A 62,585-nucleotide genomic window follows, 5' to 3' on the forward strand; every position below is an offset into this window, starting at 1 on the left:
TGGGTTTTTCCTTTACAGAGTACATTGATTTTTTTTTTTTTTTTTTGATGTGTAAAATTCAGATGAGAGGACTAGCAGCTGGAGAAGTGAAAATTCACCTCTGGTGTGTGGCCCGCGCTCGCTGGGAGGTGGTTGAGAAGAGTCTTTCTGTTTGTTTGTGTCCCTGTATTCTGCCCAGATGGCAAAACGCGGACTCACCGGCACCAGCGATCTTGAGACAGACTCTGGCTACTGTTTGGGGCGCCTTGTGAATTGTGAAAACAGGAGTTCCTCACTTCTGGACGAACGAACGTTGCTTGGGTTCCTTTCTGACTTTCTGTTTAGGTTGTTATAAAATGGTTAGTTTGGTTAATAACACCTCTGGGGCTGTGGACATTCTCTTCACAGTTATTTTCATACTTATCTTAACAGTTCACTCTATGCCCCTGGCAAGTCTACCAAATATTGCCCTCCTCCGAAATCAGATGCCACATTCAGAATTCCTGGAGATTACTATGGTGTTTTGTTTTGTTTATTTTATTTTTAAAAGATTTTATTTATTTATTTGAGAGAGAGTGAGCACGAGCATGGGAGCAGCAGAGGGAGAGGGAGAAGCAGGCTCCCTGCTGAGCGAGGAGCCTGATGCAGGGCTCGACCCCAGGACCCCAGGATCAGGACCTGAGCCTAAGGCAGATGCTTAACTGACTGAGCCACCCAGGCGATCCTCCCTGCCCATTTCTTAAAGGAAGGCAATAAAACATTAACACAGAATTTGAAAAAAACGAGCTGGCAACGGGTTGTGCCAGTTTATTTATCCAAACTATAGAGGCCACATGTTCTGCTCATCACTTTAATGAGCATGAGTGTTAGAGCAAATAGAAGGCTCAGACTCTCTCCACACGAAATATGGATGGGTAGGCCCATGACCTGTCTGGTCTCTAATGGCCAGGCACTGTGAAACATCCAGGGGATGGATGATGGTAAATTATTATAAGCTGCTAAGGGCAATTCATTCATAGGTTCAGGAAGCCCTGAGTCAGTGTGTTCAAATCAAGTTGCATTCCCAGAAGACATTGCTTGAGCTTTGCAGGGAGGGAGGGAGTCTAATCAAGTCAAGCTTTAATACGGCCTCTGTTTTAATCCATGCATAAGGCAATATCGTCCCCACCCACCTAAGCAACTGCTTGTTACTCATTTCTGTTTTTCCCTAGATGCTGAGACTAACAACCAATCCACCTTTTCGCTGAGGTTCAGACCCATGGGGAACTTGCAGGAAGCTGGAAGGGTATCCTGAGACCCAAGGACAGCTGGGAGACCTACTCTAATCCTAGCAATAAAATCCAAACACTTTCCAGACTTGCTCCAAGTAAGTACCATCATGCAACAGCTGGTGTTAAGAAATCTCCAGCAGGACAGCTCTCACCCTGCCCATTTGTTTAAAAGAAAGTCTTGCGGGCGCCTGGGTGGCTCAGTTGGTTAAGCGACTGCCTTCGGCTCAGGTCATGATCCTGGAGTCCCGGGATCGAGTCCCGCATCGGGCTCCCTGCTCGGCGGGGAGTCTGCTTCTCCCTCTCCCACTCCCTGCTTGTGTTCCCTCTCTCGCTGTGTCTTTCTCTGTCAAATAAATAAATAAAATCTTAAAAAAAAATAAAAGAAAGTCTTGCTTCTGACTTCATTTTTGTGTCCCTGAATTGTAAGCTTGAGCTCAAGTGTCTCAGCGTCGCACTGGGAGACTGGGGCTAGGAAGAGCATGGTTTAATTCCTTGCTGAGAAACTCCAATGCTGTGTTCACGCCTGACATGTGTGAAAGGCAGTGCAGATTCTGTCCTGATTCCTGGTGGCTGCCTGGCTCCCATGTTGTCATGGTGATAGAGTGGCTTCTGTGATGAATGAGGACAGACCGATGTGGACACGGAAGAGGATAAAAACAGCCACAGGGGCTTGCTTAGAATCGTGTGCCTTTTCAGAACATACTCAAATAATTTTTCTTTTGTGCCTTTCTGAAACTGTGAAGAAATGTGAGGGAAGAGAATGAGATCAAATAATGTGACTAACATGGATCCGTTATTTACAAAGTGCCAGGCATTGTTCTAAGCTACTTATACAGTTACGACCACTTCATTTAAATTTACATATGCACTTGACAACAACTCTATAATGCACGCCCTCCTACCACGGCTGCTTTACAGATGGGAGATCACTGCGTCAATAAATTAATGAATCAGGTCGCTGAGATGCAGCTCCTAAGTGGCAAGGCTGGGGTTCAAACCCAGAGCCTGCCTGTCTTCGGGGCCCTGACACAAAACAACCGGTCTACATTGCTTCTCTATAGAAACTGGGGTAAAGAGCTCTGTGTGGTCTTAGAACACAGTTTGGAACCCGATTAGTCATCTTAGAATCTAGGTTTCCTGACTCCTATTCAATACTTCTTTCTTTCTTCTTTTCATTTTTTAAAAAGATATATTTATTTATTTTAGAGAGAGAGAGAGAATGTGTGCATGCGGGGGTGGCAGGGGCAAAGGGAGGGGGAGAGAATCTCAAGCAGACTCCCCGCTGAGCGCAGAGCCCGATATGGGGCTACATCTCATGACCCTGAGATCATGACCTGAGCCAAAATCAAGAGTTGGATGCTCAGCCAACTGAGCCACCCAGGCGCCCCCCCCTTCTTTTCATTTTTTTATTGTGCAATATATCATACACAGATCATGTTGTATAAACACACATATATTTTATATCGAACCATTTGAAATTGTCAATATTTGCTTAGATTCGACACATAAAAATGGCAATTTCATGATTTCATGTGCTATTTAATGAACTAGTACAGTTCAGGCAAACAGGAGTATAAACACCTTCCAGTTCAAAGAAGAGAGCACTGATTGCCTCCACATGCCCCTCCCCATGACACGTGCCTCCTGTCCCTCTGGGTGACACCACCCTGAGTTTTGCTGGTAAGCATTTCTTTTCCTCATGTTGGCATCCCTAAAGAATGTAGCTTATTTTTGCTTGCTATGTTTTTATGTAAATAGATCAGACCACACATGTTCTTTTGAGACTTGCTTTCCTCATTTGTTACTATGTTGGTGCAATTGAGCTAGATTGCGCATGCAATTACAGTTTTGGGGGGTTGTTGTATAATATTACATTATATGAATAAATCACTTTATTTATCCATTCGACTGTTGAAAAGCCTCTGGGCTGTTCCTGGGTTTGAGCTAATAAGCGCAGAGCTTCTGTGCACATTCTTGCATACAGCTCCTGGTGTACTTGGCAGGAATCCGTTCAAGTGTAGGATGTACACTTACGGGTGGAATTACCAAGTGCAAGAAAAAACTAAACGATTTATACCAAATTATTCTGCACTCAGCAGGTATAACTTACACTGAGTTTCCATTGCTCTGTGTTCTCTCTTCCATGTGGTATGATCAGAATTTAATTTTTGTTATCTGAGGGTGTGTAAGGGTACTTTCTTGCGGTTTTAATTTGCATTTCTCTAGTAATTAAAGAGGCTGAGCAATATCTCATGTCTTTATTGACCATTTGGATTTCCCCTTTGCCCTTTGGGAAATGCCTGTTCATGTCTTTGTCACTATTTTATTTTATTTTATTTTATTTTCTCTCTCTTTATGTGCATATGTGTTCACAGGAATTCATTAAATGTTTCTGGATGTCAGTCTTTTGTCAGTTACATATGTTACAAATATTTGCCCCCAGTTTGTGCCTTGGCTTTTCACTTTCTTTATAATGTCTTTAGGTGAACAGATTAAAAAACATTTTAACATGTGAGTACTAGTAATACTTTTTGTGTCTTGTTCAAGGAATCCTTTCCTGCACTAAGCTCATGAAGATATTCTACTCTATTGTCCTTTAAGATCTTTATATTTTTGTCGCTTATGTCCCAGTCTTTAATAATCCTGGAATTGAGTTTTGTGTTTGGTTTCAGGTAGCGGGGTGTGGTTGCTCCACTGTGATTCATTTTAAAAACCCATCCTTTTCCTACTGATACACACCACCACTTCTTTTATATACCCGTTTTTCATTGCTCTTTCTCCTATGGGTAATCAGTGCTCCCTGTGCAAATTTGAGAGCAATGGAATTAATAACTTTGTATACCTGTTCTTTGCTCTTCCCACTGACTGTTTCCACGTGGTTATTTTACAGATGTGGTATTATGAAAATACTGAAGTATCATCAGTATCGAGTATTCCTTGGGTCAGTTCTAGGCAGACTGCCACATTCATGCCTTCTAAGTTCCCTGGGACCCCGTGGCCCCAGCTGCTGCCTTGCTCAGGGCCACCGCGTGGTTGCTGCTGTTGATAGCTGACTCTCAAAGTTTTGATACTTTGGGGGGAGCAAAGGAATCATTCAAGTCACCAGGCGAAGAGTTGGGGAAGTGAACCATAAGAGACTTAATCATAGGAAACAAACTGAGGGTTGCTGGAGGGGAGGGGGGTTGCGGGGATGGGGTAACTGGGTGATGGGCATTAAGGAGGGCACGTGTTGTAATGAGCACTGGGTATTATAATAAGACTGGTGAGTCACTGACCTCTACCTCTGAAACTAATAATACATTATATGTTAATTGATTGAGTTTAAATTTTAAAAATTTAAAAAATTGAAACAAAACAATGTATTTATTTAACATTATACATTAAATGGTTCAGAGTATATGCTAAGAATCGGGATATTTTTATGAGACTTTAAGAGATTTTAGGATTCAAATAAGAAGTTAAATTAATGCCTGGAAAATTATCTAGGATATATTAAAATGATGTAAACTTCAAACACCATGAATCAACTCTGAAGCTATTAGCTTATTCTTTTAGAAACTACTTAGTTTTACATTTACATAGAGTAAAATTCATTTTGGGGTGTACCATTATATGGGTTTTCACAAATGAATACAGTCATATAAGCACCACCACAATCCAGATATGAAACAGTTTTATCACTCGCAAATTTCCCCTGTGCCACCCAATTATAGTCAACCCCTCTCCCCACCCACAAACCCTGGTGACCACTGACTTGTTCTCTGTCATGAGGACAATGTCATAGGACATTATATGATATATAAATTTTGGAAAGGTTTTCAAACCTACCATTATCCATTTTACTTTTTAAAACTGAGGTATAATTGACAGATAACATTATGTTCATTTCAGGTGTGCAACATAATGTTTTAGTATTTGTATATACCATGAAATCATCACCACAAGAAGTCTAGTTAACATCCATCACCACACACAGTTATACATTTGTTTCCTTTTTTTTTTTTTTAAGATTTTATTTATTTATTTGACAGAGAGAGACACAGTGAGAGAGGGAACACAAGCAGGGGAGTGGGAGAAGGAGAAGCAGGCTTCCTGCTGAGCAGGGAGCCCAATGTGGGGCTCGATCCCAGGACCCTGGGACCATGACCTGGAGCCGAAGGCAGATGCTTAATGACTGAGCCACCCAGGTGCCCCATACATTTTTTTCTTGTGATGAGAACTTTTAAGATCTACTCTCTTAGCAACTTTCAAATATACAATTAAATATGTTGACACAATGCTGTACATTACATCCCAATGACTTGTTTATTTTATAGCAGAGTTTGTACCTTTGGACCACCTTCACCCATTTTTCCCACCCTTGTCTCTGGCTACCACCTATCTGTTCTCTGTATCCATAAGCTTATTTATTTTGTTTTGGTTTTTTTGGAGGGGGTTGTTTAGATTTGTCTCTCTCCGACTGACTTATTTTACTTAGCATAATAAGCTCAGGTCTGTTCATGTTGTGAGAGTCAAAAAATAATGGTTATTTTGGGGCAGCAGGAATTTCCCTGCTGATAATTAGTCAGATCAAGAAGGGCGAGACAGTGACAGGATGAGACTGATCTGAATTCAGTCACACTCACAGGCGCACAGGCAGTTAGAACCAGAAGGAACTTCAGGGTCACTTAACCAAAATCTTAATTATAAATATGAAGAAACTGAGTCTCAAGCTTGTGTCCCTACTTGCACCGTGGGCCTAGTGCTCGGCGTATTGGGAGTCAGCTCAGTAGGCTTCCAGCCGCTACAGGGCCATGCTTGTGACTGTTGGCTTCCTCTGACTGTCAGGTCCAGCCCAGATTCTGCCTCTTTGCCACATCCCTGACTGCTGGCAATCCAACTAATACTGGGACGTATCACTAATAGCAGAAGAAAGGATGGTTTTGGATAACTATCTCATTAAGTTAATTCCTGACTCTTTGCGTCATGGAACTGTAACCCACTCACTAATATTTATGTGATGGTTGTTCATTCTGCTATTAGGCAAAGTGCCCAAGAGAACATATAATCCAGAATCAAGTCTTTTTTAAAAGGTGAGAACTGGAAGGGCTCCTACAAATCATTTAAGGTGGTTCTGAGGCACCCTCAGGCATCTCCACAGAGTTCCCACTGGGAGCGTCTCAGTGAAGGAGTGAGGGGAGGGGCTCAGCCCCTCCTCTGATTAAACCACTTGCAATCATTATCATTCTTTTTGAAGGGCTTTTTTTTTTTAACATTTCTTATAGTGCTGATCTGCTGGTAATGATTTCTTTCAGCTTTTGTATGTCTGAGAAAGTCTTTACTTCGGCTTTGTTTTTGAAGGCTATTTTCACTGGGTATAGAATTCTAGGTTGACAGTTTTTGTCCCTCACTCTCAAGATGTTGCTGCACTGCCTTCTGGCTGGCACTTTTTCCCCCGAGAAGCCTGCTGACATTTTATATTTATTCCTCTGTACTTAAAAAAACAAAAACAAAAACTATTTATTTATTTGACCGAGAGAGAGAGCACAAGCACGGGAGAGAGACAGAGGGAGAGGGAGAAACAGTCTCCCCACTGAGCAAGGAGCCTGATGCGGGGCTTGATCCCAGGACCCTGAGATCATGACCTGAGCTGAAGGCAGACGCTTAACGACTGAGCCACCCAGGTGCCCCTTTCCTCTGTACTTAATGTGCCTTTATCTCTGGCTGCTTTTAAGCTCTCCTCTTTATCACTTGTTTTAAGCAACTTGATTATGATGGACCTTGGCATAGTTTCCTTAAGTTTCTTGTGGCTGGCATTTATTGAGCTTCTTGGCTCTATCTTTGATAATTTCATCAAACTTGGGAAATTTGACCCCTATTTTTTCAAACTTTTTGCCTCTCCCATCCCTTTTCCTGGACTCCAGTTACATGTACATTGGTCCATGTGAAGTCACCCAAACAGTGGGTGACTATTAACAGAACAGAACTATTAACTCCATTCATATTAATTTTGTTGCAAATAACACTTCCAGGTTATTTTGTTTTCAGTTTTTCTTTATGTGTCATTTTAGATAGTTTCAATTGCTGTGTCGTCCAGTTCACGTCTTTTTTAATGCAGTGTTTAATCAGTTCTTAATTCTACCTAGTGTATTTTTTGATACCAGACATTGTATTTTTTTTTAAACTCTAGAAGTTCAGTTTGGGCTGTTTTATATCCTCCACACTTCTTAATATGCTCATGTTTTCTTCTAGCTTCTTGGACATATAGAATGTGTTTATAATCACGGTTTAAATGTCTTTTTCTACAATTTCTGCCATCTGTATCATTTTCTGCTTCTGTTTATATTTAATTTCCTTTTGTCCTCATTATGGGTCATATTTTCTTGCCTCTTTGCATTGCCTGGTAATTTTTTATGGGATTCCAGATATTGTGAATTTTAGGTTATAGGGATTCTTGGAATTCTTTTAAATAATTTTGAGTTGTCTGTGCAGTTAATTTACTTGGGAACTGCCAGATATTTTGAGGCATGCTTTCAAGTTTTGTTAAATGAGACTAGAGCCATTCCTCTTTATTCCTTTTTATGTATCCAGGTTTCCATCTGGAATCTTTGTATTTTAACCTTAAGAACTTCTTTTAATATTTAGTTCTGGTCATGAGTTCTTCTAACCTTTTGTTCTTCTTAAAAAGTCTTTATTTTGCCTTCCTTTCTGAAAGCTATTTTCTCGATAGAATTCTAGATCTAGTGTTTTTTCTTTTTTTTCTTTTAACACTTTAAAGATGTTGTTTATCTGCTGGCTCGCATTATTTATTTTTACTGGAAGACTGCCATGATTCTTACCTTTCTTTTCATGTATGTAATGTTCCTCTTCCTCTGCCTACTTTTAGTATTCTCTTTTTTTTTTGTTGTTATAGCACAACTTACATATTTCAAATGGACAAAAAATTAGTATCATTTACAGTATCTTAAGATAAATTGCCTTTGAATGGGAGCTTCCTTTCCAGTACTTTGAGGTCTACAAGACATATTTAGAAAATGTACTACTGTGGAAATGAGTGCTTAAATCGAATGGGGGGGAGGGGGGAGGGCCTGTGGTTTCTCTTTTTGATTAATTGCTGTAACACTGTCCTTCAGGCAGCTGAGGGAATTTCATGTTTTCTTTAGACATCATTAGGTGCCGGAGCTCTTGCAGGACAACTTTGATGCTGTGTGAATGCCATTTTGCTAGCACTGATATGGCTCTTGGGTCCACCACTCCATTAGAACTATTAACTCCATTCATATTAATTTTTGTTGCAAATCTTACAAAGGGGGTGCTTCTGGGTATTTAAGTCCACATTCTATTTTAAGGCTGTATATTTGGTTTTCATAAATTGTCTGAGCCCATGGTGGCTGCCATCTTGCATCACTTAGTATTTTTTTTATCACTGGTTTCCAAAAATTTGGTTATGATATTACTTTGGTAGTTTTTATGTTTATCTTGCTTGTGGTTCATTGAGCTTCCTGGGTATATAAGTTTATAGTTGTATCAAATTTGCAATATTTTTGGTCATTTTCCTTGAAATATTTCTCAGCGGCACCCTTCTCTGGGTATCTGATAACAATTGCATTATACTGCTTAATAGTGCCACACTTCACTGATGCGCTTTGTTCTCTCTCTCTCTCTCTTTTTTTAAAGAGTTTTTTCCTCCTACTTCTGTTGGGATGGTTTCTATTACTATGTCATCCAATTTGCTGATCATTTCTTTTGCATCTGTTAAGCCCAGCTAGTGAATTGTCATAGCAGGTATTGTGTTTTTCAACTCTATAGCTTCCATCTGGTTCTTTTCTTTATCTTCCATTTATTTCCACATAACACAATAAGGAGAGAAGTGGAAGATATAGAAAATAACCCAAATGCAACTTATGTTTAAATTTTTTTTTTTTTTTTGAGGTTGCATCGAAAGTACACCACTTACACCTTTGTTGCAGGAAGCCTAATTGATTGATGACTCTGGCAGCATGCTCTGAATCCACCATTGTATCTGCACAAAAACCCCCCTTTCATGGGCTGCCCCTAGTCATTGATTGGATGTGGTATGAATACTAATGTAGGTCTTTTCCTGCAAGGTACAGATTCCTCTGTTGAGTGACTTTGGCTTGAGGACTCATCAACACAGATGGAACTTTCTTAGAACTGCACAGCAGTCTGAGACCCTACTCATCCAGTCCTTCTTCCTTTCCTCTCTTTTTTCTTTCATAGGCATTTCCTCCAGTAAATCTTTGTCATCTTGTTTCTTGAAGCATCTGAATTAATATATTTATTATTATCACTATATATTTTGTTCTTATTCTCAGTCAGGATAAGATTTCATTTAAACAAAAGGTTCTGGTTTTAAAAGTGTTTGAGAACTATGGTCTGTTTTACGTCATTTATAATTGAGGGACTGAAGCTCAGAGGTTCTTCTGAACATTGAGTTTGCAATCCTAAACCAACATATATTATAGCATTAATCAATGCTTGTTCTTTTTAGCATTAATAAAGGCTTGTTCTTTTGCTCTGGACAAAGAATCAGGAGCCCCGATAATACTGCTAACTCCTTTTTGGTCTTGGACAAGCTACTTAACTCTCTAAGCTTATTAAAGGGGTTAGGATAGTTTACCTATATAACCTTGTTAACTCTAAAATCTAATTTTGTAGATGAGAAAACTGACATAATTTACCTGACCAATTATCCAAAAAGTTGTTAGGGAATATCTAGATTGGATTTTTCCCCTAATAGACAACAAATGGACCAAGACTTTGTGTGTGTGTGGGCGTGTGTGTGTGTGTGTGTGTGTATTGACCTGTATTTAGGAAAATACCTTGATAAGTCAGTTATGGTAAAGGATGTGATCTGAGGACATGGATTTCAGGACCGATATAGTGAAAAAAGTGGCTGAACTGTTTGACATACAGAAGGGAAGGAATTTCCTTTTGATTCTAGGAAGCAACAGAAAAGAGAAGGCAGAAGGGGAAGAGCAAGGAAAGAGAGTGGAGCCATCAAAAGAGTATAAAACTAGAGACAGGAATGGGTGGGTGAACATTTCTAGGGGCAGAGTAGGGAAAGGGCTTTTAAGGCCAGAGATACCCAACATTTATTTGGGAGGTTTTTGCTGTATTAATCAGGCTTCTTATGTTTGAAAGTGACACAAATTTAATTCAAAGAACCTTAAATAAAACAGGGATCTTAGTGGGTCACAAAGTTTGGAAAGATGTTAGGTGAATTTGTAACAACTAAGGAAGAATTGCAGAAACCAATGCCTCAGGGACGAAAAGTGGAAACTTGGATAATGGTGCTAGATTTCTCTCTCTCTCCTTCCCTCCTTTTCCGGCCTTGCTCATCTCTGTTTGACTCTGTTTCTCTTTGACTTCATTCTTTCCTGCAGCAGACAGGACTTGGCCATGTGGTAAGAAACATGGTTGCTATCAGACCCAGCTCAGCAACCATAAAGAGAGAGCTTGTTGGGGGATGGGGGAAAGGGGTACCAGTGTGGTGCAACAATTCCAGAGACAGGTTCTAATTAGCCTTGCTTGGATTCCATGTCCATCCCTTGCACCAATCATCAGCGTCAGTGAAATAGGGCACTACAATCAACCAACACAGGTCATGTGACTACATTTTTGCCTGGGGTAGGGGAAGGGTCTATTACCAGAAGAATGGGGATAGAAATGCTTTCTGAGAAGATAAAAATAATAGCTGACTCTGTGTTGTTCTGGTGTAAACCAGCCTTTCTTCCAAGAACCTTTCTTTTTTAAAGATTTCATTTTTTAAGTAATGTCTATACCCAATGTGGGGCTCAAACTCACAACTCCAAGATCAAGAATCACACGCTTGATGACTGAGCCAGGCAGGTGCCCCCAAAACCTTTCTTACAATTGTAATGTTGTATCCATGCAACAGCTTTGTGTAAATGGGGCTACTTAGGCAGAAATTTGGGGAATGATCTGACTCTTCTCTGGCTTTAAGGTAGTAAAGAATAGGGAAATGCACATGGGTGGTCAAATGATCCATAAATGGAACTAATTTAGCAGAAGCAGGAATTTGGAGCCAAAGGTGACTATGAGAACAATGCAGTAAAAGAGGGGATTGCATTGACAAAGGATGCAGGATGGAGGTTTGAGCTCATTTTTATCCGTGTGATCTGGATTGGGGCAGACTGACATTACTGGCTGTTTTGTAAGTTCTTCAAAGATTCCTCTACTGGGAATCTTTAACTGTAATTCCCGCGATGTAGGTGATGCTTCTTATCTGATTGGCTGGTTTTAACTTCAATTCTCAGTACTGAGCTTCCCAAAGTTGGTCATGGGGGACATCTATGGAGTGATGAGCTTTCAAACTGGCTCCAGATCAACTCCACCTCCGACAGCCTATGTTTGGTCTGGGGAAACACTCCTGCATCTGTCCCGTCATCTGCAGATGGTCACCAGTCCTCTGCTCTGTGGCCTTAGGCCCATCTATCCACAACCTCTCTTCATAGCCCTTACTCCAGAGGACACATGTCACTCTGAATGATCTGCCACTTATGATTCTATTGGAGTCCGTCCAACTGGCTTGAGGGGAGGGGACATCCCCTGCCCTGTGCTGGGTAGAACACAACATTCCCACAACTCTTTGCAGAGAAATTCTGTCCTTCCTTTCTCTTCAACCTCAACTTCTGTTAGAAGTGAAGTGTTAAGGGCCACAAAGCTTTTTCTCATCATCTTTGTAGATTCCTGAAAAAGTGGGCCAGCTCTGTAATGTGGGGAGAACTTAGCATCTATTGTTTTATTTATGGTTTTTGGAGGCTTAGCCAAAATTAAAAAAGAGAGAATCTCATTTTAAGTTCCTTTTACACATACATTATCCCACTGAAACATTTAGGTATACTGGTCCCATTTTACAGATGAGGAGACAGGTTTAGTGAGGTTATGTGACTTTTTCAAGATCATACAGATAGTAAGTGACAAGGATAGAGTCTGAACCCAGATTTTTCTGACTCCAAACTTTACGCTTTTTCCACTTTAAAACTGTTAACTGATTACCAGAGAGACCTTGAGTCTTGCCATTAGTGCTCTGAATGGGGCGTGAGGAGCCTTGATCAAGGGTTGGTGTCTCTGATCATCGTGCTCTTAACCCACTCACCTCTGTGTCTATGCTTTCTGTTACAGAAACTATGGAACATAATAGTAATATATAAATATATATATATTTTTTACTGATTCCTTATAGAACTGTGTTGGTGAAAATATTTGGGGGTAGGTGGGTAGGAAAAGAACTGACAGAACTAAAATTTATTGAACATCCACTACTATGTTCCAGTCACTCTGTGATAGGTTCTTCATGCACACTGTTCAATTAGGATTGACTAAAAACATTCAGCAAAGGGTAAGCACACTCAGCCACCAACCAGGACGCTGGTGGTTAACAGTCAGTAGGCTGTGCCCATGAGGCCGGCCCAAGTGTGGGCCTTGAGGACACGGGCTTAGCAGCCCACACAGGTCACACAGCCAGCGAGGGGGCCGGGCCTGCTCCCAGAGCAGCCCCACAACAAAGTTCATGCTCTTTCCAGCTACTGCAGTGAATACTTCACAAGAAAGTAGCTACACAGGGTAGAACTATTATTATTCTCAGATGTAAGTACTCTGATGTTATTTAGAAAAAGGTAAACAAGGCCCATAAGTTTCGTTTTTACAGTTCCTCTTTCAAACGAACACTGTTTGTCTCCTTTGCCTTATCTATCTGTCTCTTTCTCATGCCTCTTGTGGACCAAAAGTAGTTCAGTTATGAGCCTCAAAATCATATGCTCAGCCTCCTATTTCCTCTCCTCATGATAGCACCCCCCCCCCCAGTCAAGATGCATTTGAAGTACTGAGAGTAACACCCAAGAAAAAAGAAAGGAGGTGTGTGTGGGGGGGGGGGAGCGGGGATGAGGGAGGGGATAGATCAGAAAGAGAGAGGAAGACAGAGAAAAGGCAGGATGAAAGAAAGAAAGAAAAGAAAAGAAGGAAGGAAGAAAGAAAGAAAGGAAGAAAAAAAAGAAAGAAAGAAGAAAGAAAGAAAGAAAGAAAGAAAGAAAGAAAGAAAGAGAAAGAAAGAAAGAAAAAGAAAGGAAGAGGAGAGGAGACAGGGAGAGATAGACAGAAGGCAGAGGCTCCCTCAGAGCTCTTATGTACATATTCAATCAGAAAGGCTCACAGCCACCGGAAAGTTTGCAAATTTAGATGTCATTTCTGGACCCTAACAGCTTTGAACACCAAAGGGCCCCAGAATCCCCGCCATTCACCCAACACCAGGACTGCGGTAATCATGACCCCGGAAGGGTGGTGAGAGTGGAAGGTCGAGCCTTTCCACCGGTTACTTGTGGAAAAACCAAGGACAAACAGGAAAATTAAAACAGGAAATGACTCATAAACCATAGAAGGGGCGCTCCCCTCCCTTTTATTATCCCCCTCACAGAAAGACGTGTTTCCATTTGCTTTGTTTTTAGGATTTTTCTCTCAACAACAACGCAGTCTCTCCTGACTCCTTCCTGGGAGGGAGATTCAGCTTTTCCAAAGCCACTTCCCTGCTGTATTCTCTCACTAATTTCTCATAAGCCATCTTAATACTGAATACTTGTGTTCTGTACCTGCTACTGAAGAAACAGGATTAGTCAAAGATTTGTAAATGCACTGTTTAGAAAAACCCAGCAGCAGGTGCAAATTTTATGGATGGTAAAACTCATCTGAGGAAATGGAAGGCTCTCCAGCTCTCCGGCTTCAAAGAGCTCCTCAGTAGGTCTCTTTTGTTCAGCTCTTGGCCCCAGAGCATGCTCAGAAAAGGGAACTTGGGAGACACGGAGTTTAAATTGGTCCGCAGGTAGAATAACAGGTGGGTTTCAGTTTTCTCGTGGGGGGAGGGGAGGGGAGTGCCAGTAGGTTTAACAACTACCTCTCCAATAACAACAACAACAAACAAACACGCCCCCAAAACCCTGATTTGCAGCACTTGCCCGCATCTGTGGTGGCGTTTGCATAGAGATGTGCACTATTATAAAGTATTTCACCATATGAGAGCAATAGATGTAAATCATCTCAGGGGCATAGAATGTAACATGTAGTAAAATAATTAGGAAGTGATGTGTTTTGAGTACTTATTACCTTTTTAAATATTAATGTATTTAAATGTAAACTTACATAAATCAGTTTTTAATAATGGCTGTGCTTAACAACAGGTTTGCAAAATTTTTGAAATTTTAACAGTTGACTTATGTGAACCTGTATGAGCAGCTTCTGGCTTGTGGGCCCTGGGATTTTGAGAGGAGAAGAGAGAGGATGAACGAGCTCCCAGGAGAGGCACACGCTGGAACCTAAGGAGGATGTCACCAGTGAGAATGTCTCTGTACGTGGTTGGCCCAGGGACTCCGAAGACAGTGATTTGAAGGACTCCATTTTAATTTGTTTCTTATTCTGTGCCATGCACTCTGGCCCTTTCCCTCAAATCTTTTTTTTTTTTAAGGTTTTATTTATTTATTTATTTATTTATTTATTTATTTAACAGAGAGAGAGGGAGGGAGAGGGAGAGCACAAGCACACAAGCAGGGGGAGAGGCAGAGGGAGAAGCAGGCTCCCCACTGAGCAGGGATCCCCATGCTGGACTCAATCCCAGGACCCTGAGATTGTGACCTGAGCTGAAGGCAGATGCTTAACCGACTGAGCCACCGAGGTGTCCCTTAAGTGTTTTTAAAAATGATTAAAGAAGACCCTGTAGGTAATACAAACTTTATCTAACACTTCATGAAGCAGACCGTCTCCACTCGGAGCACTGCAAAATGGGGCGGGAGGTAGGACACTTTTATAGGATGAAGAATGAAGAACAAGAAAGCAGACACAGAGCCCAGGGCTGGCTTGGGTGATGGGGCTTGGCTGACTGGACATACTGTGTTTCTGGTCAAGCAGAGCATTTACGGGGATATGAGTGTTGTCTGTTTCAGCTTGCTGCAGGGGCACTGTGGGCAGGGTGGCCCATCTTGGGCCTAGAAAGTTATTTCAACAAGTGAAGGAGTGATAGACACACAGACTTGTTTGGTGGTACTTTGAGGGTCAGGGGTCACACTGGTGACAAAGTAGCCAGGAGCCTCACTTTCTTCATCTGTAAAGTGGAAATAATAATAGTGCCTAAACCATAGAGCAGTTGTGAGGATTAAATGAGATAATTTGTATACAATATGAGCCTGATGCCTGGTGCATAAGTGGCTTCCCCCTCCCCCTCTCTGACCACTCCTTGTCAGACTCCTTTATTATGACTTCCTCTTCCAGAGGCAACAGTCTGCTTTACCTTTCCTCTGTTCAATCTCTACTAACTCTCCATGGGACCACATTTGGTCTCATGCCTTTAAATATTACCCATGTGTTGGTGATCTCCAGGTATAAGTTGTCTACACCTGTTGGCATTTTTAGACTGCTGACTTCTTCAGCTCCAAGTTTGGGATATATGAAGCAAAAACAGAACCCAAAAAACTCAGCACTGAGTATTTCCTTGGGTCTTGACTTCCCTAGCCTCTCTGCCTTCTTCTGTCCACTTTCAGCATCTTCTTATGTTTGTTTTATATATAATGTCTAGGGTTTTACATTGTCCTCAGTGGGAAGAATAGAAAAATATACCAAAATTATCTTGGTGGATGTGTTTATTGAGTTTTTTTAAATTTAAAAATTTTTAATTGTGGTAAAAACACAATATAAAATGTACCCCCGTCACCATTTTTAAGTATACAGTTCAGTGGCGTTAACTGTATCCACATTGCTGTATACAGATCTCGAGAACTTTTTCATCTTGCAAAATTGGAACAACTTCCCATTTTTCCCTTGATGGGAAATTCAAAGCACACAAGGGAACAACTCGTTAGGATTTAAAAAGTCAGCATATTTATTTATTTATTTTTATTTTTTTTTGTATGGTAGTTCTATTTTTATTATTTTTTTTTATTCTTATGTTAACCCCCATGCATTACATCATTAGTTTTAGATGAAGTGTTCCATGATTCATTGTTTGTGCATAACACCCAGTGCTCCATGCAGAATGTGCCCTCCTCAATACCCACCACCAGGCTAACCCATCCTCCCACCCCCCTCCCCTCTAGAACCCTCAGTTTGTTTTTCAGAGTCCATCGTCTCTCATGGTTCGTCTACCCCTCCGATTTCCCCCGCTTCATTCTTCCCCTCCTGCTACCTTCTTCTTCTTCTTTTTTTTTCTTAACATATATTGCATTATTTGTTTCAGAGGTACAGATCTGAGATTCAACAGTCTTGCACAATTCACAGCGCTTACCAGAGCACATACCCTCCCCAGTGTCTATCACCCAGTCACCCCATCCCTCCCACCCCACCCCCCACTCCAGCAACCCTCAGTTTGTTTCCTGCGATTAAGAATTCCTCATATCAGTGAGATCATATGATACATGTCTTTCTCTGTTTGACTTATTTCACTCAACATAATACCCTCCAGTTCCATCCACGTCGTTGCAAATGGCAAGATCTCATTCCTTTTGATGGCTGCATAATATTCCATTGTATATATATACCACATCTTCTTTATCCATTCATCTGTCGATGGACATCTTGGCTCTTTCCACAGTTTGGCTATTGTGGACATTGCTGCTATAAACATCGGGGTGCACGTACCCTTTCGGATCCCTACTTTTGTATCTTTGGGGTAAATACCCAGTAGTGCAATTGCTGGATCATATGGTAGCTCTATTTTCAACTTTTTGAGGAACCTCCATACAGTTTTCCAGAGTGGCTGCACCAGCTTGCATTCCCACCAACAGTGTAGGAGGGTTCCCCTTCCTCTGCATCCCCGCCAACATCTGTCGTTTCCTGACTTGTTAATTTAAAAGTCAGCATATTTAAAAAAGGAAAATTTGAGCCCTCAAGCACTTAAAATAATAGGTTGGCATCATATTCTAGAAAGTAAAATATTTATGCTTAAAATGATTGAAAACATAAAGTAAAACAAAAAACAAGATTTTATAAAATTTAATTTCCAGAAATGAGGCATATAATTGCTGAAATTAAAAACTCAATAGATATTCAGCCTTAAAAAGGAAGGAAATTCTGTCACATGCTACAACATGGATGAGCTTTGAGGATATTTTGCTGAGTAAAGTAAGCCAGTCACAAAAGAATAAATATTGTATGATTCCACTTACAAGAAGTATCTGAAATCATTGAAATCAAGGAAAAAGAAAGTAGAATGGTGGTTTCCAGGGGTAACTTGTTACATAGCCATAAATAATTACACAGGTATCATAAATATCTTACTAGTTTAAGGCCTTTAAGATATAAATCTATCCTTGATAATCTTGATCTAGTACCTTAATCTTCTCGACTCAGATCTTTATTTTTACCATCTTCTATATGCACAAACTAGACCTCGCCAATTATCTGGAACCGTTCCACCTGTCTGAAGTATTGAACTTCTCTAACCTACTGTTTGACCACAAATTTTTATCCTTCCATATCTTGCATCATTTCTCAATACAAATCATAAGCCTCATCAATATCTCCAGTCCAATAACCCACTCATTTCCCCCCAGTTTATTTGTCTCCTTCCTAGCCTCACTTTGTTTTCCCACCATCATTGGACTATTGCTTCTCTGTATGCTGAACATCAGTTTTGTTTGGGAACTCTTCTTGCATTCCACGTGGTATTGGTGGGGCTGTTGTTCTCGTGGTCTAACCATCTCCACCATAGATGTGGGCCCCTGACCCAGGCCATCCAAGCAATCCTTGTTGGGGGTTGATATGTACACTGTAAGAGAAAGGGCCAGGGTCAGCCTATGGGGTCATGAGCTCTAAAGAATATGTAAAAACGGAGCTGCTGGATACTTGGAGAGATTTGGGAATGAATAAAGCCAAGCAAAGGCAAGCAGAGCTGAGAGATAAAGAGAGATAATTTTTCTTATGATATTATTTGAACTATGGATCCTGCTGGACCTGAAGCCAATTTTATCTCTTGGCTGTTCCAGCCATATGAGTCAATAAATCCTCTCCCACTTATTTTCCTTTAAATTACTTTATAATACCCCCCCGCCGCCCCAAGTTTGGCTTTATTTTGCAGTACAGAAATGATCTGGAGACATTCTGAGACAGATATCATTGAAGCAGAAGCTCTGTCAAATCAAAACTACAATGTAGCTGGGTCTGTTTTGTATCCCACCCCTGGGATACAAAAGAAGCTTCTACATTTACCTAATATTTTTGTTTTTTACAACCAAAAGCATCTTGACTAACATATTTACATAACCTAGACCTCTGTTTCAGATATGAACACATTTGGTTGCAAACCACCAGAAAACACAAAAACCATGTCCTGCATAAGTAAGGGTTTATTTATTCCACATAATAAGAAGCCTGAGGCAAGGCAGTCCAGAGCTGATAACAACAGCACTGAACACAGTCAGGAATGCATGAACACATTCATGACTTTCTCCCTTTCTTTCTCCCTTTCTGCTCTGATGTCCTTACTGTGCTGACTTTATCCACCTACTTGTGGCCTCAAGGTCACCAAGTGGCTGCTGCTTCGCCAGGCCTCACTCTTGTGCTGTAGACACTAGAAAGGAGAAACAGAAGGGCATCATTTGTAGACTTATGCTTATGTCTCATGGATGCGTGGCTTCCCCTAGCTACAGGGGAGCTGGGGAATTAAGTGTTTAGCTTTTACTGTCTCTCTATTAGAGGCAAGTAAAGGAAAGACAGGTTGGAAGTAGACAAACCCAAGCTAATTGTTTTCAGGATCCTACCACTACACGTGACCTCTGTCCCTGCTCTGTAAGCCACCAACCATCTGCGAGTTCTACAAACCATTCTGTACCTGAGTGTTGAAGGTTAGTGGATAAAAATCACATAATTGCAGAGAATGGAGCCTCTACAAATTAATGGCATTTAATATCCTGTAGGCATTCAGAGCTGTTTTGTTTTTTAAAGATTTTATTTATTTATTTTGAGAGAGAGAGCACAAAAGAAGGGGGAGGGGCAGAGGCAGAGGGAGAAGCAGGTTCCCCTTTGAGCAGGGAGACCAATGCGGGGCTCAATCCTGGGATCATGACCTGAGCCGAAGGCAGACGCCCAACCGACTGAGCCACCCAGGTATCCCAGAGCCATTTGATAGTTATTTTTCATTTTAGTTTTATTAGCTTTCTCTCCTATTCCCTTTAATTATTATTGCAAATCTTCAACTTGAAATACCTTCTTTATGCCCCATTCTCATATTCCCTTCACTGTCAACAAATTGCAGTCCCTGGCTTGCTGAGAAAATAGAGGCCATAAAAATATGAAGTCCCTCAATTTCCTGTAACCAATCCTTTCCTCCTTCTTTTATTCCTTTTGGCTTTAAAATCAGAATCTGTGATTGTGGTTTTAACCTTGCCCACATCCATTATGCTACAATATGTTTATTTCATTCATTGTATCTCAACACTTGGCATCATTTGGTAGTGGGTCCACCATAAATATTTGTTGGATGCTATTGAATCCTCTTTGCAGGACTTTGCTGTATCAGTGATCCTCTACTGGATCTTTCACTTCTCCCTTTTACCTCCTTTTAGTCTATAAACAAACTCAAGCTTTTTTCCCCCAAAGGAACAAAACCTTCCTTCTCATGTACCTCCATTTACCCCCTAGCTAACATCTAATTGCTTTCTCTACTGAACCAAGCTTCTCAAAATAATAATCTCTCCAATTTCAGTCTCTGAAATATTTTCCAGATATTTCTCAACCCCTTGCTCAGTAGCTTCAACCCATCATGTCAAGGAAAATGTCCTTTCTGAGGTTTCTGATGACTTCCTACTCACCACACTTACATATTACTTAAGTTTTCTGCAGAATTTTTCTATGTGCTTCTTATTTCCTGTGTCACTCCCTTTCCTTGAATTTTGTGACACTAGGATTTTCTGTTTTTTTCTAACTCTCTATTGATTTTTTTTTTGTTCTTCTGTTGGGATTCTCTTCCACCATGGTATTATTCAGGACTCTGTAGGTGACCATCTTCTCTTTTTACTATAGACACACTCCTTGGGTGTCCTTATCAATACCATGGCTTCAGCTGTCACCCAGATGCAAATGATTCCCAAATCTTTTTCTCCAGAAAATGACATCTGAGCAAAACCAGAAGGAGGTGAGAAAGTGAGCCATGTAAATATCTGGAAGAAAATAATTCCAGAGAGTGAAAATAGCCAAGTGTCAAGGCCTGGGGTAGGAATGTTTGGCATGTTTCAAGAACGGTCAGAAAGCCAATGTGGCTGGAACTGAGAGTGAGGGGAAAATTTAGTAGGAATTGAGGTCAGAGAAGTAATGGAGGAGAGGAGGATCAAGTCATGTCAGGCCTTTTGGGCCATCTTAATGACCCTAACTTGTACTGTGAGTGAACTGAAAAGCTGTTGGAGAGGTTTGAGCAGAGGAGTGATACATTCTGACTGAAGTTTTAAAAGTGTAACTCTGTGTTGAGAGTAGATTGAAAAGAGCAAGACAGGAAGCAGGCCTGTCTGGTTGGGGAGGCTGTTGCAGTAATTTAGATGATAGGTGATGGTGATCTGGATCAGGGAAGTTGCAGTGAAGTAGCTGTTATGGATCTATTTTAAAGAGAGAACCAATAACATATGATGACAGATGGGATGTGGGGTCTGAGAAATAAGGACTCAAGAGATTTTTGTCCTGAGAAACCGGAAGGATGGAGTTGCAGTTTACTGAGCTGGGGAGGACTGTGGGAAAAGCAGGCTGGGGGAAGGATTAGGAGATCGGGTTTGTACCAATTAAACATGAGATAGTGATTAAAAGACATTCAAATGTAGAAGTCTTGAAGCATCTGGATAAAAGATGGAGTTTAGTTGTCAAAGGGACTGGAGATATGCCTTTGGCAGTCATTATCCTGTGGGTAGAATTTAAACTTATGAGGATAGATGAGATCATCAACAGAATGAGAGTACACAGAAAAGAGAAGAGTTCTAAGAGCTGAGCCTTGGAGTAATCTAATGTTAATAGGCAGAGAAGATGAGCATGAACCAGTGAGGGAGACAGAGGAGTGGCCAGGAGATGGGAAGAAAATCAGGAGAGTGTGGCATCCTGGTAGATGACTGAAGAAATGTTTCAAGAAGGAAGAAAGGATTGACCAAATCAAATAATACTGATAGCTCATGTAATTTGAGGACTGAGTATTTCAATGGGTCAAGAGGGTGGGAAGAGAAAAGTAGGAATTTTTCTGTGAACAGAAGGAGAAATAGAGCAGTAGCCAGGGAAAGAAGTAGGATCAAGAGAGTTTTGTTTTGTTTATTAGATGGGAGAAATATTATGTCTGCAATCTGATTGTAATCTGATGGGAAAGATCTAGTAGAGAGGGAATTTGTTAAAGCAAATTTAAAAGGGGAGAAGTGCTGGAGCAATGTCCTTGAGCAGGCGAGAGGAGATAGGTTCTAGTGCCTAAGTAGAGGAACTGTCCCTCGCTTGACACAGTTAAATAAATTCATCCATAGTAACAGGAAGATGAAGAAAGATACAGAGAGGAAGAGAAGACAGAGTAGGATACAAACGAAGGTGGGTGGCTAGATGTTATAATGGAAGCATGTGGAAATACTCTTCAGATAGCTTCTGTTTTTTCAGTAAGGAAGATGAGAGTGAAGACAGTTGAAGAAGTATTGGAAGGTGGTGCCCCCTATGATTTCTCTGCCCTCACCTCCTAGTTGTTTAGGAGAGTAAGAGAATGAACAAGGGAAATAAAGTAGAATTGCTTGGTAGCACTGAAGTTAGGGATCATAAATTTAAGTGAGACTAATCATAGCATAGTTGTATCCTTTTTTTCCAGCTAGTTGTACAAATTCAGGCATGAACGAGCCCAAGTTGGAATTAGCAGTATTGACTTTTTTGTTGTTGTTGTTTTTAGCCGGGTAATATGACTCAAAATGGAACAACAGAGTTGAGGGTATGTGGGAGGGAGTGGTGAAAATGACTTACTATGGACATTAAATTGAGTAAGGAGGAAAGTGATGCCACGAGGGTCAGGAGGGACAGTGAAAGGTAGTTGGATCAATGGACTATTGGTTGGGGCATGGAGGTGAAGGGATTGTTGGAGTTAGGGCAAAAGAAGGAGTGAAATGGAAAGATGGAAGGTGGGATTAAAGAGAGTAGGATGCTTGAAACTAAGATTACAGAAAGATTGTAGGTTTTGGTACTAGGGTATGACTACAGGAGATGTCTAATCAGCAGAACTGAGAGAAACAAATTAAGTTATGGGACAGGAATCACAAGAGGAGCCAAGCCAAGGAGCAGTAATGAGGAGCTAGAATGATAGAGGAGAAAACCAGGATGGAGCAAGTGAAAGGCTAATCGAGTGAAAGGAGTGGAAGACAAGGTCATTGGAGGAGAGGAGGTCAGGGATCTGAAAAGCAAGGCTAATGGAAAGACCATGTGCATGGATAGAAGTTCAAAAGGAGTAGTGTTGAAGAGTGTACAAGTCAGCCAGGAACTAGCTCAAGGAGTTGGGGGATAGTGACCCGAGGATAGCATGTGACTCTAATAGGAAGTGTGGTGGTGTTACAGTCTTATAACATGAGATTCAAAGCTAAAATTTCTCAGTGTGTGGTCATGCATGATCTCCTGCTTAGCAAACTTTTTACTTAAGTTTTCTGCAGAATTTGTCATCACTTCCACTTTCTTGAACCTCTTTTGTGTGAACCTTTTTTATCTTGAACTGTTGTGATTCTGAGATCTGCTGGTTCTCTTACCTCTCTGTCAATTCCTTTTGTTGTTATCTCTTGGATTTTTCCTTCTCAGGGATGACTTCTCAGTTACTCAGGGCTCCCTACATGTCCTTTTCTCTTCTCACTGTGCAGGTACTCCCTGGATGATCCCACCAATCTCATGGCTTCAGCTGCCGCCCAAATGCTTGCGGTTTCCAGATCTGTAGCTCCAGCCCCAAATGGGCTCTCCTGCTCTAGTCTTCTATTTCTGACTGTTCAATGAATAGAATTTGGATGTCCTTCAGGCAGCTTAAATTCATTGAAGGCTGCATTAATTATTATTATTATTATATTATATTATTATTATTCTCCAAACTTCCTTCTCTTCATTTTTGAATTTCAGTCAATCACTGATATATTTGACTCATCATAGTCATATGTCTCTTCCTCATCTCCCATATATAGTCAAGTCACTGATTCCTGTGAATTCTATTTCTGAGCTCTCAGTTCTATATCTGAATTGTCAACACTGATTAAGTCTGAAAATTTGCCTCCTTCAAACCTATATCTGTGCAACAAAAAGTTGGTGAAGAAAAACAGAAAGGCACTGCCCAACTTCATAGAAGTCTAGGACATATAGTTTATTAGATGCTCTGTTTCTATAGCACAGAAAGGCACATAGAAGGAAGATGGGATGGATGTTGAATGCCAACCCACTACCCTGACAAGTCATCCTGAGATTCAGGACAGGGCATGTTCTAGGTTGAGAACTGATCTGTGTGTGTGTGTGTGTGTGTGTGTCCACACCAGATAAGAAGTTTTGGTTGCAGGTTATTATTTATAAATTAAAACAAAAAAGTCACTACCTCAGAGAAGCCTTCCTTGATCACCCTATCTGGGTAGGCTTCTCCTTGTTATTCTATAATTTTTCCTTCATCAGTTCACCAAAAATTTAGAGTATCTATCTCGTCTCACACACTATTCTGAGGGCTAAGAATACAGTGAAGAAAAAGGACAAAATCCATACCATCATTGAAATTAGACTCTAGTGGGGGAGCCAGGCAAGAATCCTGTATAGAAATAAATAATGTATTTTCTAATAGTGATCTGTGCTATGTGAAAACAAAGGGTAACAGGACAGAATGAGTGGGGGTGGGGAGGCTGAGAGCAATTTTAGGCAGGAAAATCAGAGAAAGCCTCTTTGATATGAATGGTGAGAAGAAGCTGGCCACACAAGGACCTGGGGATAGAGGTGTGCACAGACAATAGCAAGTATAAAGGCCCTGAGGTCCTAGAGCCTGGTGGGTTCTACGACATTGCCAGTACCTCCGAAGGACTCATTCATAGCACTTACCACAGAGGTAATCATGTATTTATTTGTGTTTACCCATCCAGATCTATCGTATATTTGTTTAGTGTCTGTTATCCCCATGATTCCCGAGGACCGAGGCTCTGTCTATCTTGTTAAAAGTTAACACCTAGTACCTAGCACTCAGGGAGCAGTTAAATGTTTACCGAATTAATGAATAACTAAATAACAACTGCTTAATAAATGCAATTATTTGTAGGATTAGCTGTTGAAGAGGTGCATTTCGTTTTCAAAATATAAACCTGTAACTCTGACTATGTCTTTTCAAATTGCATGTTCTGCCCTCTGTCATAAGCAGGCTCCTGTCCTACACGCTTCCTCTCTTGAAAATCTCTATTGTAAGAAGTTAAAAACTTAAGTTACTTTCCCCTTTGTCTTAAATTGCTGTGAACGCACCCTATGATTTGGATTGTTATCAGATCTCAAGAGGGGCTTTGGTAGGGAGCTTCTCCTTTCTTTGAGTCACTAGGAGTATTAATGATATGTAGTCTATGGAAATGAATAAAGGGAGAGAGAAAAGCAGAATTGAAGGTGACTGTGGGACATCCAGGAAGTGTCCAGTCAGCAGAATCATGGAAAACAAATCTATTTATGAGACAAGAATCCTAAGAGAAGCGAAGCCAAGGAGAGGTAAGAAGGAGCCAGAAAGACAGGGGAGAGGGCTAGGACGGCACAATGTACTGACAGCTAAAAAGGGGGAAACTTTCAGGGTGGAGAAGACTCTGTAATGTCAAATGTCCCAGAGAATATTGATGTTTTTAAGAGGGAAACTTCAGAAGAATGGTGTGACTAGGTATAAAGAGGTGAAAGCTGGGGACATAAGCCGTTCATTTTAGTGGTCTGGCAGTCAGAGGTCAATGACAATGTCCCCTTCCTTCTTTCCCACAGAAAGTGTCTTTAGGTAACCTCTGGGAAGAGGAAAATCAGGAGTTCAGATTTCCTCTGTCTCTAGTTGAGAAGTCACTTCTCAGCTCATTCTCATCACTGTGAAATTTAGCATGAAATGTATGCCTCGAGGCTCTGGAGCAGGGTTACTTTCTCTCTGTTCTGCATCCATCTGTGGCAATCTTCCTCCTATCAACATATACATTGGAACCTGATGGAGGCTCAGTGGTTCTTTACTAAAATCTTTAGAGAAACATTCTAAAGCCACACAGGGTCCAACTATTGGTTTGGGGGTAGATGGGAGTAAGGAAGGGAGGTCAGGCATTGTTACTTTGCCTGACTTGCTAATTTGCTTCTTGGACCAATATGGAGTGGGGCAAAGCTTCATGGCTTAAACTAGAGGTTGGAAGCTTAAACATTTATAGATATCAGGCAGATCAAATAAGCTGGTGAGGTGGGCAGGCCAGGCCAGGGATGAAGTGTAGAGTGTGAGCCCCATTTAGAATAGGACAAATGTCCCTCAGCACCAGATATTGTTGCCCTGTAGAAATGTGCTCCCAGTATGGTCAGGGATCTGGAAAACATTTTTTTTTTAAGATTTTATTTATCTATTTGACATAGAGAGACACAGCGAGAGAGGGAACACAAGCCGGGGGAGTGGGAGAGGGAGAAGCAGGCTTCCCGCTGAGCAGGGAGCCCGATACGGGGCTCGATCCCAGGACCCTGAGATCATGACCTGAGCTGAAGGCAGACGCTTAACTACTGAGCCACCCAGGCGCCCCTGGAAAACATTTTTAAAGAAAAGCGAGAAGTCAGGGTCTCGAGGTAAATGGTCTCAATTTTTCGTGTTACTATATAAAAAATTAAGGTGAAGGGGAGTGGGAGATACAGGCCTCCAGTTACGGAATGAATAAGTCATGGGGATGAAAGGCACAGCATAGGAATATAGTCGGTGGTATTGTAATAGCGTTGTCTAGGATAGCTACACTTGTGGTGAGCATAGGGTAATAATAACAACAAAATTAAAGCATTGGGGGGGACCACATATCTGTAGATAGGATCCTGGTCTCCAGCTGCCAGTTTGTGATTTCTGGTTTAGGACTTGAGAAAGTATGCCAACGGAATACTTTCTTCATTCCTCACTTCATTACTGACTCCTCACCCCCACAGCACGTCCATCATGGTTCCCAAACCCCTTTTCTCAGCCATTCACTGACTGTGATTGTGCTGGCTCTGAGGGAGGCAGCAGGTGGGCAGGGGCCTATGGATGGGAATGGGGAAGAGTGGGGAAGCTTCACCTTCCGTTTAGTCTCTCAAGTCTACAAGCATGCCATCAGTGTTCTCTTGAAGTCCCTGAAGATCAACACATTACCTCACCAAGAAGATCAGTCTCCTCTCAAAGACTACCCCATGTAGTCTACATGCACAAAAGAACGTTCCCTCCAGTAAGTAGACTGGAGTCACCCAGGGAGTTTAGAAAGATTGCTGCCTGAGTCCCAGCCTAGAATAATTAGATCAGTATCTCTGGACGTGGGGTCCTACATTGGTGGGTTTACATGCTCCTCATGTGGTTCAAACGAGCAGTCAGGAGTTGAGAACCACTGGATAGGTAATTACTGAAAATATGACTATGTGAAGGGTGAGAGAGTTTGGATTAGCTGGGGGGTGTAAAAGCATCAGTGAAGGGAGCAAAGGTCCAAAGAGAGATTGTGTGGGTTTGTGGTGTGCTGCATGGTTCACTGGCTTTTTCCCATGGATGTTGCAGGATGGGGCATAGGCAATCCTTTGGATTGGATGTTGGCTCGGCAATATGGAAAGTTAAGGAAAAGAGCACAGAGAGTGTTAATAATGACTTCATTGATCTGTGGACAGGGAATGAAAGCTATTCAGATAGGGACTAAGGGTCTGGGTGACTTAAAATGAGTGAAGGAGGGAGGAAACCCCAGTGAGCATAGGGGGAATGTAAAGAAGAGGGGTAATTTCGAATGTCAGATTTCAGAGGCCATTGTGATGAGACAGTTTGGGGTTTGCCATCCTGGTGTGATTCCACTGTAGAGCTGTCCCTCCTTATACAAGGAACCCCCTCTGGTGTTCCCAGCATTCACCTACACTGGTTGTATTCTAACAATCTTAATGTCATTCATTCTGTACCCCGGTCCTTCCTCTAGTTTTTAAATTCCCTCCTCCACCCCCATCTACCAAATTACTTCTGACCTATTGTTTGCTCATTTATTCGACAAGTATTTATTGAATGTCTACTTCGATAGACTAGGTACCATGTGAGGTCCTGGGGAACAGACACTATTCTCTTGGAACTCAGAATGCAATGAGATATATTAGATATATCAAACATAAAATTACATAAATGCTTATTAAATTACAATTTGTATAAGTGGTTGGAGAACTAGAGGGAATAGTGAGGGTGAATATGGCAGAGAAGGCTTCTCTGGACAAATGATACAGAAGCTGAGTCCCGAAGGATGACTAGGAACTGGCTAGCTTGTGTGGGTGTGTTTGTGCACGTGCGTGTGTGTGTAGAACGTATCACAGAGGGAATTGAATATGCAAAGGCACAGAGGCAGAGTTTGCATTCTTCTAGGAGGGAAATGAAAACGAGGCTGGGATGCTGTGGAAGGAGTGGAGATGTAAGTAGGTGTCTAGCAGGTCATGCCAAAGGTTTGGGACTGCCAGTGGGTGTGACTAGGGGCTGCTTAAAAGGGGAGAGGACTTCTCTTTCATATTCCCAGGACAGCCAATCACAGTCTTCTTCCCTCAATCAAAGTAGTTTAACAGTGATGCAGTTTCCTCCATTCTACAATGAAAACATTGAAGAACAAGCTTACTTTCTGGACAAAGAAAGGTTCTTGTTTTTGCTTTGTAGGAATTTTGTAGGCATTGAATGTTTTCTTCCCTGGCTGCAAAATGCATTTTCTCTCTTGGGAATGGGGCATCCAGGTCTTAATGTGTTTACCTTCATAACAATAGATTACTTACAGTTGGCTAATTCCTTTTGTTTCCCACCAGAAAGGAAAAAAAAAAGATTAATTATATAGTGAGCGTTGGGTGGTCTTCAGGCCTGTAAAGGAGGTTTCCCATTAACAATGGTGCCATTTACTGATATGGGAAAGAGTAGTAGAAGAAGAGCCTTGGAGAAAGAAATCCAAAGGTTTGGTTTTTTTTTTTTCTTTTTTGACATCCTAAATTTGATATGTGTGTTAGACATCTAAGTGGAGATGCCAAGTAGGCAGTTAGTGATGTAAGCCAGCAGGCCAGAGCTAAAGATATAAATTTGGGAACCATTAGCATATAAATCATATTAAGACAATGGAAATGGTTGACATCATGTAAGAACATGTAGATGGAGAAGTGAAAGGGGCCCAGGTTTGAAGCTTAGCTCCAGTCTTTATGGGTCCTGCAGAGGAGAAAGAGGTTCAGAAGGAAACTGAGAAGCCGCTGGTAAAGAAGGAGGAAAATGCGGGAGGATGTGGCATCACAGAAGCCAACAGAAGAGAGTGTGACACTGAGAATAAATATGGAGGTTGTTTAAAAGGTTTAAGGAAATATAAAAATCAAGAACTCTATATTTTATTACCTGACCTATAGTGAAGTGTCAGCTTAGTTTTTCTTATAAGGTTTTTTTCTCACTCACTTCTTAGATATTCATGGACATATGTCTAGTTCCCATTTTAGTAGTGATCCTCTCCAGTGCTGTCCAGTCTCAGGGTGGATTCTTGTAGACGTACTGCTCTAGATAGATTATCATCCCTTCCATGACATGATCTTTAATTTTCTGGCTGGTTTTTGGCATCCTAGATGTTGAAAACATTTCTCTACATGCCCTGATTTCACAGATTTTTCCTTCTCACAGATTTTTCCTTCTCCCTTTTTGAAGGAAGTCTTCTTTTTGTTAATTGATCCCCTTGGTTTGGAAAGCATTCTTTTACCTACCCAAAGAGATTTCCTCTGAGCTTGACGCCATCTTGCATGGAATGGCAGTAACCTTCTTCTCTTTCCTTGATGCCTCCACGACTCTGTTCCTAGAAGTCCTTCCTTCTTCCTGATCAAATTTTCTCAGTCCTGTCCTATTCCACTGGCTGATAATATAATTGATAGCCAGTATGTGAGATTAATTTAACTTTGATGAATTTTGTGTAGCTCATCTATTGTTTGCAGCCACTATTTCGTCTATTCCCTATTCAAGCTCGCCCACCCCTTCACACTGAATCTTGAGGTTTTAAGAGCTGGTCTCTAACACATAGTTTCCAGCACATGGGCTCCCCCCAACAGTCCTGGCCTGTTTAAAATTTTGCATTTAACTTTAAAAATAGATTTAAGATTTAAGAAGAATTTTATTGGTTTAAAATCACAAAACAATACGCTATTACTGTAGCTATTTAAATAATTCGGAAATATATAAAGGAAATAGTGGGATACAAAAGTTGGAGTATCTCACGGAGGAGACAGGTAAAAAAGTTTGTCAAAGATGATAGCAAAGGGGCTCCCAAGACAATGGCTGTGCATCAGGCATAGAAAATAACCAGCTCAGGATGGAGTAGGAGGTCAGATGCTCCAGTAGGGCTGCCTCTAGAAGAACATAAAGCTGATAAATTATTTAACAGATTTAACTAGGTGGAAAATGATATTGAAAATCGCTTTTACAGAGCTAATGGAGGACATGGGAATATAGATGTTTAATGAAAATAAAGCAAAGAGGAAAATAAGGCAATTAACTCCAAGAAAAACTAAAAATTGTACAAGAGGGGAAATGTAATCATAGTCACTTCTTGGCTCAGTAACCAACAGCATTCTACAGGGGCGTAATGATGAAAGCATTTGAATATGTATTCAGCCAAAACTGAGATGTCTCCATATTAGGAGGATGGAACAGGGAAAGAATGAATCTAAACAGGTAAGAAGTCAATAGATAACGGGTGTGTGTGTGTGTGTGTGTGGGTGGGTGTGTGTGTGTGTGTAGAAGGGGGAGTATGTGAGAGGCGAATATAAAACAAGAGACTAGTTAGCTGTTATATACATTTTATTTTTTTTTAAAGATTTTATTTATTTATTTGAGAGAGAGAGTGTGCACGAGCAGGGGGGCAAAGGAGGAGGGGCAGAGGGGGAGAGAGAAGCAGACTCCCCACTGAGCAGGGAGCCCCATGCAGGGCTCATCCCAGGACTCTGGGATCATGACCCAAGCTGAAGGCAGACGCTTAACTGACTGAGTCACCCAGGAGCTCCCTTGTTATATGCATTTTAAAGCACTATTTGACTTTGAACTATTTGTAGATAAAACTGATAAAAATTAATCAAAAGCAAAAAAAATGTAGCACAACTATATGTTCTAACACTGGAGAGTTGCTTAAGATATATTCTTTTTTAAAAGATTTTTTAAAATTTTGGGGTGCCTGGGTGGCTCAGTCGGTTAAGTGACTGACTCAAGTCATGATCTCTCAGAGTCTAGGAATTGAGCCTTGTGTCAGGCTCTGTGCTTAGCAGGGAGTCTGCTGGAAATTGTCTCCCTCTCCTCTCCCTCTGCTCTTCCCCTGCTCACACACACACTCTCTCTCTAAAATAAATAAAATCTTAAAAAAAAAAGTTTTAAGAAAAATTTTAAGTAATCTCCACACTCAGTGTGGGGCTGGAACCCACAACTCTGAGATCAAGAGTTGAAGGTTTCACCGACTGAGCCAGCCACAGACCCCTTAAGAGATATTCTTAAGCAAAAAAAAAAAAAAAAAAATTCTAAAAAATATTTCATTCTGGTAAAAAAGTTGTTCTTTAATAGGGAACCATTTGTGGTAGTTATCTTGGGGATTATAGGGGATTTTTGTTTGTGGAATGTTTGAATTCCACATAATAAGCATGTATTTATTTTTGTGATCAGACAAGACACATTGAAAAAAGATGTATTAGAGTCATATCAGCTAGATGGTGGAATAAGAGGGCCCAGCCCTTGCCCTCCCACAGGAATACCGATTTAACAGCCATTCGTGGACAAATACACTTTTACGAGAGTTCCAGGGTCTCGTTGAGAGGTCTTAGCACCCCAGAGGAGCACAAAATCTGAGAAGAGCCACATTGCTAAGGGTGAGAACAGTTTGACTTTACTTACATCACCTCCTCCCCAGGCTGGCACAGCTCAGGGCTTAGAGAGACTCCCTCAGTCTGTTGTTCCTGCCACAGGAGACACCGAAAGTGAAATGAGTGTCCGGCTTCCCCAGCCTTTACAAACAGGCCTGAGAGACTTGCTCCTGTTCCCCAGAATGCTTAGGGTATTTGCCTTTCTGCCTCACTGAGGGGCAGCTAAGGACAAAGAAAAGGGGCTGGGGCTCACAGCAACTGACACGTGGATCTCCAAAACTGTCCCATGGACCCTGCCAATCAGCTGGCCCACTGGTGGACCCCAGCAGCCGGCCTGGGTCCGCCCCTGCAGATGGCGCCCCATTGCCCCGCGTTCATGCATGCCCTACAAACAGCACAGGAACCCAGAAGCTGGCTTGGCTCTGCAGGATTGGGAGAAGGCACATAACCCCGGACTGCTCTTTCAGCAGGGAAGGAGAATAATGAAGCTTACAGCCATTATCCTGGCATGTCTGCGTACTGCTCTGGGGAAGTTGGACTGGTGACTCAGCACTTAGCCTGGCTCCGCAGAGTAGGGAGAAAGGGCATGCAATTTCAGTCATGCATGAGGAATAAGTCCCAGAGATGCACTGTGCATCATAGTGCCTATCATTAACAATATTGTATTGTATACCTAAAAATCTGCCGATAGGATAGGTCTTAAGTGCTCTTATCACACAAAAAACTAAAAATTTAAAAAAAGAGAGAGGTTAGAGGAAACATCTTGTGGTGCCAGGTACGTTTATAGTACTGATTGTGGTCATGGTTTCACAAATGTATACTTATCTCCAAACTCATTAAGTTGTGTGCATTAAGTACAGACAGCTTTTTGTATGTCGATCATACCTCAGTAAAGTGCTGAAAAACAATTTGGTTAAAGATCTCAAACTCACACAAAAAAATCAGAGAATTCTTCCCTGGGGATAAAAGAATGAGATTTTAAAATCTGAGCAGAGATAAAAGGTAGGAAGTGATGTGGAACCAGGTGACACAGGATGCATCCTTCCTCCTTTCTTGTGCTGAGGGTTTGTGAGAAGATTCTGTCGGTTCGGGAGGAATGCGATGTCATAACAGCAATAGTGCCACGGTGATGCTCACACGGTTACCGAGCTCTCTCATGTGCTACGCCCCACGCAAAGGGCTGTAGGCACATCGCCTTTAATTCTCACAAAACTCCACTACATGTTCCTTTATTTATTAAAAAGTATTTGTTGAACATTTTCTATGTGCTAGATGCTCCGGATACAGAGATAAAATCGTCGTGGTCCCTGTTCCTGGAGAGTGTACAGTAGAATAGGAGAAACAGGCATTAAATACAAATAAATATTTAACGGCACAATGTAAATGACATGGAAGGTGTGACAGAATAACAGGGGGATCCACTTCAGTTACAGTGGTCTGAAGGTCTTTCTTGGAGAATGACATATGTGCATTGGGACCTGTAGAGTAGGGAGGAACCAGGCAGGCAGAGAAGGGTCTTGAGGCAGATGTGAGCAAACTCTCTCCTCTGATGGAGGGGCTGAAAAAGAATCAGAGAAGCCAAATCAGAGAGGGGTGGGAGGGAGACATGGTGGCTGAGGCTGCAGATGGGCCAGGCCATCCAGAACCACAGAGACTCAGTTTCTTTCTGGAGTGCCTGGGATGTCTTGCAGGGTCAGTTTTACGCAGACAAGTGAAGGATCTGGTTTATATTAAAAATATTACTCCGGCTGTCTTTTAGAGAATGGATTGGAGGGAGATAAGAACAAAAATTGGGAAAATCTGTTTGGAGCTTACTGTCGTATTCCAGGTTGGACATGATGATGGGTTAATATAGGGTGGAGGTTAAAGTTTTGGAGAGAAGTGGGTCAGTCTAAGATACGTATTTTGAGGTAGAGTCCAAAGGGCCTGGTGATGGAACAGCTGAAGTCAAGGCTAACTCCGATTCCTGGTTTGAGTAACAGGCTGATCCCCATTTTTCAGTCTAGGAGACCAGACCTCAAGAGGTTCCAGAACATGTCCCAGGAGGTAGGTCTAGTAAGTGATGTGTGAGGATTTGAGACAAGGCCCATCCAATTCCAGAGACAACATACATAACAAATACACTGTACTCTCTCCCAGTGAATCACAATCCTGCTCCTTTCTAAAAGGAGAGGAGTGGCTGTCTTCTGAATTATAACTCTCTGTCAAGCACAACCCCATCAGCTGCCAAAGAGAAAGTCAATGCCCAGGCTTGTTCATGGAAGCATGTTTTGGCCTGGAGCAGATTAGAAAATGTTATTTGGATCACATGCTGGAAATGATGTTGTTCCTTAGATGTCTGACGTACTTGAGCAGGTTCTAGTCCAAAGAACTGGAAGTGATAATCCTAAATATTCGAATTCTGTTGCTAGGCAGAAACCAAGCTGTGTTCTCTCCCATGAGATCAGGAGAAGCTGTGTCATTCCTGAGTTCCTTTTGAGACCTCTCAGCAATTAGATGACGTTGTCAAGGGCAGTTGTCCTGGAAGAAATAGGTATACGCTAATGGAAAAAAGAGGAAAATGAAGTAGGTTAGTAGGGACCAGAGCCTCAGGCTACCTCTCATGGCTATAGAGAAGGTCTGGAGAGCACTAACTGGCAGATAAGGATATTGATAGCTAAGGCAAAGTTAAATTAAAAATTGAATTTAAAAAATCTCATTAAATTCAAGTATGTTGAAGACTTAGTTATGGGTGGTGATCCTAAAATACAAGATAACTTCTTGGATATGTTTTGGTGATGTCCTGAGGCTTTCTATATCCTGCTGGTATTTGTGCATCTATAGAATGGCCCCTTTACTTGTACTTTATTTGTAAAGTTACAAGTCTGGGGAGAGAGGTAAGATGTGAGAACAGGGGACAATCACGGGCTTACCTCTTTGTACTGATGAACTGTGGAATAAATGGTGGAGAAATCACTGCTTTTCACAGGTGTTAGGATATTTGTTTGCTGTAAAAAATAATCATACATTTGGCTCACACGGACAAAGAGATACTCATGCGTAGATATATTCTGGGGGAAGACAATGCGATATAGAAGGATGATGTCAAAGTTCTTCAGGAGGAAAAGGCTAGAGACTGTGTAGCCAGAGGAGCTGGAGACAAACACCACTAGCTCTCCAACCTGAGAAGTTTAGTGACATTTCCTGAGGCCCACACGGAAGCACAACACCCCAGCAAACCAGTGGCTCAAGACCCAGACAGGGACAGGGGGGCGACCTTGTTGGCAGGTGGTGTGAAGAAAAGGAAGCATTGTTTCCTGCATCCGACTCTACTCTCCTTCCTCCATTTTAAGAACTGACTTCTATACTAGAAGTGTACAGAAGTATTGGATCTTTTGTCTTAGATCTTTACTAGCTATGACTGGAGCTATTGCCTGCTTCAAGTTTGTCCCTTGACTTGAATTGCCTCGTTCTCATGCCATTGGGTTCTCCTCATGCCTGGGGAACTGATAAGTAGGAGGAACACCCAGTCTCAAGAATGGTTCTACTTGGAATACAAAGTACAGCAACAACAGCAGAAGTCCCCTGTGTTCATAAGTTTGACATTTAAAACTAATTAAGGAATATTTAGGTTATTTATCAAAACCTCTGGAACTCTCCAAAGTATAATTTTTGCTAAAGAAGAAGTTAGCAAATTTGCTGGAGATTAATTTATTTGTTTGTTGAGGGTGATTCATCTAGTCTTCAAAAGGGAACTGGAAAGGCAATAGAAACATTTGAACAACTAAGAATACCCCTTCCTGTTACCTCTCTTCATGGAGCCTACCTTGTAAATAACTGCGAGGGGCTGTGTGAAGGGACATTCACTTGGGGAATCTAAGATTTCTAGCTGCATCATTGCTTCCATGAGTTGGTAAATGCTGAGTTATCTTGGCTTACTTTTCAGAAGATGTATGGTATTATCTAGAAATGTTCACCTGCAGGTGCTTTACTTTGGGGGTGGTGGGAAATTGCTGATGTGTGGCAGAGGAGTTCCTGGTGGCTGACCAAGGCCATCTGTTATGTTGCGCGGGGGAAGGGAGGGTTGAAGGCTGTTCATGCCTTTACTGTCTTCTACTGTTGCAGATCCTTGCCCCACTTCCCCTCTTGAGAGACTGCTTCTGAGTTCCCCTATTTCCACTACATCCAGGGTGAGAAATCCCCTGCTACAGAATTGTCTGCTCTGGAAACTCTCAGACTTACATGAGAGTCTGTTCCATTCAGCAAGTATTTACTGCACATTGTGCTCAGGGAAGAGGGAAGAAGACGTAATTTTCACTTCAGGTAGCTTGTAATTAAGCCGAAAAGGGACAAGACTTACTGATGCATCACGCAGTTAGAGGACCATGTAAAGCAGGGTATGAGCAAACACACCACGGGGCTTGAGCCCTGGGGGCTAGCTATGTCCCACATACAACATCCTAGCTTCTGCCACTGCCCCTCCTCTCCTCAAAGGTGTGTGTCATTGGATTAGTCAGATGATTGTGGTGACAAGTTTGTGAATAAAGACTATAAAAATCATACCAATGATGGAGTATAAAGCTGAAAGGACTCACCCTGTTTGGATGAGTGACACGATCATACACAGTGTTCCCTGGAGAGACGGAGACATAATCTAAGTTCCTTATGGTCTCTGCTGTTAACACAGGAAGGCACAGTCAGTGTCCTGGTCTCCTGGGACCTTGGCCTACACCAGGGCACTTTTTGGCTCCAAAGAGGCAGTTGTTCAAGGCAATCCCCTTCCCTAGGGTTCATTCATTTTTGACAGTCTTTGAAGTTCTGGGTTGAACCAGAACCTTCTCAGCCATGTACTCTATTTCTGACCTCAACACTCGGGGGTGTGTGGTCTAGAGGTATCCTAAAGCTTCAGAGTCTCCCTCTGGATTTACATTGGGCCAGGGAGCTCCCGAGACCAAATAGCACTGCCTGCACAAGGGCTAGAGAACCTTGTTGGCAAGCGTAATGGAGCCAAATTATGTCACATATATAATATTATTAAACTTCTCATATTATATTATAAATGATTATACTATAGATGGTTATACTATGGATGATTATACTCTAGATTTATATTATGTTATGTTATATTATATTATATTATATTATATTATATTATATTATATTATATTATAGATGAGAAACTGGAGGCTCAGAAATTTCAATTAACTTGGCACAAAGTCAAACAGGAAGTGATGGAACAGGAACTTGGATGCCTGCCTTCTGACTCTGAACCTCATGTTCATCTTCTACACACCATGTCGTTTATTTCTCACCCATGAAATGAGACTCACAGCCAATCTGAAGCCAGAGCCTGTGTTCCTGTCTCTAAATCATACTTTCTTTTTGGACTGGGTCTACTCAATGTTCAAGTCTTGGCTGAAAGAGTGATGGGGTCAGGCAGTTTGTCTTTGGACCTTTGATGCTCTAAACCTGTCCCTGCCCTGGAGTTGTTGGTTGATAATGAACAGGCCATGAACCTTTTGCTGGCACCCAGTTTCTCATCAGCAGGGTGGGAAATGACCCTAATCCCACTCCAAGAAACTGGGTGAGTGACTGGTTTGCATGCTTGTAAGGGACCCGTTAGGTCCCAGAGGGGACAGACATGCATAGTTACAGGTCGTCTCCTTTTGCACCATCTGGTCCATCTGAGTAATGACATTCGGACCCCCTCCTCTCTCATTATCCAGCCCTCTGACGAGCCCTTTTCCTCCTCCATTAGGTTCTCCCCTTCTGTTTTATGATTGGGAGCTAAGAGTCTGCAAGCTCACCAGGACTCTGGGTTTGTGGAGTAGAAAAATGAAAGATGCCTGAAAAATAAAATCAGGGAAATTGAGATTTGTGAGTGTAGTGAAAGTGGCTCCCACACCCTACCCCACACCCACAGGTGTCTCTCTAGAGGATATGGGGGGCGGTGCTGAAGGGGAAGGGCAGTCAGGCCTTGAGGCTTGGTCATGCATTTTCCAGTAGGACCCACCCTCCTTGGGAAATTAGCAGGTGTGTGGTCACATCCCAGGGGTTGTCCCAGTGGACCATCCTCCCTCCCTTTACCTGTCTTCCACAAACAATCTTTTTTCCTGCAAACAAGTAACCCCACAGTGATGACTATACATATCAAAGTAACCACAACCACAATTATAATCCATTTGGTATCAGGGTGATTTTTCATATTCAAAACACCTGAAAAAAGAAAAAAGAAGTTGCACTTGAAGCAGGTAGTGTTTTCCTCAGAGCCTCCACTGAGCCTCTTCTAGGCCACCTTTGGGGGCTGGCTGGGCCCTGGCTCTGGGTAGATTTTCTGAGAGTGGGAGTCCATGTGGCAGACAGGACAGGAGCATGGTAGAGCCAGAATGGGGAGCAGTTCTGACTCCCCAAGGACTTTGCTCCTGGGCTCTGAGTGGGCTGGAGGAAGGGTTGGGGGAGGGAGGGAGGGAGAGGGAGAGGGAGGAGAGGCCTCTGGAGGTAGTGAGAGGCACAGAGCTGCAGGAGTGTCTGTCCTCTCCCAGAAGGGTTTGGCTGCCTCCCACTGGGCCACTGTTCTGGGGAATCACTTTGGGCAGGAGGGACACACCACACCCCACAGCTGCTCAAGGCTCTCAGAGGGACCTGAGACAGACTGTTACCTTCGCAGAGACTCTGGGTGGAGACAGAGAAGGATATATTGCTGACAGTATTCTCAGCTACGCAGGTGAACTTCTGTTCACTGGAATTCCTGGGGTCCCAGGAAATAGTGAGGTTTGCTTCATTTATAGACGTGTTTCCTACAACCTGCCACCTTAAGAAGGTGTCATTTGAATTCTCTACAGAGCAGGTCAGGTGGATCTCACAGGTCCCAATCTCAGACAGCCACGTGTGATTGGCAATTTGTAAGTTCCTCAGTCGTCCTGCATGCAGAGAGAAGACCTGAACTAAGAACAAACGCCTTGGTTCAGCACTCTGTGAAAAATATCATTCCCGCCACAGAATGTTTCTGTATTCCACCCAGCACTCTACTGTGTGTTATGGTATGTGTCGTCTGTAACTAAGTCGGCCCCTATTGCCTAATTGATGGCACCAAGGTCTGGGGTGGCCAAATGATGAAGGGCATCAGCATAAGACAGAGTAGCCAGAGGGAGAAGTGGTAGGGACACACCAGGGTAGCCACCACCTAGTTAGATGATTCTGGGCTGCTCGATTTACTTTCTGGACCCCAGTTTGTTCCTGGTGTCCTTTCTAGCCTTGTACACTGGCCTCGTGTAAAGACATTTGGGAACTCAGCTGAGGGTCAACTCTACCTTAGCCAGGGCAGAGACCAGTAGATCAGACTCAAGAACCTTGTTTTCTCAACCATCAGAATCCCCTAGCTGGAATAGAAGATAAAAGCTTAGCGTCCTTGAGGAACTGTATTTCTCACAAATCTGCAGGAATCCTGGGCCTCATTGTATCAGATGCTGTTCCCATGATGACAAAGAGACTCTGATATGGAATGCCAGCAAGTCAGAAAGGGAAATGTTGAGAACTGAAAAACCAGGGAAAGGAGTGAAACTGAATGAGCAAGCAAAGAAGTACAATACATTCAGGCATGTAAGAGAACATCTGCTGTAGAAATTTCTGAGAGCAGAGACCAGAAAATATTGGCTATTAAGATGTCAGTAGCTGTGAATCAACGGGGACATGGGAGTGGTACAGAAAAGGCCGCTGACCTGGACTTGGCCTGAGGGTAACAGTGGCCCAGTGGAGAACTGAATGACTCCCACTGTCTGGTGGGAAGAGATTGAGGAATGCTCTAAGCTTTGTTAATAGACTAGGACGTGGGACATATGTTGACAGAAAGGAGATTTCGTGTAATGGCAAGTGTTGGATTTGGAGTTAGGAAGACCTGGGTTAGACTCATGGCTTTGTCACTGGTTACATGACCACGGATACGTTTTTAATCTCTGCAAGCCTCAGTTTCCTTATCTGTAAACCTGGGCAATAATACCAACCTCTTAGGGAATTATGAGGATTAACTGAGACAGTGCCTAGTGAAGCAATGGCAAATATTTGGCATGAATGCCACATTCCGTCAACCTGTGTCCATGGCTGACCTCAAAAATCTATCTTGTTGCCTTTTTCCACTTAATGAGTATAAAACTGCCTACGTGACATTTCCACTTGGATATAATGTGTATCTCAAACTCAACATGTTCAAAAGGATTCCTGTTTTTCTCTCTCAAACCTGCTCAGTGCATAGCCTTCAGCACCCTCGTTGATAATCGCCTTTCCAGACACTCAGGCCAAAAGCCCTGGAGCTGACTGACTTCCCTCTTCATCTTATACCATATCAGGATATCCTGGTGACTTTACCTCCAAAATATATCCAGGGTCCAACCCCTTCTCCTTACCTCTACTGCTACCACCCTTGGGCAAAGCAGCAGCATCTCTTGCTTGGATTGTCATAGTGGCCTAATCGGTAATTGACTTCTACTACTGTCCCCTAGAGCCTATTCTTAACAGAGCAGTCAAAGGGATGCATTAAGCAAGTAAGTCAAATCATATTACTGCTCTACAAAACCCTCTGATGGTTCTCAGTCTCACAGAGTAGAACGCAAAGTCCCTGTGATGGCTCTCAGAGCCTTACCAGATGTGGCCCCTATTTCTTTACTGACCTTGTTTCCTATTACTCTCCCCTCACTCTGCTCCTTGGTGTTGGACCTCCTTGGTGCTCTTTGAGCATGCTGGGCACAGGGAATGCCTATGCTGGATGGCTCTTCTTTCAAATATCTGCGTGGCTCACTCCCTCACCTCCAAGAGGTCTTGGCTCAAATGTTATTTACTCAGTGAGGCCTATTATGACCACCCCATTTAGAACTCACCCCTGTTCCCTGGCACTCTTGATACCAAAAGGCCCTGAGAAGGGATTGGCATTGAACCTGGGGAGTGTGATTATTGCAGAAGAAGTCATGCTTGGTCTTCTGAAGAATGGCAGAAGAACATTGTCTCAACAAGAATGATGGAGCCTGATATGGGGTCTATTCTCAGACTTTTGGCTGGATGTCTCTCTTCTCTCCAGTGTCCTCGCTGTGCCTTGATGATCCTGGTACACTGAGTGATCCTGCCTGTAGTGGGTTGAATGATGACACCCCCCACCCCTCGGCCAAAAGATATCCCCATGTCCTAATTCCCAGAATCTTATTTGGAAAAGGGTCTTTGCCGATGTAATTAAGTGAGATGAGGAGATGATTCTGGATTATCTGGGTGGGCCCCAAATCCAATGACAAGTGTCCTTGTAAGAGGAAAGCAGATATTTGAGACAGAAGAGATCACACAGGGAAAGGAGGAGGCAGAGACTGGTGTGATGCTGTCATAGACCAACAAACACCAAGGAATGCCAACAGCACCCAGAAGCTGGAAGATTGCCCTCCAGGGCCTCCAGAGGGAATGCAGCCCTGCCCACACCTTGCTTTTGGACATTTGGCCTCTGGAATTGTGAGAGAATAAAATTTCTGTTGTTTTAAGCCATCAAATTTGTGGTGTTTTGTTTTGGAGGCCTCCAGACACTAATGAACTGCCCCAGGGCGATTCTGCCCCTTTGCTTGGAATTCCTGTTGCAGACTTTTCTAGACAATCTTTCTTTCCCTTCATATTTACCTGTTCTGTGTCCTATTCTTTTAGGGACATGACTCTGACCAATCTAACATGGTAAATCCACCAAATATTCAGGGGATTCTAGAGGTTCACACGTAACCTATTTGTGGTGACATTTTATTTTTACTAAAGTGCTTTTTTTGGATTCCAAGTCTTAACTCAAAGGACTCTGGGTGAATTTTAGATACCATGGATTCTGGAGTAGATAAGAATTATAGAATCTTGGTGGCCTTTAAAGTTGCCAATTTAATGCTTGAATCTCCTGTACAACATTCCCACCAAGGAATTATCTTAAAGCCATTCATGGCATCTCTGAACATCACTGATTGCTAGAAGGATTTTTTTTTTTTCTAATACTGACTCAGAAGCTGTCTCATGGTTTCCATAATTTTATGTTGAGGACATGAGCCATCTGGAAAAAGTAGTGTTAGAAATTAAATAACCTTGAGTGGCTCAGTTGGTTAAGCATCTGCCTTCTGCTCAGGTCATGATCCGAGGGTCCTGAGATCGAGTCCCACATCAGGCTCCCTGCTCAGCAGGGAGCCTGCTTCTCCCTCTCCCTCTGCCTCTCACCCATGCTTGTGCTCTTTCTCTCTCTGACAAATAAATAAAATCTTTATAAAAAAGAAGTTAAGGGGCGCCTGGGTGGCTCAGTTGGTTAAGCGACTGCCTTCGGCTCAGGTCATGATCCTGGAGTCCCGGGATCGAGTCCCGCATCGGGCTCCCTGCTCGGCAGGGAGTCTGCTTCTCCCTCTCCCACTCCCCGTTTGTGTTCCCTCTCTCGCTGTGTCTTTCTCTGTCAAATAAATAAATAAAATCTTTAAAAAAAAAAAAAGAAGTTAAATAACCTTGATAGAAAAGATCTTTCTTATTATCAGCTCATCCTTACAGAGCACTTTCTAGGTAGAGTTCTGTCCTGTACACTGATCACTCCATGGGGTCAGACTGGCCTTTGTGTAAAGGGAGGTCTCATGTCAGGTACGTGTCACTCTCCCACTTACTGTCTCCATGACCGTAGGCAGGTTGCTGGGACTAACCTGAGGCCTTGGGAGTAAGGGTGGTACCTGCCTCATGGAGCTGTTGTGAAGAATATACTACAGATACAGGGAATGCACAAGGAAACAGAGTCGTAGCGACTTCACTTCTGTTCCTTCCAGTACATTTCAGGTCAAGGGGGAATATTTTAGTGTGTGAGCGAGCGTGATGTGATTTGAGGCCAGGAGTCGCAAGACTTATGTTCTATTCTCCGCTCTGCCACTAACTGGCCGAGCCATCGACTTGCTTTTCTGCCAGACCTCAGTCTGACCGAGAATGCCATGTTCTTAACCACTAGGCTACACTTGCTGTCACATAGGATTTGACATCTGTAACACCTTTCAGTCCATACACAATTAAACCCCACGCTTTGACTCACTGAAGACCTGCAGAGTGTAGTAGGAAAACTCTGTGGAGGTCTGTGTGGTTATCTGGGCGCAGTAAAGTCCTGCATCTGCCGTTGCCAAGTTGCTGAGTTGTAAGGAGTAGTTCTCCATCAGTTGCAGTCGATCTTTCCGTTTTGGATCAGTCACCAAGATCTGCGAATCCGGAGCAGCTTTTGGCAATATGAAGTGGATAGATTTTCCATTGTGAAGCCAGGTGATGGACTGAATATCCTGATGTACAGGAAGCTTCAGGGAAAGAGTTACTGACTCCCCCAGAACCCCATTCACCGTCAGTGGGTTTGAGCCATCTTGTGAAGCTGTGTTCCCTGTAAGCACAGAAGGAAAACGGCTATAACCATCCCCCTCTGCCCACTCCCTGCTTCCCACACCCTTTCCCCTAACTCTGCCCGTCTGTTAGAGCCTTCTGATACTGAAACCCAGAGATAGGAGGAAGAGATAGGAGGAAGAGAGACAGGGGTTAGGAGAAGTGTTGAAATGGACAATCACAGAGGTTCCAACCCAACAAAATGTGTGGCGTTCTTGGGTAATGGGTCATTGGCCCAGTCCACCCTCCCACACTTGCCGGTCACTCCTGGGTCATGGCCACAATATCTGACTCCAGCTTCTGAGTTCTCTGGGCATAAGGTAGAGGGGAACAGGGAACTGCATCCACTCCCTGGCTTAGGCTCCAAAAACCACAAGTCTTCGCTGATGAAGTTTAGTGAAAGCTCAACACTTACTGATTACCTACTACGCTCAACACAGTAGTTTTGTGGGGTTTAGAGAACTGATAATAAGAATTTACAGCTCTTCTTATTCATTATTTCCTTTGATGTTGTTATAATTCTAGGAGGCAGCTAGGATGAATATTACTATCTCCATTTATAGATAAAAGAACTGAGGCATAAAAGTTTAATTCATTTTCCCAGGGTTGTCCAGCTAAAGAATATGAGTCAGGATTCAAACTCAACTCTTCTGACTTCAGCTACTTTGTGCTCTTCTTATGATAGCAGAAGATATCTTTTCTATTCTCAAAAAGATTATAGTCTAGTTGAGGAGATAAAACGGATAAATATAAAAGTAATAAATATAAAGAGCGCCTGGGTGGTTCAGTTGGTTAAGCGTCTGACTGTTGATTTTGGCTCAGGTCATGATCTCAGGGTCATGGGATCGAACCCCGCATCAGGCTCTGCGCTCAGCAGGCAGTCTGCTTAAGGATTCTCTCCCTCTGCCTCTGCCTCTGCTCCTCGCCCTGCTCACACACACTCTCTCTATATATCTAAAATAAATAAATAAGGCTTTTTAAAAAAAGTAATAAATATAATTTCAAAGGGACAGATAATGGCCATATTCTCATGAGCCTATCTCAGGGCCATTAATGTTTGAGCAAAAAAGGTGAAATTGTCACAATGATTCTTAAAAAAGATGCTTCCTTAGCATCCTTTGCAAATACTTAGCACTTACCATACCATTTTGTAGTCCTATTAACTCGTTTGTCTAACTGACCATGTCTTAATTATCTTTGTATCTCAGCATTGTGCCCGACATGAAGTAGGATCTGGAAATGTTTGAGTGAATCAGTGAAGAAGTAATTGCAGCCATGACCCCAGCCTTCTCCAGATCTCTTACTTCTCAGGAGAGGATCTGAGCAGGGAGGAAATATCTCTTGAGATCCTGACACTCAGCTAGCTCCTGGGTGAGCTCATGTTTGCTCTCTCCTTCCTGGACTGTGGAAGCTGGGCACAGACACACCGCAAGCAATAGCCCTCTGTGCCACATCTTTCCCATCAGGAGTTTAATGTGCCCTTATTTGTCGTCTTAATCCTTCTACCCTCTAGGAACCACATGGGTGAATATCATAAGCAAAATCTTGAGCAGAGATTTATTTTGCTTTTATTTTTATAACTGATTCCATTTATTGAAAGTTTAAAAACAGGCAAAACAAATCTGCTGCTAGAAGTCACTACAGTGGTCACCTTTGAGAAGGAGGGAGAGAGCAGGTAGGAGGGAGCATAAATGGGGAATTCTGGGGTGCTGCTAATGTCTTGACCTGTGTCTGGATACACAGATTTAGTCATTTTATGATAATTCATTGAGTTCACACTTAGGATTTGTACAGTTTTCTCGCTGTGTGTTATATTTCCTTTCTTTTTTAAAATTTAAATTCAATAAATTAACATATAGTGTATTATTAGTTTCAGAGGTAGAGTTTAATGATTCATCAGTTGCATATAACACCCAGTGCTCATTACATCAAGTGCCCTCCTTAATGCCCATCATCCAGTTAGCCCATTCCCCACCCACCTCCCCTCCAGAAACCCTCAGTTTGTTTCCTAGAGTTAAGAGTCTTATGGTTTGTCTCCTTCTCTGATTTTGTCTTATTTTACTTTTTCCCCCCTTCCCTTATGATCATCTGTTTTGTTTCTTAAATTCCACATATGAATGAAATCATTTGATAATTGTTTTTCTCTGAGTGACTTATTTCCCTTATCACAAAACCCTCTAGCTCCATCCACGTCATTGCAAATGGTAAGATTTCATTTTTTGATGGCTGAGTAATTTTCCATCGTGTATATATACCACATCTTCTTTATCCATTCATCTGTCAATGGACACCTTGCAGAAGAATGAAATTGGACCATTTTCTTACACCATACACAAAAATAAGCTCAAAATGGATAAAAGACCTAAATGTGAGACAAGAATCCATCAAAATCCTAGAGGAGAATACAGGCAGCAACCTCTTCAACCTCAGCTACAGCAATTTCTTGCTAGACATGTCTTCAAAGGCAAGGATAACAAAAGCAAAAATGACATATTGGGACTTCATCAAGATAAAAAGCTTTTGCACAGCAAAGGAAACAGTTGACAAAACCAAAAGACAACCCACAGAATGGGAGAAGATATTTGCAAGTGTCTTATCAGATAAAGGGCTAGTATCCAAAATCTGTAAAGAACTTATCAAACTCAACACCCAAAAAACAAATAATCTAGTCAAGAAATGGGCAGAAGACATGAACAGACATTTCCCCAAAGAAGACATCCAAATGGGCCAACAGACCCATGAAAAGATGCTCAACATCATTCACCATCAGGGATATACAAATCAAAATCACAATGAGATACCACCTCACACCAGTCAGAATGGCTAAAATTAACAAGTCAGGACATGACCGATGTTGGCAAGGATGCGGAGAAAGGGGAACCCTCCTACACTGTTGATGGGAATGCAAGCTCGTGCAGCCACTCTGGAAAACAATATGGAGGTTCCTCAAAAAGTTAAAAATAGAACTACCCTATGACCCAGGGTATTTATCCTAGGTATTCATACTCTTAGGTATTTATCCAAAGGATACAAATCGTACTCCTAGGTATTTATCCAAAGGATACAAACATAGTGATTCGAAGGGGCACCTGCATCCTAATGTTTATAGCAACAATGTCCACAATACCCAAAATATGGAAAGAGTCACTGTGTGTTATATTTCAGTTAAAAATGTTAGAGCAACAACAAAAACCAAGCCAAACCAAAACAGTTACAATGGCTTATAAGGACCAAAATGATTTGCTCATTTTTATCTCTCTGACCTAATTTCCCATTACTCTCTCTAGACTGGTTCGCTTTGCTCGAACTATGCTGGCCTGGCTATTTCTTGAATAGACTGGGGCTTGTATACTTGCAGTTCCCTCTGTCTGGAAGCATTTCTCCCAGGTGTGCACGTGGCTCACTTTTTCATCTCCAAAAATATTTAATGCACACATTCCCTCTCAGAGAGGATCACTCTTCCCTCATCACCAACACTCATCCTTATACATTCAGCTGCCCTTTTTTGAAATTTAAATTCAATTTAGTTCCCATATACTGTATTATTAGTTTCAGGGGTAGAATTTAGTGATTTATCAGTTGCATATAACACCCAGTGCTCATTACATCAAGTGCCCTCCTTAATGTCTGTCACCCAGTTAACCCATCCCCCACCCACCGCCCCTCCAGCAACTTTCAGTTTGTTTCCTAGAGTTATGAGTCTCTTATGGTTTGTCTCCCTCTCTGATTTTGTCTTATTTTATTTTTCCCTCCCTTCCCCTATGATCATCTGTTTTGTTTCTTAAATTCCACATGTGAATGAAATCGTATGATATTTGTCTTTCTCTGACTGACTTATTTCCCTTAGCATAATACCCTCTAGTTTCATCCACATCATTGCAAATGGCAAGATTTCATTGTTTTTGATGGCTGAGTTATAATAGTCCATGTATATATATTTTATATATATATAATATTCCATATATATACCATATCTTACTATATATAATGTTTCATACACACACACACACACACACACACACCATATCTTCTTTATCCACTCATCTGTCGATGGACATCTGGGCTCTTTCCACAGTTTGGCTATTGTGGACATTGCTGCTATAAACATTGGGTGCATGTGCTCCTTCTGATCACCACATTTGTATCTTTGGGGTAAATAGGCAGTAGTGCAATTGCTGGGTCATAGGGTAGCTCTATTTTTAACTTTTTGAGGAACCTCCATACTGTTTTCCAGAGTGGCTGCACCAGCTTGCATTCTGACCCTTGTACATTCAGCTGCCTTTGAATTTATTTTTCTCCATGATGCTTACCATCTAGCATACTTTATAGTTTGAATTTTTTTTTTTAATTCTCTCTCCCTTCCACTAGAATGTAAGCTCCATGAGAGCAAAGAAATTTGTGTCTTTTTCATTGTTGTGATCACTCTTGAACAATGCTTGGCACATTGTAGGCACGTACTATTCATCCAATGAGTATTTGATGAGGACACTTCATTTTTTCTCTTTGAGGTTCTCTGTTCAGGATATTAAGGAACAGTTTCTCTTTTGTAAGGAGTCTTGGCATACTCTGGGGCCCAAGGACTTCCCAGGAACTGTTGCCTCCCTGCCTAGCACATTCCTTGAAGTTTCCTTTGTTTTTTATAGATTGCAATTATGCATTTAACAAGTAATTCTTTCTACTATTTGCTTAGTTCTATGTTAATTCAGTGAATGAAGCCTTAGAAATCATAGCATTCAGACCATATGTCTTAGATCCCTTTTATGAACCAACTTCCAGGCTGAAGATTGGAAACGGGAATAGGAAATGCTGGTCCTCTGGGCCCACCATGTGGAAGAGGAGCCCAGCAGGTAAGGGAGTAGTTTTGGTGCAGGGAACTAGCCCTTGAACTAGGATGGGGCTCACCTCTGCATTGCCTTGTACCTAGTGCACTCAATACTAAGTCCTTCTTTCTTTTTGTTGTAATTATGAGATTGTTTTCCTCTCTTTTCCAGAATCTTGAAGATAGGGATTGTGCTTATTACTCTGTATCCCTAGGACCTAGCACACTTTCTAGCTCAATAAATGTTGAATCAATAGAGGTGTGTGCTCTGTGGGACAAAGAAATGAGCATCAGGGGCCAGCAGAGATGGGGGTTGTCAGGGAACACTTCACAGGGGAGATAACATTGTAGCAGAGTTTTGAATAAAAACAAGAGGTTCCCAGAGCTCAATTATTTGTGATTCTTCCAAAAATGCCCTGGTCTTTCTCTGCTCTGTTGTTCCTTTTGCCTGAAATGCCCTTCCTTGCCTTTTCCACCTGGTAAGCTCCTAGTTATCCTTCAAGGATGAGCTCAAATACCTGTTTGCCTCTGCTTTTATTTGTGGGGAGTTTGCTTGGGTATAGGGGGACGAGAAAGGAGTCTGTGACAGAAAAAGAGACAAAGTGGAAGAAGGTGGAGAGGTGGAAGGTAGAGTCCCCTGAATGTCTAGGAAAAAAGAAAAAGGCTGGAGGCACTTAGCTTGGGAAGGTGAAGGACAGAGGTTACAGAAAATGTTCCAAAGCCCTTCTGTGAGACATTGGACACAAGGAGAGCTGCTTCAGGGCCCAGGTGATGTGATTTTGTCACCAGTGAGAAGAACCCCATAACTCAAGAAATTCCTCAAAGCTTTTGCCTAGCTATCAATTTTATCTTTTAGAAACAAGCTAAAGAATTGCTGGAACAGGAAAAGAAATATTTTGAGTAGGATCCCCCCGCCGATCCCAGGACATGCCTGGGGAGATGACTCATAAAGTGCCCAATGGTTACCTCAGCTTCATCATAATGTTAAAATCCCTGCCCTTGGAGAGCATAAGCCTCATTAGCATAAAGTACAATGTATGTATAGGCATGTTTTCTGAGTGTGCATGAGCAACTCTATGCCTGCCCATTACATGCAATGAGGAGGAACTCCCCTCTGCATATTCATCCCAGACTCCAATGAGAGGAGCCTGCTTATCTTCAAATTTAATGCAATCTCTATGCAAAAGTACTAACAGCATTTTTCATAGAACTAGAACAAAAAAATCCTAGAATTTGTATGGAACCACAAAAAACCCGGAACACCAAAGCAATCCTGAAAAAGAAGAACAAAGTTGGAGGAATCACAATTTCAGATTTCAAGATATACTACAAAGCTGTAGCAATCAAAACAGTATGACACTGGCATAAAAAAGACACATAGATCAATGGAACAGAATAGAGAGCCCAGAAATAAAGCCAGTTATATGGTCAATTAATCTTCAACAAAGGAAGTAAGAATATACAATGGGGAAAAGACAGTCTCTTCAATAAATGGTGTTGGGAAAACTGGACAGCTACATGCAAAAGAATGACACTGGACCACTTTCTTACAGCATACACAAAAATAAACTCAAAATGAATTAAAGACCTAAATGTGAGACATGAAACCATAAAATTCCTAGAAGAAAACACAAGCAGTAATCTCTTTGACATCAGCCATAGAAACATTTTTCTAAATATGTCTCCTTTGGCAAGGCAAACAAAAGTAAAATTAAATGACTGGGACTATACCAAAATAAAAAGCTTTTGCACAGTGAAGGAAACCATCAACAAAACAAAAAGACAACCTACCAAATGGGAGAAGATATTTGCAAATGATATATCCGATAAAGGGTTAGCATCCAAAATATATAAAGAACTTATATAACCCAACAGCCCCAAAACAAATAATCCAATTAAAAAATGAACAGAAGACATGAACAGATGTTTCTCCAAAGAAGACATCCAAATGGCCACCAGGAACATGGAAAAAGTGCTCAACATCACTTGCCATCAGGGAAATGCAAATCAAAACCACAATGAGATATCACCTCACATCTGTCAGAAGGGTTAAAATCAAAAGCACAAGAAATAACAAGTGTTGGTAAGGTTATGGAGAAAAAAGAGCCCTCCTGCGCTGTTGGTGGTAATGCAAATAGGTGTAGCTGCTGTGGAAAACAGTATGGAGGTTCCTCAAAAAATTAAAAATAAAATTATATGATCCAGTAATTTCACTACTGGGTATTTACCTAAAGAAAATAAGAACACTAATTTTAAAAGATATAGGCACCCCTATATCTTTTATTGCAGCATTATTTACCATAGCCATGATACAGAAGCAACCTAAGTGTCCATCCATAGATGAATGGATTAAGAAGATGTGGTATGCACACAATGGAATATTATTCAGCCGTAAAAAAAGAATGAAATCTTGCCATTTGCAACAACATGGATGATCTAGAGGGTATAATGCTAAGTGAAATAAGTCAGGCAGAGAAAGACAAATGCCATATGGTCTCACTCATATGTGGAATTTAAGGAACAAAGCAAACAAAGAAAAAAGAGAGAAACCAAAAAGCAGACTCTTAACTATAGAGAACAAACAGCTGGTTGCCAGGAGGGAGGTGGGTGGGGGTGGGGGTGGGGTAAAATAAGTGAAGGGGATTAAGAATACACTCATCATGACGAACACTGAGTAATGTATATAATTGTTGAATCACTAGATTATACACCTAAAACTAATGTAACACTGTATGTTAATTATACTTGAATTTTTAAAAATTGACTTAAAAAAGAGAAAAAAAAGGAGCCTGCTTACTCCTGTTTGGGGAGTCACAGCTTTGGAAATTATTCTCCATGTTCTCTTTATTTGCTGCAAATAAAGAAGACTTCATAAGGCAACTTCAGCTGGTGTAGTCTCTCTCTATAACTCACCCCAGACCCGACCTACATTGGTCCAGTAACAAATTCTGGTGACTCAGATGGGAGTCTTGCCCTTCTGAGGTTCTGCCCTCCAGTTCCCTGGTTTCCAACAGGCAGAGCGGAGGGCAGTGGCAGCTGGTCCTGGGCTAACCCATTCAAGCTCCTGGGGATGCGCCAGGTGCGGATTCCTCGTGGGGCTCTCCCTCTTTGGTGCCTATAACCACCACCAGCATTGAGACCTCCCCTGAAATCCAGCAGCCACACTGAGTATGTTTACTCAAAATGATCTCTGCTGGCATAAGCTGGGTCGACAGCACAGCTTTTAGAGGTAAATTAGAGTTGTCTCCCAAAGTCTGAGTAAATCGGGAAAAACAGGAAGATGGCATAACCTGGGTCTTCAGGAGGCTTGGATGCTCCTGGTGAAATGGGAGCATTCCTTTAAAGACTAGTCAGAGGGTAAATTTGGCTGGTCCCTCTGTCAGGGACTCTGGACACTGTTGTTCTGGTATCCAGTGCTTAGAGTCTGGGAGATTGCCAGACATCTCCGTCCTCGCTGATCTAATATCTGTGTCAAATGTTTATACACAATAGACTGTTGCTGACTGTTTGGATCACCACCCTGGCTGCTTGGCCTAATGTACCTTGTCCTTCCTTTCTTTTCTTTCCTGGCAATCTGTAAGTAGGGATCCCCGGTTCTCTGGTTTACCTTCCCTTTTACTAACTGATAAGAAAGACACCCCAGAGTCCTTGGCAGTCTCCAAACGTCTTTTAAGAAGACACTGGGGCACTTCCTTTCTCTAGCTTTTTTTCTTAAGGACAAGCCACTGGAGTCCTAAATATTCTGTGAGCGAGATGGTGTGACATTTGTATCATTGCTACTCACTGTAAGCTATCTTTGCAGGTGAGGAGACTCTAAGGAAAATTCCCAGAACACGGGACAAGGTCTATTCCGAGGGAAAGCCCGCGGGCTGTAGCCTCCAGAACTGGAAGGCTTTTGGATACTCCCCCTGGACTCAAAAGCAAGTGATCTCCTTTTGCAACATAGCCTGGCAACAATATACTGTAGGGGGTGGAGAAAAGTGGCCAGGAAACAGAACTTTAAAATTCAATGTCACATTGCAATTAAAACTATTTTGTAGAAAAGTAAGAAAATGGGAAGAGATCCCATATGTTCAATGCTTTATGCAACTATATCAAAATGAAGATTTACAAAGGAAATGTAAAATTTGTAAGATAAAGGTGGAACCTAAAACTTCAAAACTACTTCCCATATTAAATCTGATGAAGAACTATTCCTTTAAGTCAGAAGACATAAAGCTAGAAACCATTTGCCTCAAATCCCTTCTACAGTTCCAAGTCAGCCATTAAGTCGTAATAAACCTCTGCCTTATTTCCTTGGTGTCCAGATCCTTAGTGACACCCAGACCCCAATTCCTCCAGCCCCATCAGTGCTAACCCCTGATTTCCCATTAACACCTCCCCAAGCAGTCCCCGATGTCTCCTCCCTTACCAGATAGCACTACTAGATTAGGGACCCGCTTCCAGCCTGGGGCTGGAATATTCCCATTTAGACAGGTCCCTCACGGTCACAGACGTCTCATTAATGTGCGTGTCCTCTTTTCAACATCAGACCTGTGCAACTGGAAGGCACACCAGGGGACTATGAGCTGATCCAGTTGAATTTATAAATTTACTGTATATTTTCTATGCACAGTCCAGTCTGGGTGGACATCCAAGCTTTACTAACCATCCTCCTAAAGGCAGAAGAAAAGTCTGTGGTGGTGGCAAAAGCCAGAGAAGGGGCTGAAAGACTATCAGCCTGGAGGTAACCCAGGGTCAGGAAGGAAGACATCGTGGGTGAGAGTTCCCGCCCCGCCCGCGAGATCAAGAGGCTGCTGACAGAGTTGGGTTACACTCAGGGTGCTTACTGTAAACAGGAAGGGCAATGGAAACAGAATTGCTCACACGGCCCCCAAAAGGAGGATGGGCAAAACTGAATCATCCCAGCTGCCCCTCAGTGAAAATGGGATGTGACAGGGCCGTGGGGCTCCCGGGCCAGCTTCAGATGACCAGATCCTCACTTCTCACGAGGAGCCCTGGTGACCCTCGCAGTGGGGAGGAGAGTCGGTTGAATTTTCGCTCAATACTGGAGCCGCTTTCTCTGTGTTGAGCACCCAAAAGGGTAGCCTTTCTAACCCAAAATGTAGTATAAAAGGAGTCTCGGGAAGAGGAGAAACCAAAAGATTTCTGGAGACTCTGACCTGTGGCATCAGGTCAACATGACGAAAGCACTCTTCTTTATGCACCAGAATGTCCTGTTCCTCTTGCAGGAGGAGACATTTTATCCAAACTGGGAGCCGTAATCAGTTGGGAGCAGGACAGGATAGAGACCCAAGTGTCCAGGTCCTGGGGAGCTAAACTCAAGGCTCTACTCCACAGTCTGCCAGTGTCTGAAGCCAGCTTAACCTGGACGTCTGAGCACCAGGACAACTGGGATGTGCCCGCGGTGCCACACCCGTGATGGTGGAATTAAAACAGATCGATCGGACGCCTGGGTGGCTCAGTCGGTTAAGCGTCTGCCTTCAGCTCAGGTCATGGTCCCAGGGTCCTGGGATGGAGCCCCGCATCGGGCTCCCTGCTCAGCGGGGAGTCTGCTTCTCCCTCTGCCACTCCCCCTGCTTGTGCTCTCTCTCCCTCTCTGACAAATAAATAAAATCTTAAAAAAAAAAATAAAACAGATTGATCATTGGCCTGGGGTAAGGCAACACCCCTTAAAACTGGAAGCTATAAAAGGGATCTTCTGGGTAATAAATAGATTCTGGGAGCAAGGGTTGACCAGGCCGTGCAGATCCCCATGCAATACCCCAGCTTACCCATTAAAAAGCCAGGGAGCAAGGAACAGATTTGCTCAAGGCCTCCAAACTGTTAATGAGGCTACTCATTAATGTACATCCTATAGTATTCAATCTGTATACCCTGTTAGTCAATTTGCCAAGTAATAGTAAATATTACACTGTGTTAGATTTAAAGAAGATCTTTTTCTGCTCCCCACTAGATTCTGAATCCCAAGAATTATTTGCCTTTGAGTGGGAAGGCGTCAGCCCCCCAAGAAAACAATACTGCTGGACTGGTTTACCTCAGGGATTTAAAAAATTCCCCCACTCTCTCTGGAGAAATCCCAGAACAAGCTGTAAGAGTTAACTCTAGAAAAGAGTACTCTCATGCAACGTGTGGATGGTATTCCAATAGCCAGCCTCACTCAAGATATTCTGACAAAAATACTGTATTCATGTTAAATGTTCTAGTTAGCAAGGGATATAAGGTATCAAAAGAAAAGGCTCAAATTTCTAAGGAAACTGTAAAATGCTTGGGGCTTATTATTTCTAAGGGGGCAACAGGTCTTCCTCAAGAAAAGAGCAATATGTCAGCCAGACCCACCAAGGACCCGCAAGCAATTGCGGGGGATTTTGGGAATGTCTGGGTTTTGCCACATCCGTGTTCCTAACTTTGGGCTAATCGTGAAATCCCTTTATGATAAGCTTCGGGGACCTGAGACCTACCTGTTTGAGTGGGATGAAGCATGTGATCAAGATTTCAATAGACTTAAAGCCCTCCTTTCGGAAGCCCCATCCTTAGCATTACCAGGCTTTGAAAAGCCATTTGATTTATATGTACATGAAAGACAAGAAATGGCTATGGGGGTGTTAACCCAAATGCTGGGCCCTTGAAGAGAATGGTAGCTTATTTCTCTAAACGGTTGGACTCCCTGCCTGAGCCACATGCCTTTCGATCAAAAAGGCAGAGAAAAACTACAGGTCAGCCCACAACAGTCTGGACCCCACACCTGGTCTCTGGTCTATTGGGCACCGAAGGACCTCTGTGGTTATCCCGGCACAGACTACTGCGATGTCTGGCCATGCAGCTAGACCCCATGCCACACTTTCAACCCAGCCACCCCACTTCCTGATCTTGATCCACCTACTACCCACAGTTGCCCAGAAGTAACGGATCAAGTGTACTCTAGTCCCAGAGATGTCCAAAGTGGAGCCCTGTCCAATGCAGAGGAAGGCTGGTTTGTAGGCAGCAGCGATTTCACAGGAAATGGGCAAGACGGGCAGGTTGTGTGTGTGTCCCTAAACACTCTTGTGGAGGCTAAGAGGCTGGCCCCAGGCTCCTCACCCAAAACACAGACATAATTGTGCTAAGCAGAGCTTTAGGGTCAGGTCAAGATCAACTGGTACCTATTCACCCTGATTCTAAATACACCTTCCCTGTAATCCACTCTCATGGAACCATATGGAAAGGAAGAGGGTTCTCAAATGCTGGAAATAAAGAAATCAGATATGGCAAAGAAATCCATAGGCTGCTGGAAGCAGGGCAGAAGCCCCCACAGGTGGCAGGGGGCATTCGCTGTAAATGCCACCAGAAAGGAAATTCCGGAAATAATACCGGGAGGTCGTTTGGCTGACGCAGGCACGGAAAGTTCTGCTAGATCAGGGGAGAGTTTGCAGAGGCCATTAATCCCTTCTTTGCCTCTTTATCAGTCCACCCCCACCTACTCCCGAGATGAAACAGAGGAGGCAGCAAAGATGGGCTCCCCGTGGTCCCTGGATGACAAAGAGCAGTGGGAAAGTCCAGGCACCCAACAAACTGTCTGGGGGGTTTCTAAGAGTGCACATGATGCAACGCATTATGGCCAAGAAGCTTTATGCCTGTGGTTAACAAAGATTATAAATATTCCAGGGATGAGAGAGATTATTAAAAGAATAGCAAACTGGTGTGTCTACTGTCAGACAAATAATATACAAGCCAGGCCTCTGGTACCCCCTTTAGCCACAGCAACTCGGACTGGGGGGCAGCACCCAGGGAAGACTGGCAAGTGGATTTTACTGTTATGCCAGCAGCACCTGGGGTTTCAAATACCTCTTGGTATTTGTAGATACATTCACTGGATGGATGGAGGCCTCTCCCTGTAGGACAGAAAGGGCAAATTAAGTACCAAAGGCCTTATCAAAAGAGATATCTCCTGGGACGCCTGGGTGGCTCTGTTGGTTAAGCATCCGACTCTTGATTTCGGCTCAGGTCATGATCTCAGGGTCGTGAGATCGAGCCCCACATCGGGCTCCACGCTGAGCGTGGAGCCTGCTTGGGATTCTCTCTCTCCTCCCTCGGTCCCTGCCCACCCCCCCGCTCGCATTTCTCTCTTTCTCAAAAAAATTAAAAAGAAAGAAAAAGAGGGATTTCCCTGATTTGGGTTACCAAGGTCACTACAAAGTGATAATGGGTCGGCTTTCATATCAAAGGTCATTTCTGCGGTAGCCAGAGCTTTGGACATCAAGTGGAGGCTACACTCTGTGCCTGGAGACCTCAGTCCTCTAGAAAAACAGGAGGAGCTAAAAGAATCTTCTGGAAAAGACCCTGGTGAAGTTGTGTCCAGAAACAGAGCAAAACTGTTGAAAATTATTACCTATAGCTCCCCCCAGGGTAAGAGCCGCCCCAAAGAGTAAACCAAAATCCAGCCCATTCAGAACGACTTACGGGAGGCTCTTTCCTGAAGGCCCTCACTCCTCCTCACCACCAGACCCGGAGTTTTCTCTGGCCATTGAGCGTGTAATTCATCTCCAACGTGCTCAGCAAGTGTCCTTCTGCCACTTTGGCCTCCCCTTACCTACTGAAATCAGGCTTCACCCAACAAACCTGGCCTTTGGGTGCACCTCCCAGGGAAAAGTGGGTCACCCCAGGATCAACCACACCCAATATGCACAGGGCCCCACCTAGGACTGTTGGCCATGCATTCTTCTTTAAAACTAGAAGGGGTGGTGGGCGCCTGGGTGGCTCAGATGGTTAAGCGTCTGCCTTCGGCTCAGGTCATGATCTCAGGGTCCCGGGATCGAGCCCCGCATCGGGCTCCCCACTCCGCGGGAAGCCTGCTTCTCCCTCTGCCTTTCTCTCTCGCTCTGTCTCTCATGAATAAAAAAAAAAACTTAAAAAAAAAAAAAACTAGAAGGGGTGGTGCCTTGGATCCCCGACTCTGGAGTGGGAAAGTCACCTGCACCAGGGGTGGTGGGCGCCTGGGTGGCTCAGATGGTTAAGCGTCTGCCTTCGGCTCAGGTCATGATCCCAGAGTCCTGGGATCGAGTCCCGCATCGGGCTCCCTGCTCCTTGGGAGCCTGCTTCTCCCTCTGCCTTTCTCTCTCTCTCTGTCTCTCATGAATTAAAAAAAAAAAAAAAACAAAAAATGGGACGCCTGGGTGGCTCAGTCGGTTGAGCCGCTGCCTTTGGCTCAGGTCATGATCCCAGGGTCCTGGGATCGAGTCCCACATCGGGCTCCTTGCTCGGCAGGGAGACTGCTTCTCCCCCTCCTTCTGCCGCTCCCCCTGCTTGTGCTCTCTCTCTCTGTCAGTCAAATAAATAAATAAAATCTTTAAAAATATATATATCTCCCATTTGAATTCCCACTGGATAAAGTTATTTCTTGATGTGAAAAAAAAACTTACATTAGGGTCCCTCTGCATTGGGTGGTGTATAAGCCATCCGATTTCAGTCTGCGGGTGTTGGTGACATGTCCGACAGCCTTTTAGTTTATTTCCCTCTGCTATGAGTTTACTTAGATTCCCCAGGGAGTTCAGTTCCCAAGGGTGCTCTGGTGTGTCTGTACCTTGAGATATTCCTAGAACCTCTACGACAATAATTAATATCAGGATAGTGTTCACACTAAGTAAGATCTTAAGGGCTGAAACACGGTACCTGGCCTCTGGAAGCTGGTGAGCAAGGCAAAGAGGACTTGAAAACTATCCATTTTAACCATGTATTAGCAATGAGCGGTGGCATTTCTCACTGAACGGTTACAGGGAAAGTGGCTTAATCTCGTCAAGGCAGCGAGACAGACCAGCAGACTAGCGCTGTGTGGACTGAAATCACGGTAGTTGAGATCTGACTGTCCCGTCCACTGGGGTTTTACTTAACTGCGTGTCCCTGGAACACAAATTTCAGGTCAGAGAGTGACTCACGGGTGTGTTTGCTGTCGTCTGTTGCTTGTAGCACCTCATCTGCCGAGCTGCTGGTGCAGGTGACTTTCCCACTCCAGAGTCGGGGATCCAAGGCACCACCCCTTCTAGTTTTTGGTTTTTTTTTTTAAAGATTTTTTTTTTTTTTTTTATTCATGAGAGACAGAGCGAGAGAGAAAGGCAGAGGGAGAAGCAGGCTCCCAAGGAGTAGGGAGCCCGATGCGGGACTCGATCCCAGGACCCTGAGATCATGACCTGAGCCGAAGGCAGACGCTTAACCATCTGAGCCACCCAGGCGCCCACCACCCCTGGTGCAGGTGACTTTCCCACTCCAGAGTTGGGGATCCAAGGCACCACCCCTTCTAGTTTTTTGGTTTTTTTTTTTTTTTTAAGATTTTATTTATTTATTTGTCAGAGAGAGAGACAGAACACAAGCAGGGGGAGCGGCAGAAGGAGGGGGAGAAGCAGGTTCTCCACTGAGCAGGGAGCCTGACATGGGGCTCCACCCCAGGACCCTGAGAACATGACCTGAGCTGAAGGCAGATGTTTAACAGACTGAGCCATCTAGGCACCCCTAAGTGGGAGATATATTTAACATCAATTCATATATTGGCAACTTATACACTTATTATCAAGTATAACATATTAAAGCACAGTATAGTCTCTTGCACTCTCAACCCAACTTCTGGCCTCGCTTATGTGTCACTCCCATGACTACCAACCGTACACCTAAAGAGACTAGGAAACATTTATTGAAGATGGTTTTCCAGGAAATTGATAAAATGAAAAAGGCAAAATATATCCAATAAAACATAAACAGCAACGGGGCCCAGAATTTACTCTGGAAAGGCTGCCTAAGGCATTACCAAAAAAATACTTATAAATCCCTTATCTGACTTTGTAATTTCATGATCCTAAAAATTTCAATTTGAAGCACAAGGTGACATGACCATGCTAACTGGTATATTATTTCCTCAGTAAAGTCATATGTGAGAAATATTATGTCTGTCCAGGACACTGTCACCCCAATATGTGTTTGTAATACAGTTGGTTATATAAGGTGAGAAAGTCAACTTGGTTATTTTTTAATGCATTTTAAGAACTAACGACACAATGGGAAAAGGACTATTTTACATAAAACAATATTAAATCAGCATGTGCTGAGGTGAAATGGTGAGGCTGTAAGAATTTTACAAAATAATAATTTAGAAGTTGTAAATGCTTTTGTTCAAAACTGCAAAAAAGGCATCAGTTATCCTCATTTGCTGGAATCACAGTTCTTCCGAATAACAGCATTTACTGATGAACCTGATTAAGAATGAATAAAAAAATTAATTTAAAAATTGGAATGAAAATAAAATACAAATTGGAATTATTCTGACTGAAACCAGAATACAAAATTATGAAGACCAAATCAATCTGACAGTGGTGACGGAAGTACTGTTATTTGGCTAATGAGAACAAGGAATGCTCCTGACCAGTGGTTTCCAAGAGCCCCGTGCAGATGATTCAGGTGCCATCAGGAGCTGGTTTAGGAGAGTTAGCCCAGTGAGTAGGACTCTGGACCCTGCTCTGGACCCAGAGAAGCTACTTCTATCTGTTTTACCATACATTGAGAATGTGTGAACATCTTTTTTTTTTTTTTAAGGCTTCATTGTGTTAAAAAAAAATCCTGAAAACCACAGTAAAATATATATATATATGATATAATGATATAATGATATATATATGCTATAATTATATAGCATATATATATATATGCTGTTTCCAAGCACACAATTGAAAAAAAGAGAATTGAAATCAGGACATCTGAGACCACAAAGGCTCCAAACTACTGAAAGAATAATCAGTTTTCTTTTCACTTAATTAATGTTAAAATGACTTGTCAACGGAGATATGTTGTGTAGGTACCTAACTAGTAACAGACTACTAGTTAAGTACCTTCAGGTCAATAGCTCATACGCAGAGGCGAGCTAGCTAAGTGGGAAAGTGGGGACGGCTCACGTGAGCTGGGCAACCACAAGGGTAAGCAGGTCTCCTCTTAGCCTGACCTTGGCAACAAGCTGTTTCTGAGAAGCCAAAGTTCTTCATGGCTGAGAGCTCATGTCCTTTAGACATTTCAGAGAACAAGCAATATGAGCTGTGGTGTAAGTTTTCAATGAGACTGAAAGGCATATCAGTGAGGTCCGGCTACCTCCACTTAGGGCTGTATGACAAACACACAATTTTTAACATTAAGTTGTTAGAGATGACCGGCCAACATATAAATACGCATAGTACTTGGCACACAGATCCTTTAATAAAATGCTACTGAATCCTTTCTGAAGATGTCCTGTTTGCTAAGTGATATGTTCTAAAGGATAAAAATCAGGAAAAAAAAATTTTCTGCTCTTAAAAAAAATGTTAGATGTGAAGTCCACTCTATTCTAATGCAGCAGTGGCAAATCTTTTTTTAAGTTATAACAGGTTTTATGCTTAATACATACATTTTGGGCTTAGGAAATAACACATAATTACAATGCAAAATTTGATTTCGATTAATACATAAAGATAGGGAATGCTTCACGGATGTGCGTGTCATCCTTGCTCAGGGGCCATGATCATCTTCCTTGTATCATTCCGATTTTAGTGCATGTGATGCCGAAGCAAGAACTAATGTAAGTTTTTTTATGGGCTCCCGAATTCCTTTAAAAATTCTCATTCCAGGGTGCCTGGGTGGCTCAGTTGGTTGGGCGACTGCCTTTGGCTCAGGTCATGATCCTGGAGTCCTGGGATCGAGTCCCGCATCGGGCTCCCTGCTCGGCGAGGAGCCTGCTTCTCCCTCTGACCCTCCCCGCTCTCATGTACTCTCTCTCATTCTTGCTCTCTCAAATAAATAAATAAATCTTTAAAAAAAAAAATTCTCATTCCAGGGGTGCCTGGGTGGTTCAGTCGGTTAAGCGTCCGACTCTTGGTTTCAGCTCAGGTCATGATCTCAGGGTTGTAGGATTAAGCCCAGAGTCAGGCTCTGTGTTCAGTGGGGAGTCTGCTTGAGATTTTCTCTTCCTCTCCCTCTGCCCCTCCCATTCATGTTCTCTCTCTCTCTCTCAAATAAATAAATAAATAAATTTTAAGAATAAAGTAAAATAAAAATTCTCCTTCCATAGCTATACGGCTGGGTCATTCCCATAGAGAAATTCTGTGTGTAAATCTTAATGATACTGGGAGGAGAGGGGTGCTATACCCAAATTGCACGTCAGCGCCCGGCCCTGCTGTGGGTGTACCCCTGAGACATCCACAGCCCCTCAATGTCACTGAGGATTGCTTTCCAAGTGAAGCTCATTGGTGTCCAGTGAAGGGATGCGACAACGCTAGAGGGACGTGGGAAAGTCAGTGTAAGGCAAGGACAAGACTGACCAAACCTAAGGGGTGCTGGAGACGTACCTATTTATATAATCAGGCCCCTGGAAAGGCAGCCACGGGTCCAATCAATTACACAGTCTTGTGGAGCGGACCTTTGTCTCCTGAATGCAATGGCATCCCCGAGCTGGGGTCCCAAATTGCTTAACTGGTTTAACTCAGTGCAGACTCACTGAGCCTGTACACCCCAGGATATGTTTTTATTTGTGGATCATCCCACCATAGGCACCCAAGGGACTCATCTCCAGCTGGGATTTTTATCTCCCTGCTTCTTGCTGTTGCTCACGTGTCCATTGACGATGTCCAGCTCACTGGGCAATGTACTGTATGCTTCATGGGTCCTGTGAGGATGACCTTACATAATCCTACTCAATCTTCCCATCGGGGAAAGAGAGCCCTGGGACTGATTCTGGCCAGCTTTGGATTGGCCATCACATTAACCGCCCCTTGGGTTAAGCCACCCTTCGGGAATTGGCACAATAGAAACATGGGCTAGAAATATAGGCAGTGCCCTCAAGAAATTAAAAATTGTCCTTGACTCCTTAGCTAATGTAGTGTGAGATAATAGACCAGCTCTGGACTACTTGTTAGCAGAAGGAGCGGGGAATCTGTGTAATAACTAATACTTCATGTTGTACCTGGGGTAATAATACCTCAGATGAAGTAGAAGTGGATATTAAAAAACTCTTTGATCAGGAGGCTTGACTGCGTACCTTCGACCAGAGGAGGATCTTCTGATTAAGTCTGGCCGACTATCAAACGGCACGACCCAGTATCACAAATCTCCTCTCTTTCCTGCGGCCACTAATAATCCCGTGACTCATTACTTTTTGGACCTGCATACTTACCTGTTTGGTACAGTTTGTGACCAAGCATACAGAGGCCATACAATTACAGATGGTGGTAACACAAGGGTATGAACAGCTCAGAGCTGAGCCTGGTGACTCACATATCTCAGACTAGTTAGAAAGAGGTTCTGCACCTCTGCTGATTCCCACGATGATGCCCACATCCAGCAGGAAATAACTACAGAAGATGATCCATTGTCCCATGCCCCCTCAAGAATGAGAAGCAGAATAAAACTCGAGAAGGGATTTTGTCACCAATGAGATGTCCTAGACTCAGGAAACTCCTAGAAGCTTCTGCCTATGAATTTTATCTTTTAGAAACTAACTAATGAATTGCTGGAACAGGAAAAGAAACCTTTTGAACACCAACTCCAGGAGAGTGATCATCATCATCATCATCAGAAAGTAAGTGCTGGTAAGAATTAATAAGATAAATAATTATTAAGAAAATAAGTGCTGGAGCAATGTCCACAATAGCCAAACTGTGGAAAGAGCCAAGGTGTCCATCGACAGATGAATGGATAAAGAAGATGTGGTGTATATATATATATATATATATATATATATATATATATATACACACACACACACACACAATGGAATATTATGCAGCCATCAAAAGGAATGAGATCTTGCCATTTTCAATGACGTGGATGGAACTGAAGGGTATTATGTTGAGCGAAATAAGTCAAACAGAGAAAGACATGTATCATATGACCTCACTGATATGAGGAATTCTTAATCGCAGGAAACAAACTGAGGGTTGCTGGAGTGGGGGGTGGGGTGGGAGGGATGGGGTGACTGGGTGATAGACACTGGGGGGGGGTATGTGCTCTGGTAAGCGCTGTGAATTGTGCAAGACTGTTGAATCTCAGATCTGTACCTCTGAAACAAATAATGCAATATATGTTAAGAAAAAAAAAAAGAAGAAGAAGAAGAAGGTAGCAGGAGGGGAAGAATGAAGCGGGGGAAA

At 42.6% G+C, this 62,585-nt stretch overlaps 1 protein-coding gene, 1 non-coding gene and 1 pseudogene across 2 annotated transcripts; all 3 read right to left on the bottom strand.

Annotated features, from left to right (window-relative positions):
• Positions 1–8,336: 8,336 nt before the first annotated feature.
• Positions 8,337–9,247, bottom strand: LOC110573335 (annotated as a pseudogene).
• Positions 9,248–33,763: 24,516 nt separating this feature from the next.
• Positions 33,764–55,666, bottom strand: SLAMF6 (SLAM family member 6). Its single transcript, XM_044916022.1, has 7 exons — positions 55,618–55,666; positions 42,307–42,639; positions 37,910–38,170; positions 37,338–37,466; positions 35,846–35,925; positions 34,184–34,258; positions 33,764–33,811 (listed from the first exon to the last, which is right to left on the bottom strand). Exons 1-7 carry the CDS (start codon positions 55,664–55,666, stop codon positions 33,764–33,766), a joined length of 975 nt encoding a protein of 324 aa, XP_044771957.1.
• A 4,245-nt stretch (positions 55,667–59,911) lies between these two features.
• LOC123325179 lies at positions 59,912–60,018 on the bottom strand. The gene has a single exon (XR_006540285.1). It is a non-coding gene; the product is annotated as a U6 spliceosomal RNA (small nuclear RNA).
• Between the last annotated feature and the right edge of the window lie 2,567 nt (positions 60,019–62,585).

This window comes from Neomonachus schauinslandi, chromosome 6 (genome assembly GCF_002201575.2).
Source record: "Neomonachus schauinslandi chromosome 6, ASM220157v2, whole genome shotgun sequence".
NCBI lineage: Eukaryota > Metazoa > Chordata > Mammalia > Carnivora > Phocidae > Neomonachus > Neomonachus schauinslandi.

What these genes read in the sequence shown, in the direction of transcription:
- SLAMF6 (XM_044916022.1), bottom strand. Translation starts at nt 55,666, where the DNA reads ATGACCTTTGATATGAAAGCCGACCCATTATCACTTTGTAGTGACCTT. An exon ending in CACCCAGAGTCTCTGCGAAG is followed by an intron (nt 37,467 to 37,909) that starts GTAACAGTCTGT and finishes TTCTTTTTTCAG; the next exon opens with GTGTTTTGAATATGAAAAAT. An exon ending in AGATTGTTTGTGGAAGACAG is followed by an intron (nt 35,926 to 37,337) that starts GTAAAGGGAGGG and finishes CTGTGTTAACAG; the next exon opens with CAGAGACCATAAGGAACTTA.